The sequence below is a fragment of the Pyrgilauda ruficollis genome, unplaced genomic scaffold, assembly GCF_017590135.1.
Source record: "Pyrgilauda ruficollis isolate IOZ18807 unplaced genomic scaffold, ASM1759013v1 scaffold89, whole genome shotgun sequence".
Taxonomy (NCBI): Eukaryota; Metazoa; Chordata; class Aves; order Passeriformes; family Passeridae; genus Pyrgilauda; species Pyrgilauda ruficollis.
The window spans coordinates 208,954-280,848 of NW_024530932.1; the positions used below are offsets into that span (position 1 = coordinate 208,954).

Genomic DNA, 71,895 nt, shown 5'->3' on the forward strand with positions numbered 1-71,895 from the left:
GTAGCACTTTATATTCAGCTGAGAAGAAGGGCAAATAACAATAGTAAGGGATTAAATGAAAGACAGAGATAGGTTTGTGTATTCAGTGTATTTTCTACAATATCATATCTTTCTGGAGTCTGGGGAGTTTTCACAGCTATTATACCTTTAGAATGCTTCCTGAGACCAATATAATAAAATTTACACATGCTGGGGATGTTTTTTGTCAGGTATATAACAAGAATTAAGATTTTTTGCCTTACTGCTACATCATGGACCAAACCCATTAAGTCAATTGGTCAGCTATAGTGTCTAACTTTATTTCACAAAGCCAATAATAAAATACTTTTTGTTCTTGTGCCAGTACCTGAAATATGCTTGAAACACTCAACAGAACAGCTACAAAAATGGCCTTTCCCCTGCTATCAGGTAGAGAGATCTTGTGGTTCTTACTCCATCCAGCAAGCTGCACTGTAAAGTGCATTTGTATTCATGGCCAGGTGAGAAGATTAATATCAGTTGAGAAAAACCTTGATACTGTCTTCAGAAGAACAGGTTAGAACATCTTCACTAGTGCAAGGTACCTCATTCTATCAATTCTAGAGGGAGAGTACAGAGGGAGTGACTCAGTGTTGGGTTAATGCTTGGCCTTGATGATTTTAAATGTCTTTTTTAACCTAAATGAGTCTATGGTTCTAAAAAGAAAAGTCTTAGTGGTTTGTAAGTTAATCACCTTGTAGAGACAAGCTATACTCACAGACCACTAGTTTCTGAGTTTAGAATGCTGCTAATTAATCAAAGTTTATGTCATAAAGCAATGTGACATTAGATGCAGATGGAAAATTTACCTTATTTTTCCATGCTGAGCTCTATTCAAATATCTTATCAGTAGGCAAGATAATATAAAATTATTAGAATTAGTTTCAGCTATTTGTCCCTGGCCTTTTCCCTGGTTAACAGGAGTCTGAAGATTTTTTAGCTCAAAGAAAAGGTCAAGTTCTTCTGAAGTTATATTAAGGAATGTTGACTTTAAAGGGATAGTAAAACACTTGTTCATCTGCCATCTGTGACTTATTCCATGATTTTTGCCTTGTCCACTGAGATGAGAAGTCACCTAGAGACCTTCAGTGTCTGTTGTGTTGAGCTCAGAGACAATTTTTTGGCATTTTCATAGCACTGACAGAAAAATGTCTTCTTGCTCTGCAGCTGTGAGACAGGAATCTTCCCAATCTCCCTGTGGATCACTGAACCTTGACTAGCTCATGATCTGGAGGGAGATTTCAAACTCCAGAGGAAAGCTCATCTTTAAATAATGATAATAATCAGACAAAACACACTACTATAATCGTGCTTCTACCCCTAATGCAATTCACCAAAAGACAAAAAGGACATGTGTTTTGGTAGAACTGGAGTGGAAAACAGTGATGTCTGTGCTGCAGAAAGCATCTCTCAAAATGCCTAAGGAAACTTAGGTTCAGAGGTCATAAAAATGTTGAAATCGTATAGAATGGGTGCTGCTCATATCCCAGTGGATCAGTTCAGTCCTGACTTGAATGATTCATGTTCTTGGTGCTAGGAACAGAGTTTGGATGATCCCTGCAGCAAGGAAGGACTGTAAAGGCAGCATAACCAAGGCAGAGTGGAAAATCAGCCTAGCAGAAAGAGCTACAAGGACAAAGAGGGAGGGAGAAGCTCTCAGGCAGACCTTGCCCATTCAAGTGACACTAAACCAGTGTCACCCTGTGGTGAAGCCTGGTCCAGAGCAGCCCATGTGGAAGGTGCAGCGTGTCCATTTGGGCACATTTGTGTCCATCTCCATGGGGCTGGCTGAGTCTGCAGATGAGGCTGTCCTGTGTGACCAGGTGAGCTGTTTACAACATGCATGAAAGCTCAAACAGAAAGCAATCCAGACAAACAGAAGACAGGGCCTGACCTACTTTAAACTGAGAAATTGTAAAATCAGATCGAAATTATCAAATGGAGGTAATTGCTTCAAGCTCTGCTTCTAGCTTCTTAGCTACAGCTAAGCTTTTTCAGCCAAAGATATAATTGCTTTGTATTCAGATAAATAGAGCAGTTATTACCTTTTTTTGACACCAATAATGTTATTAGATCCATGGCTGCGCAACAGGTGCAACAGATGCATGAAAAGGCAATAATTTGTAAGTGTTTGACTTCTTACTTTAGATTTAAAAAAATAATAGATAGATGTCAATTAGATACATTATGATGATAGGGACAACATGAAGAATGGCCAAAAGACAATAAATCATACCTTTTTACATAGAACACAGAAATAATGTGTGCACAGGCAAATTTAAAGAGGATAAGCAGGTCCTGTGTTTCACAAAGCACAGTTGCATCACAGACAGTTAAGACCAGTGGGATTCTAGTGAAAATTAGTGAATATAGCCAGGAAACAGAAACACCTGGTGTTTTATTTTGTCAGCTGCCTGGAATTAATGTAAGGCTTTCCGTTCCAATGGAGCACTGACATGTTTAGAGATCACATGAACAAGTGATTTCAATCCAGATTTTTTTTCTTTTTAGATATATGATTCTACACTGACCTACAGTTTATATATTTATTCTTGGGGTTTTGACATTCTTTATATTTAAACAAGAGCCTTTGCTCTCTTTAGTTCTTTTTATCTTTACTCTTTACTGTTTATGGTACTTATCCTCCACGCTTGCACATATCCATCATTTATCTACTCACCTTGCAGCACTTATCACATTTGCTTTTCATCTCACCTGTTGCATGAATCAGCATAAAAATCCATGTTGTAGGTGGCAACTGTGAGCCATAAGCATCTTTTGTAGTGGTCCAGGGAATGGTTCTTCTGGTAGCATGAGGAGCAGTTTATGTCTTGTTCAAGGAAATGCAAAGGCATGACAGTAGCTGTGATAGCCCTGTTAAAGGATGCTCTCCTCTGGAATAACACTTTACACAGCCAAGGAAGTAGGAAGAACTAACCTGCTAATGGAACAAACAGTTTCTTAAACTCACTGAAAATGTACAACTGTAAGAGTGATTCCATATCACAGAACCCTATTAGGAGAGTATTTCATTTACATTTACCTTCAGCACTCACAACCACTCCTTAAAAGGATGCCTGACTGATTTTCTTTTCTCCTGAAATTCTAAAACTGTCAAAGGCTTTTGATATATACATAATTTAAGTAGAGATGGAGCACTGAGTCCAGAGAACCCATGTGTCTGGTACTGCATTAGCTTAATTTATTGTTCTCAGAAGGCAGCAGTTGTCTGAGCAGATAGATTTTCCAGTCGTATTATTTGACATCATTACAGCTGAATATGCACCAGAATACCATGTGGTGTCTACGTAATAAATCAGCTCATTATGTCTATAATCATTATGATTATGTGTTGTTCCAGGTCTCAGGATTGTTGACATAAAAGGAGGTAAACAGTATAAATTACTGACTCATCAAATCATTTGTTTTAATTTGTTGAGAAGGGAGAAGGTTATTTTGTGTGTGTGTGTGTGTGTGTGGTCTGCTTCACATGTAGGAACACAGTAATGAATACACAGAATGTGTTAAATGGGAATAGCAGAATGTGAAATTAATCATACCCAATTGTCCTCCTCAGAGTCTGAGGGTGAAAACAGAAGTGTCACAGCACATTGGCCAAAAGTTCCCATCAAAACAAAGGAATCACAGAATCACAGACTGCTGCAGGTTGGGAGGGATCTCTGGAGGTCATCTGGTCCAACACCCCTGTTCAAGCAGGGCCACCTAGATCAGGCTGCCTGGGACCACATCCAAATGGCTTTGGAATACCTCCAAGGATGGAGACTCCACAGCTTCTCTAGGCAAGTGGTCACCCTTGGTCACCCTCACAGCCTTTCAGACGGGCAGCCCCAGCAGGTACCAATGCCTGGGGTTACTCCTCCCTGAACTTCCTTCTCTGAAACGCCTCAGGTTTCTGTCAGCCCATATCTCCAGCCTCTTGAGGTGTCTCTGGATGGCAGCACAACCCCCTGGTGTGTCAGCCACCCACCAGATCTGTGCCATCAGCAAAGCTACTGAGGGTGCACTTTGCACCATCATTCAGATCACAAACAAGGATGTTTAATATATTATTATTTAGTATTATTTAATACTGTTAATATATTAACCCAGTCTTCACCCCTGAGATATATCACTAGTGCCTGGCCTACAATTACACTTCTTGCCACTCATCACCACCCTCTGGACACACCTGTTCAGCCACTACTCAATCCAGCTCGCTGTTCGTCCAGTTCATACTTCATGTTCACCATGAGAATCCTACAGGAGTCAGGGCCGAAATCCTTCCTGAAGTGTGGGTAGACAGCAGTCACTGTTCTCTTATCACGTACAAAGCCATTATTCATAGGAGTTTATCAAGCTGGCCAAGCACGTGTTCCCTTTGGTGAAACCATGTTGACAACTCTAGACAACTGTCTGATCCTTCATGTGCCTGGAAACAGTTTCCAAGTTTAACTGCTCCATCACTTTCCAAGGATTGAAGTGTGACTTACTGGCCTGGGTCCTTCTTCTGTACTTTCTTGTGCATGTCCAGTTTGCTTAAATATTGTCTAACCTGATCCTTGTCCACCAATGCTATGTCTTCTCTGATACAGAGATTGCCCTGGTTTCAGGGACCTGGAATTTCTGAAGGTCAGTCTTGCTAGTAAAGACTGAGGTGAAGAGGGGATGGGATTCTTGCAGCCTTTTCCAGGTCCTGTGTAAAGAGGTCTGCCATCTCATTCAGCAATGAATGCATCCACATCTTCCCTCATCTTCTTTTTGTTACCTGTGTACCCATAGAAGCCCTTCTTGTTGTCTTTGATGTTCCTAGACAGACTAAATTCCAGTTGGGCTTTATCTTTCTTAACTTCACCCCTGGATGCTCTGATGATGTACCTCTATTCCTCTCAGGTTACCTATCCTTACTTCATTTCCTTGTATACTTCCTTTTAGTCTCTGAGATTGTCTGGGAGCTCAGTGTTCATTCATGCAGAAATTTTGCCTGGCTTCCTCCCCATTGGGATAGATTGCTCCTGAGCTTGGAGGAGGTGATGCTTGAATATGAACCAGCTTTCTTGGGCCACTCTTTCCTCTAGGGCTTTATTCCATAGGACTCTACCCTTTGGAAAGGCCAAAATCTGCTGCCTGATGTACAGGGTTGTGAACTTGCTTTTTACTCTCCTACCTCCTTCCAGGACCCCAAACTCCACCATCTCACTGCCTCTGCTGCCTTTGACTCTCACATCCCCAGCGTGCCCCTCCTTGCAGGTGAGTAGAAGGTCCAGTGAGCACCTCTCCTCTGCTCCTCTGTCACTTGGATGAAGAAGCTGACGTACTCCAAGGACCTCCAGGATTGCCTATGTCCTATTGTGCTGTCCCTCCTGTATGTACTGGGGTGGCTCAAGTTCCCCATGAGGACCTTCACAGCTCAGACAGAGGCAAAAGCTGTGAAGAGGTGCATGGCGAGATACAAAACATTTTCACAATGCTGTAGAAATTCACATGCTAACATATTTTTCACTGAAATTTGATATAAGTGCCAGAGGTACAGCAGTTAGCTCATGGATGCATAGGATTTTAGGACCACTATGAAAAACATCCCAAATATTGTGTTCCCTCACGGTGGCATACTATTTGTTCAATGCAGTTTTCTTTATATCCCTTCTATTATTATTTTTTTTATAAAGACCAAAATGTTTAAAGGAACCATTCTTAAATATGACCAACTGAACCCATTATTTCTAGCCATAAACTGTACTATCAGTACCAGTCTAATGATCCAGAAGAGTTATTATGTGGCCAAACAGTGCATCCATTTGTGAGGTGCCTGGTACAGCCCATTAGGTGTGTGAGAGCTAGAGAGAGAGGGAGATGCTGTGTAATACCTGGAATGAGTATTTATTCTGCTCTGCTGGTCAGACAGAAAGTGCATGATCACAAAACACATGCACCACATCACCCTCTGTGTGGTAGGGTTTTCTTTCTTGATATATTTGTCTCTAATGATACAGCTGTCAACTGCAGCTACCACACCAGAGGACCTGCACCTTTTTTGGCTCAGCTCCTGGTCCCAAACAAACATATTCATCCAGCCATTCAACTTGTTTTTCACACTAATGGAAAGTAAAGTTATAAGTGCCTTCATGAAAGCGTAAATGTTAAATGACTGTATTCACAAATTTGCTCTACATTGCCCTTTTCAGCTCAGTCTTGAACTGAAGTTTTGCTGGGGAAAAGTTATGCTTCTATTTACTTTTTGAAGTATTCTTAACTCCTTTTCCTAAAGAAGACATGAAAGATGTTGCATTAAAAAAAAAAAAAAAGGCTTCCACACAATTTAAATTTGCTATTAATGTCATTAAAACTCATCAAAATATGTTAAGAAATACAAAAGAAGCAATGCAATAACAACAGGCCTAATCCCCACCAATGTAAATTTGCCTAGCACTACTGAAGTAAATGAAGCCACACTAGTTTAGACCACCCGCACATCTTCTCAACATGTTATACCACTACTCATTTTGATAAATCATCACATCTAATTTTTTTTTTTTCAGCTAAAGTAAGGAAATTTTTTCAGCTACAGTAAGGAATTTATTTTAGCCAGACAGTGATAAAGTTTGAAGATGAGATTTTAAAATACTCTACAAGAGTCAAGGGCACTGTGATTGTCATTCTGATGGCTAATTGGACTGTGACAGCTCCTAAAAACCCAAGCTCCTGTTGCCCTGAGCTCTGGTCTAACACATATCAAAAGATAAACCCTCGGCAGTTACATTTATGCTTTCACCTCAGACAATATTGGCAAGTTAAAGAGGTTGAATTCTTTATTATTCTCAATAATATTGAGACCTATGCACACAATTTTAAGCATGTTGACTTTATTTAAAGTTCTAAGTACAGTGCCTAAAGCTAAGCAACCATCTATGTGCTGCCCTCAGTATGAATACTTTATGCATTGAGACCTACAAAAAGTCAAAAATAAACCAAATGCATATAGCTGGAGATTGAAGCAGAAAAAGGATGGATAAGTAGTAGCAAATTGGCCATGACTCACAGGTGATTAAGGGAGTTAGACATTCAGATAAATAAATCAGAATTATCTAAATCTTTAGTTTGCACTGATATGGTGACACGTTGATGTGTTGAGATGTGATTACTTGTCTTGACAATTGGAATAGCAGCTAGCAGACCTGAGAGCTCATAACAGGGTTTAGAAAATCCTTTAGAGGTCCTTAAAACCAATATTGCCTAATGTACCAAATGAAGTCTACATGGTGGACTGTGGTTCAGGGAAGAGTAAAGGGGAAAAAACAAGTATGTGAGAAGAATTCACAAACAAAGAGGCCATGCCCAAAGTGCATCATCTCAACCAGCTTCTGCAATGACCTGAGTCTCTTTAATACCTCTTCTCAGCTTCCCAGATCATCACTGCATCTGGAGGCTAAAACATCCATGCTCTACTGGGCATGGAAAACAGATTATCAGCTGAGCAGTATTTCAGTCCTATTACTGTCTTCTATTCTCTTGGAATTCCTTGTCCATCAGACATAGTAATAATAGACCCCGTGCTCAGATATGGCTGCTTGAGAGCAGAGTGGGGATTCTCAGCAATGCCGTACAGACAGAAGAAAGTCTTATCTGAACTCAGCAGGAAAACATGTGGACACTAGTTATGATGTGCATGAGCATGCAGGGACTTGGAGCAAAAAAAGCTCCCAGTTCCTCTTTTTTTTTTTTTTGCCTCACAATGCCACTTTCCCACAGGTTCTGGGACTGAGTCCTCTACATGCTCTGAAGGTGCTTCAGACACAACATCCCGTAGAAAAGCTTCCTAGTCTTTCCAGCTGAATGCATGTAACTCTTCTTGCTGTGACTTTCAAGGCTGAATTGTCAACAGGAAGGTCTCTCAAGAATCCACATAAGGAGTCTCATGTTTAGGAAGGTTTATGAAAACAAGACTAATTGTAATTTTCCCTTGCTGAGTAGCCTGTGAGGTCCCACAAAGTCCTTGCAGCTGCAAGGCCTGTAAGTGCTGACAGCTATCTCCTCATAAAAGTGTAATTGCTGACAAAAGGAAATTGCATCATCCAGCTTTTTTCCTTCTTTATCAAAAAAAAAAAAAAAAAAAAAAAAAAGGGAAGTTCCCCTACAGTAATGTTAATGGCAGGAGGATTAATTCTAGGAAGTTTGGCAATGTTTCTTTAAAAATAGGTCATTTAGCAGAATAATGAAGAGGAGTTGAATACTGACTCAGTTTGCCAAGCCGACCTTGTACTCCTGATTCAGACATGGGCACGGGGAGGATCAGACTTTGTTCAAACCTCCAGAGCACCAAAAAAAGTAGCAAGATTGTGAAGAGAACAAAGTAAAGAAGAGCTACTGGGAAGCCCTGGATGTGCTAATGCTGTAAATCTTTTACTGATAAAGTGTGATGCTCTCTCCAGTCTCCTTCCAGTGATGGATGCTTGGGCTGTTCAGGCTTTTAAGAGTACTGCTGGATTGGCTTTGGCATATGAGAAAAAGTAGTTATTGTAGGTGAACACTGAAAACATATCTTGAATTTTTCATGCTTAAATAACTGTCAGATAGCCACATTCAGGTATGGCTATTACACAAATATGAGCTGATCTTAGTGGCTGCTGTGGGGGAAGAAATTACATTTGCTATGGTAGGAAATATAAGGTGTTTTTCATGATCACTTAACTCTTGATACAAGGAGATTTAGGATCAATAACTGAGGCAGAGAGTGTTTGTTAAAGCAGTAAATAAAATATGAGTCCATTCATAAGGATCAAGGGAATATGATTCACTGATGCCTCCAATGTTTAGGGATAAAAATTATTTTTTTAGATACCCTGTTCTTTTTTTTTTTTTTTTTTTCATATTGCAACAGAGTTGTCTTCACAGCTTGTCCTACAGTTTTGGTTTGGTTTTGTTATTCTTTTTAATCCTGCTCCTATTCATCCCTAAAGGATTGCAGAAGAGTTAAAACCTTCCCCGTTGAAAACCTGTACTTGACTTGAGTCCCTGGGCACTGCAGAACCATTTCCTGTGATTGCAGCAGAGAGAGATAAAATTCCACTGTGGTGGGAATAACCCGAAATTAGATCAAAGATTTCCGGATAATTAAGACTTCCAAACCAAAACCTCTTTTTCGCTTGACTCTACTATTTTTTTTTTTCCCCCAGGCAAGCAGGGCAGTGCTTCACACAGGAAGCCACATCTGCCTATCAAAACCAACAACCCAAACTGAAAGCGTGACAAGAGCTGAACCGCATTTGCATCCACTGCGATTCCCCGCGCAAACCTGCACCGCCCCGCAAGCAGAGGGCTCAGGAGGTGCCTGGCTGGCTGAACGCCTCCTCCGCGGACACATGCATGAGCTAGCACAGGTGGATGGAACTGGCGGATTTGAGGTGTGAGGTTCTAGCTCTTCTGCCGCGAAGCAGCTCAGCGCCCAGTTGTGGGTTAGGAGCTGGACAGAAGAAGGCTGGCAGAGGTGGCAATCAATACACAGCGAGCCCGGGGCTCTGCATGGCTGCTGAGAGCCCCCTGCTCAGCCCTATGAGCCTGATGGAGGACAGGAGCCGCCAGCTCCCGCGCTATAAAAGCCAGGAGAGGCGCGGGGTGGGGCTGGCGTCAGCGGGAAATGTCTCCCTGGAAGCAGGTACGTGTCCGCGCCCTGCGCGTTCGGGCGGGCTCGGGGCGGGCTGCGGGGCCGAGCGCACCGGAGCTGCCCCGCTCTGCTGCGGCCGCGGGGGGAGCCCGGCCCGGCGCCGCAGCCCCGGCGCTGCCCGCCTCCCGAGCGGGCCGGGAGCCGCAGCTGGCAGCTGCCCGCGCCTCCCGCCGCCGCCCCGGTGGCGGCACGGATCGCCGCCGTCCTGCCCCCGCGGCGGGAAGGGCCGCCCAAGCGGAGCCCTGCTCCCTCCGTCCCGCCCTCCTCCCGCCGCCGCACACCCCGAGGAACGGCTTGTTTTCCTGCCCGGATGATGGATTTCTCCGCAAGGTCATCCCTGCCCGCGGCGGCGGTGTGCCCGCGGCTCCCCAGGCGCCGCCGCGGAGGTAAGGGGCGGGGGAGCGGAGCGGGCTGGCTGAGCACCCACAGCAGCCAGGGCGTTCGGCCGGGGAGCAGCGGCGGGGTGCGCGGGCAGGTGCCGGGGCGAGGCGGGCGTGCCTCGCTCTGCCGGCCGCGCCCGGCGCGGGGCTCCGAGCCGTGCCCGGGGAGCTGAGCCGAGCCGAGCCGAGCCCCGCTCCGCAGCGAGAGGGGCTGCGGCCGCCCCGCCGAGCGGGCACCGGCGGGTGGGAGCGGCCCCCGAGGGCGCCTCTCTGATCCTCTGCTTGTTTTACCGCCGCTTGTAAGGGACTTTGGCTCAGGAGTGCGGAAAACTTAAGAAAATAAATAAAAAAGGTGGAGGGAATATTGATGAGATGCCCCCCACCGCCGGGACGGGCCGGGGGGATGCGCGGCGCGGTCGCCACGGCAACGTGCCCGCGGGCGCGATGTCGCAGCGCGGAAGATGCCCCGGAGGCGGCCGCCGCCGCGGCGGTAACCCCAGCCGCCACCTTCCACCGCCCGGAGTGGGGATCGTGGCCAAGGGGCGTCCCCCGGGCCGAAGCCGGGCGGAGGCAGTGGGGAGGGTGAGCTGGGGTTACCCCCGGGTGGTTGTCGGCGGAGCCCGGCGCTCCCCAGACCGTGGTGCGGCGGCTCTCGGCCGAGAGAGGAAGGGTCCGCCAGGGTTGCGAGCTGGGATGTCACGGTCAGGGAACATCGGGCTGTGAGGATTGGCCAGGTGATGTCCCTTGCCTGGCTCAGGGCGTTGGGCTGGGCACGAATTCCTCACGGCCTTTTCTTTCTCTTGCTATAGTTGGTGACAAAACTACTGATGATGTCAGCTCCTGGACTGTGGCTTGTGTTGTCCACATTCAGCTTGTGTTCTGTGCCCCACACAGGCCTTGGCTTCATTAATGCTTTATTCTTTCATCCTTTTTTTGTCAAGGAAGATAATAGTGCTAGTGGTGGGTTTTTTAGCCATAAAACATTATTATGGTCCCATAGCCTAACCTTTTCCATAATATAAAGCAGAGACTATTCCCCAGTGATTCCAAGGTCTGGCCCACCAGCCTCTTCAAACAGTCTTGATTAAATGACTTCCAACAATGGGAATTGACTACATTCCTGGATAATTGGTTCCAATTTTTAATCGCTTTGTTAAACGTTTGCATCTCTTTTCCCCTTTGAACTTTTCTGACTTCATCTTCCAGCTACTAGATCTTGTAATGTTTTGCCTGTCAGATTAAATAGCTATCTAGTTTCAGATCATCTCTCTCTGCTCAAGTATTTAAGGGCAGTAATTAAATAGCCACTTAACATTGTCTCTGATGAGATAAATAGACCTGACTCTCTTGATCTCTCCCTGGAATGCAGATGCTCCCCAGGAGAAATGTCTGGGCTGCTTTCTCAGAGCCTCCACCACCATCCTTGCCGGCCTCCGTTGCTGCACAGCAGCAGGATTTCAGGAAGGCCCTTGTTAATGTCACGTGTGGAGATAATAACCTCGTGCTCAGTATTCCCCTGTCTATTCACTCAGTGGTACAAACTTTTCTTTCCCACGACTACGTGGTGGGAACTTCTGTTCCATTAGTTATAGGCAGTGATCCCTGCACTTCTTTGGAAGCCAAGGTTTTATCAGAAGCTGGTTGCCTGTTCTGTCAGGAGCATTTGAATTAAATATTTCTGCATTTGTACCTTTGGATCTGCCTATATTAGAGTTTTTTCCTTCCTCAGTTCACCCCGCTTCTGTGGAGTCTGCAGCTCAGGAATCGTAATAGACCTCTGGTGTCCTCTAGAAGTCAGAAGGGCTTCTTTTCCCAGGATCTCCCTCCTAAAGGTCTGTTTTTTCCCCTTTACTCTTCCCTGAACCACAGTCTGCCACTGTCTGCCTTGTTTTCCAAAACAATACACCTGCCAGCTTCAAATAAGTTTAAGGTCTCTTGGAGTAAAAGATACTAAGAAGTTGCACTGCGTAATATATAAACTGCAAACTGAATGTGCCCATTACAGTGAATTGCTTTTGTAACTGCTTTTGTTCAGCTGTGCCTCCAAGTGTTGGTGAGAGAAAAAGAGAATTGCTTTCCTGTTTTAAAGAGCTGTAAATCCCACCACTGGCTCTGAAGTCTAGGCTGACATACACAGTGTCATTATTTTGCCAGTCTTTAACCTGAACATTGTGAGTTTTACTTGCTCTGAAGTGTGCTTAAGCCTAGACTTAGAGCTCTCTAGAAAGCACAGTGTCTGAGAGTATGGGCCAGAGGTTAGGTGGCTTTGACAGAATATTGTCAATGTTTCCAGCAGCATGTAGGTAGCACCTTGAATCTCAACAAAATTATGAGATTGAGTAGTCTGAAGGCACCTTCTGTGGGAGATATTACAAAAAAAGTTCTTTGAAATTAACTATTTTTTGTTGTTGTTGTTTGGGTTGGGGTTGTTTTTATTTTTTGTTGGGGGTTGTGTGTTTGTAACCACCTTGACTTGAGGGAGGGTGGTGTAAGAGGTCTGGAAATTAAAGGTCTTTACATGCAGACCATCCCATGGAGTAAGTGATATGATGCCTGTGAGGAAGGTTTGTCTGCAGGAATAATGATAGCAGGTTTCAGCCTTTAGAATGACCTAGTTGTCTTCAAAGTGTTAAAATTAAGAAAAGTACATTCAGACTGTGTAACGACTTAAATGTCAGGACAAAGAGTGTTATTGAAATTTCGTGAAGAATTTTTTATTACAAGTCCCAGAAAATGTCTATTCATAAGATTTCATGAAGTGTAGGCTGTGATGCACTAAATATAAACAGTCTGAAAAATCATCACAGTGCTCAGATATCACATCTGATTGAACAGAGCTCCAGAATTCTGCTGAATTTTCTACAGGCTGGTGTCAGCATCTTTGGAATTTCTCAAGTGTTTGTCCAATTGTATATCTCCCCAATACGAAATTCTGAAATGTTACTACCTGAGAGATATCTTTCCCTCACCCATTCAAGCTCACCTTCTGTCCCCCAGATTGGGCTAATATCTCTGAGTTTTTTTCAACATATGCTATCTCTTCTCATGGCTGCACCTTTTCTTCAACTCCTTTTGCGATAAGAAGAATATGTGTGTGTTTCCTTGGGGTGGCTGGTCCCAAAAATTACACATTTCTGAATTATGAAGCCCATCCAGAGTCAGCCCAGCATTAAGAATAGTGGCTGGTAATTAATTCTGCAGGCTCTTAATTAAATGTAAACAGACAGGAGATAGTATTTTTGAGTCTCAAGCTTGCTGAAGGCTGTCTAGTGAACATTAGGTTAGACAGATTTCACTAGCAAGATACTATGGCAGTGGTAAAATCTGTCAGATTTGGGTCCTGAAACTGTTACTGACACTGTTATTTTTAAGAATGTAAACTCCCTCTGTCAGACTCAGCCAAAGCTAAGGGGAACAACATCCTGCCTCCAGTTTGAGAAATCCTCACTGCTGTAGGAGTACAAGCAATCTGCTCGTAGTCTCACAGCTACAGTCAGAACAAAATTTCGTAACTGAGAATTATGCTCCTAGCAGCACATCGCTTCTTAATTTATAACTCCCACACTAAAAGCAGAGTTAGGATACAGGCTGAATCTGCTGCCTTTGTGGATTTAGGAGCAATCCTGGATTAAGACTTGATGTTACCTAATTTAGGTAAACATCACCTTCTTGAGAGTCAGACCAAAAAAAAAAAAAAAAAAAAAAAACCCCAAAAAAAAAAAAAGCAGATAATTTTACTAGGGGAAAAAACAAGTTCTGGACATATTCTGAATGAAATTAAGTTACTGCCCAATAGGAAAAGTTTTTGAAAGTATATGTAAATACAGTTTACTTTTGCAGATACTAAAAATAGAAAAGGTATACATATGCCTTTATGCTTTTTATTATATATATGGACTTTGAACTCAGTAACAGTTCTATAGAAACAAAGACTGGTACCGATTAAAAATTTAATCACACATGATCAGTTACTTATTAACATCGAGTTATTTGTCTCTTGGGAGTCTGTGGCTAGGAGCTCACATTTGTAAATTGGCAGCAGATCCTAGAGGGTTGAGGTGTCAGCATGCTGCTGAGTAAATAGGGAAGAAAATGCAGTGCCAACACCTGCAGCTCCATGCAGGCTGTGGGGGAGAAAGGCAAAGAAAAAGGTGGGCACTTGAGTAGGAATGACTGGGAACCAGCATAATAGCATTTTCCACCTATTTGTCCTCTGTCGGCCGTGGACAAGTGCACAAGTGGTGCCCTTGATGAGAATAATTAAGTGGAGGGAAGAATGCCAACAATGACAAATATTACCATGCATTGTGGTAAAAGAGTGCTGTAGGTGTGTTCACAGAGAGCAGATTCAGTTCTTTCCCCTCATTTCCCCCACGCCTCTAAATCTGTGATCCTGTGTAAGAAAGCTTGGTGGCAGGTATGGAAGTTATTTCCACAGCCAGTATCAGCCAGACATCCAGGAAGATACAGTATCTATTAAATTATCCAGGAAAAAGTGTCTGTATCTATTGTATCTCTGAGTGTAGTTGTTAGCAACACGTGTTACTTCTGCTGATTGTTTTACTGCATTTATTGTACATTAGTAGAACCTGGTAGTAACAGTTGAGCTTGCTTATTTCCTCTCTTTGACAATAGCTCTTTTAGAAGAGCAAGGAGTTAATTAAGGGGGACACAGACATCCCAGTGCTCTGTTAAACTGTTGGTGCCTGTGCTGTCAGCATCGCTACATGCTGCTGGTGTCTGTGTCTAACAGAGTGGAGACCAGCTCTGAGCTGAGGCTGAAGGCTTGTATCGTTTGGCAAGTGGTTACAATTCATTTTCCAATCTAATTTATATCACTGTTGTCGAGCTTTGGAGAAGAAATATTATGCTGAGGGAGTGGGGGAGGAGTGTTTTAGAAGAGGATCATAAGAAGTATGTGTTCTGAGATATTTATCATCTCCCTCTCAAGCAACCCTCATAGTCAAATACAGCTATGATAAAGCAGATATGAAGCACATTGCTAGGCAGGAATCTTCACTGTGGTCTGGTGACCTGATCCAGGAAGCAACAGCATTGCTAAGTTTAAAAGCATTTATATCATCTGTGGATTGATCGTGGTTACATAGTAATAACACACCTCCTCCCATTTGTGTGCCTGTACATTAGTGCGCACACAAGTTGAGGGGAAAGCAGTGTTCCCTGAAGCTTTGGTAGTCTGGGTGATTCTGGCAAGAGTTATGTTAGTGCTCCAGTTAGCCACAGCTATGAACTAAAGCACAGGTCAGGGCTGAAGTGACTACTGCAGGAAAGGTTGTCTAGAGAGCCTGCAAAAGGAGTATCCTTATTATCTGCAGAAAACATATATCAAATATAAGCAGAACATAGTGACCAAACAGTCAGCTTTGGAAAGACAGCTCTAACTTATTTTCCCTTTTTATGTTATGGTTTTGGTTTGTTGTTTTTTTTGTTTGTTTGTTTGTTTTTTTTTCCTGCTAAATGGACAAGATGTTTCTAAAAATATCGAGAAGTAATCAATGTTTGTTTGAATTCTCACAGTGACACCTCTATCCTGTAGTTCAGTGATGATAATTAATATTGCCAGCTCTTCAAAATCATCATGCAATTATCACCAGTTGGCATTTTTATCTGGATGAACAGGATGGCTTTCTATATGCACATGTGCCTTCCTACTTCTTTTGGAGAACATTGAACAAATATTGGCTACTGCAGTTGGAATCCCAGACTGCATTCTAATGGTGAAAATCTTTTTCCCAGTGATGCTAATGTGCAAACAAAGTTCAGTTTTTAAAAGGGAAGTCAAACAAGAAAAAAGGCAAAACGAAACAAGATGTGCAATTATTTTTAATTTTCTTCATGCAAGAACCCAACAGACTGAAACAGAGGTCATGAATACTATGCTACATTATGACTAATCTCAAAAGGATACTATAAAAAGCAATGACTTATCTCAAAAGATGACAGTGAAGTCAGTGCAGAATTAATTCAGAAATTTTCTGGTGACTCCAGGACCCCTCTTTACCTGCATGAAGTAATCACTAGAAAGCTGAAAAAATCAGTCGAGATGTTATCATGGAAACAGTGGGAATTTCCAGTATGGGATAACAAAGGATCTGATGTTTACCTTAAATTTGCATAAACAGGAGTCAATTCATTAACATTTATATGGGGAAAAAAATTATGTGGTTAGGCATAATTTTCAAATGGCTGGATTTTTCCTTTCCTGAGTGAAACAGAGAAGGAAAAGAACAGTCGACTGCTTACAAATCTGATTTTACATGGTTTTGGGAAGAGATGAATGTTCCTCTTGGTAGCAAGTAGAGCTGGCACATGGTTTCTCTGGTCAGGGAAATGTGTTTGCCAGTTTTGGGGTGAGCAGAGTCCCTTAACCTAGAGCCACCCTGACTGAAAGCTATTTTCTATTACTGGGCAATCATTTTGTCTTAATAAAGAAACTGTGAAATGTTTTGAAGTGCAAGGACTAGTGCTTTACCTTCAATGTATTGCCAGTGAGATCTTAATCCAGAAAGTAGTGTGTCTGCTGAGTGCTCAGAGAACAGTCCCTTCCCTTCCATAGGCCCCAGGACTCTGTGGAGTTTTGCCAAAAACAGGGACAAATAACAGATTAAGTCTGTAAAGTTGGTACAACAAAGCAGGTACAAAATTTTCCAGCAAAGAAGGTGATGTGGACAGGGCACTGTTGCATTTTAGCAAGTCCCTGTTTTCTTAGACTACTGGAGCTGCAATTCAGAGCAGCTTCTAAATGGCCTTTGGGCACTGAGGAATGAGTCAGATATCACCAGATCCCAACTTCAGAAAGTGGAGAGGTGTAAAAGTTGCCTAAATTTTCCCAGCTTAGCTCTCCTAGAAGCAGTCTGGCTGTTGAGGTCTTAGCCAGCCCTTTGGCTAGAAAATGCTGGAGGATAATTGCACTTCAGTATTTAACAAACTGAAGGGTCACTTTCCTTACAGTCACTCTCCTTCCTCTGAAGTATCAGTTTCATGAAAAACTTCACACAGTTGAAAGATTAAGGTTGAGATGACCCATTAAGAAAATTATGGAATAAAATAAGCATGCTGGGGAGTGTACTAAGGGGTAGAAGTAACAGTGATAAAATACTTGTCAGAAAGATGATAGTCTTGAGAAGAACTGTGTGGAAACAAGATGACAGAATTGTTCCACTCTGAAAGGCTGGCACTTCAGAACTTTTTATAATACTGCTGTACACCACAGCCTCTCCATGTTAATTAAAATAAAAATGTTAATCTTGCCCTTGAGGTTAATAGTTAGGGAGCATCTGTTAAAAGCTGTTAAAAGAGGCTATGAAGGTTTGCATGAGTTTGAGGACCCAGATTTCTGCTCAAGCTAAGCAGTAGCCATACAAGATCTACTGTTTCAGTACTCCATAAAATAGCATCAGTTTCCAGCTGTCCATAGGGACAGGTATCCCATCTACAAAGTCAGCTGTGGTAACATTTGACAATTCTTCGTTGCAGCACCAAAGGCATTTTCACAGAAAGGGTAAAAGGTGTTTCAAGGAGTCACCTCAAGTGCATGGCATGGCAGAATAAAGTGAGCAGGATTTCAGGTCCCTGTCAGCTGCCCCATTCTTCAAATAAACCCATTCATGCCATAACTGAGAGCATTAGTAACTGCAAATGTGCTTTCACCTACCTCAGCCAAGATCTGCTTAGACTTGGCAGTCGTCACTGCACGTGATGGCTTCAGGTTGGGACTGTGCAGAATCTGTGCTGTTACCCCATGCCTGAGAACACAGAGGGTTCATCAGCTGAATTCAGCCCATGGTTTTGGCCATGTGCTCGTGGTGCTAAAAATGCATGAGGATGCACTGTGAACTACTACTGAGGAATAAAAATGGTTCATTCATTTCCTGAGAAGTCAAGCAAGCTGCATCAGTTGCTGCAGAGAAGTTTTAACAAATGGGTACTACAAAAGGATTAGCTTCGTTAATTTAGCTGTGTGTGCTTTCGGCACTCAGGAATTAATCCAGCCTTTATTGATTGTTTCGAGTCTCAATTAGCTTGATGCATAGGAAGTGGAGGGGACAAACAGTTTCCTCCTGCATATAGCAGACATAGAAACTCAGAGATGTTCTTTTCTTTGGTGAGAAAAGGGGTTTTGACTTCCTCTCTGGTTTTGGGGTACGCATCAACTTAAAAGGAACAATTCAAACCTCCAGTCATGGGGCCACAGTGCAATTACAGCAGATAATAACCTATCATAAAGCCTGGGAGCTTTCCCTCAGAAACACTCTTCTATTAAATAGTCTATTTGAGAATTGCTTCCAGCTGGGCCATGCTTGGCCATTATCACATAAACATGTGAGTTGATATTGGGAAATAGGAGAACAGTATTTATCCAGTTCAAAAGATGGTCTTAATATGTAGGGCCTCAAGGGAATATTGCTTGGAAAACAAATTTTCATAATAAAATGACCTATTTTAGAATTACAGTTTTCCATGCTGGAGGGGACATGAAGGTAGAAGGATGCTTGCCAAAGAGATGGACAATAAGCACACTCACACTTGCTCCCTAATGAGAAGGTGAATGGACTGAATATGTTCATGAGCTAGTACCCTGGGGTTTTGGGGTGGGTTTTTTTGTTGTTTGTTTGGGGTTAGGTTTTTGGTTGTTTTTTTCTTATTTTTTTTCCCACTAGATTCCTGCATGCAGGCTATTTGTGTATTTGTTGTATCCAGATTGGCATGCCTGCAGGAATAATGGGCAGACCTTCCTACCAGCAGCCAGCTCAAACATGTAGATGACAGGGAGAGAACCCACACAATGTCTCAGCCGTTCCTTAAAAAGCCTTAGGAGAGGAAAATTAAGTAAAAGGACAGCAAAGCTAATAATAGTTTCCTTGAGTATGTACCAGGAAAGCAAGCTTCAATTACATTATGCCTCTAATATTTTGATCCCAAGAATGGAGCTCTGTAAGAGGTGTTATTTACTGGTACTCATCAGTTCCGTCTGTGTGGATGCTCCAGGACAATTCATGTGGTGGTGATTCCTCCAGGAGCAGAGCTTGCCTTCTAGTGACTAATCAATGCCACCTACTCAGCCTCAGTTTATCTCATTTTGTCTCATTTGTCTGTTGAACCCCTTCTTCTTTTTCAATGTGATCTGTAATCTTGACTTCAGCAATCAAAATTAGTCTTTAATGGCCACATGAGTTCAACTTGTTGGCAATCAGAGCCACACCTGTTATTGTAAAAATCATATCAAAGTCAGTAGCTAACATGCTGCTCAGAGCAGGAAACTTAATTAGATGGGTGAAATTTGACCTTGCAGTTAAAGGCTGCAATTCCTTTGTCGTTTACAGGAGGTAAATCTGGCCTTTTGCCAGAGGTACCTAACCAGAGATACTAAATTAATATGAAATTGTTCCAAATACCATAGTTGCCATTCTGACAGGAAGCCAAACGACATCATCCTTTCAGTCATCCTGTCTTAGATGGCTGATTCATAATGAATGTAGGGCAGATGAGGTAGAGGTGAATGAAAAGTGTCTGTTTTCTAGCAGACCATATGGTGACTCTTTTGCACTGTAGAGTTAAAGACACAGTTAAATGTGTTTTGGGGTAAACCTGCTAGCTTACATTTGGAGAGCATTTTGAAAAAGAAATGCACATGAAAATGCACATTACCCTTTGAATTAATGTAGGATCAACATTTGTGTGTTGCATGGGGAATTTCATTCATGGGCTTCAGAGATGACCTCCAGGACCACAATTTAGCTGGGATAAATATCTTGAGGTCACCTAGTCTTGATCTTAAATTCTTCACTGTTGAAACTTGTGTTAATTGATTCTATATGCTTAATGACTAGTTCTGTTTTGAGAGAGGATTTTCTGTTTGTGACTGAAGAGAGGACAGTCTTTGGGAAAATGGGCTTTCCCCCCTTATGAATATACACATTTTTTTTTAGTTCAGTCTATTTGTGTTTTTTTTTGTCTGAAGGTTTTTGGTGTGGAGTTTTTTGTTTTGGTTTCTTTTTTCTATGTCCATATACACAGAAAAATACTTTCTGTATTAACCTTTTGAATTGTGTTTGACATTGGTCAATGATTAAGACAGACCTAGTACTTTACCAAGAAAACTCCAGAAAATGGGAAAAAGTGCTCATGAGAGGCTTAGAAAGACAAAGCAGCATTTACACTATTCAGCTTGAACATGCAACATGGGGCAGCAAGAGATAGGTACATGGTCAACATGACAAATACTTAAAACTGTCTTTCAAAAATGATGCCATACCGTGGTACAAAAGATAATTTTAAAATAACCATTTCTGAACAGTTTCCTGGCCTTGAGTGATATGAAGCTGTGAAATGGTCTGGCAAGGAGCACACAGTAGGAGACAGATGGGGAATCAGTGCTGGAAGAGCATTCAAGCCTTGGGCCAGGAGGCAGAGGGCCAAAGCATTTCTCTTATCACAGGGACCAACCAACTTACTTTCCTCTGCACATCCTCATGTTTTTCCTGAAAGAGCAGGTCTCCCCTTCACCCCTTATCTCCTCCTGCCTTCTTACCCAGAGAGAACGCACTCAGCAGTTGTAGAGGTCTGTCAGCCTCGTAAATGGAACTAAGTCACTGAATTAATATGGGAGAAGGCTGGTCATCCCCAAAGGTCAGCATTTACACTCTAGTTTGTTGGGAGAAGCTTAGGACTGAGGCATGCTAACCTTGAAATTCAGCAGCTGAGCCATTTCATCTAGTTGCTGCCCAGAGAGAAGGCCAGTGGCCTAATGAATTTCTAGGTGTTGCAGTTTCAGCCTTAAAATAAAGGCAAAGCTCCCACACAAGGGGAAAAGAACACATTTTTGGTCCTTCTGGAAAAGGAAAAGGGTGAGAGTTTTGAAGTGGTGATGGAGGATTTTTCAGCCCATCTGCAGTGCTAATCAGGCATCTGTCTCTCTCAAGCCACCTCACATGGCAGTCTGCATTTGCAAAAATATTTTTCTCCTCTTGACTTGGAGTAAAACAAATCTAACAGTTTTCCTGTGGCTGCCCACACCCATGGCTCAGGATTGTTAATAAATAGATGAGGGACCAGAGTGAAGAGAGCTGAGATAATGAAAATAAAGCTACAGTAATTACTTGGACTGTGCTGACCAGCAGCTGAGCAGGGATGGAGGAGAAGGCTTCCCACCTTAGTGACAGCCAAGTTGATAAATTGCACTTAGTTTCCCAGCTCTGTAGCCTGGCATTACTTGATCCTCTGACACAATCTGCGTCTGCCTCTGTCCACATACTAATTCCATTTGTTCTTGGTCTGCTCTGAGTTCTCTTGCTCTGGCACACAGGCTATGGGTTTATAGGAGAGGTGTTCAGAACAAATTGCCAGTCTTGCTCTCTGCAAGAGAAGCAGCTCATCTGTAAGAAGATGAAAAGATTATTGAGTTGCTGGCTCTGTGTCTCATTGACTGCTGCCTAGTTTACACTGGATGTCCTATTCTCTCTTGTCATATGTTCATACCCCATCTGATCCCATGCCCTGCCTGAGCTTTCTGAAGAGCAAGAGCAATAAGAGAGCCCTTTCCAGAAGTGCTTACCTCCTTGTATGAACACTTATGAATCTGCAGTGGTTGCAAGTACTTATTCTTGGGTGGAGTATGTGCAAGTGCTTTTCCTGGGTCTGTAACATCCTTTGCTTATTCAGCTTTAAGGTGGTGGTTTTCTGGGGTTTGGTTTTTTCCTTTGCAAATGCTAGCAGCAGCATATTCTGTACACTTGTTTTGTTTTCTGCCTTTTGTTTAGCAGAGGCCTCTTTCCCTCTTTGTAGATTCAGGACTTGACTCTAGGAAGGGAAGGAACTAATTTGAATATTTTTTCTGTAATGTTGCAGAGGTGGATCACTAAAGCCTGCATTGCTGGGCTTATGATTGCACAGCTTTTAGTAGTAGATGATGAGCTGTAGTAGAAGGGTGTTCTGTACTTAAGTCATTGGCATTAGACACTGGCATATAGTGTCTAATAGCCTTGTCTGTGATCTTCATCTGTGTTAGATTGTATTGAAGAGGCAGAAAAAGTAGAGGGTCCTACCTTTGCTCTGTATCTTTTCTGCTTAAGTGATGAATGCTTAGTATCTCTGTGCTCACATGTAACATCCAGCAAAATGGCAGAGTATGTTAGAGCCTTCTGGCATTTCCTGAATAAGAACAGGAATAAAAAAATTGTATTTTCAAAGATATTGAGCGACTTTTGAATCCTAGTGGCTTTACTGGTATTTCTGATTATTCAACACTTTTGAGCATCAGACATCTTTGATTTCAATGCCCAGCTTGAATCACCCAGATTAGGCTAGATGGCTATCTTTGTTAGCATATATCAGATTTTATGTGTATGTCTGTCTTCAATCATGTAAGTCTGCATAGTTTGTGGTAATTCAAATTGTATCCATAAACAGGATGTCAATGAAAATAAATTGTGGTCAGAAGGCTGCTGTGCATTCACAGCTGTCAGATGATTGGTTGAAGTATCTAGTATTTATCTTCAAGAAGGTCCTATGTGGAAATAAACCATCCTGTCTGGATTTTCATACTGACTCTAAGGTTGCCATGTGTTTTCTCATTCTTTCAAGTGTGCCTCTGTGCATGGGGCATTGGTGTTCAATGCAAGTCCAGTAATTAAACCCTAAGCCGTGAATGATCCTTTTTCACACCCTGCCAGCTTCCACTCCAGCTGACTTAGAAACAAGGACAAAGCTATCCCACAGCCCTGCTCTCTCACAGCTGTGCTCTAGCAAGGTACAGCTTGACCGTAGATCACCTCTAAGATCTGCAGGTTAAGTATGCTGGCAGCTTGAGCAAGGGCAGGTAAAACTGCTCCTAAGAGGAGTAAAAAGCAGTGCAGCCTGATGGGAGATGCTGGGCATTAGGTGATAAACTCAGTCATTGCTTGGGGGTGCCACATTTTTTTTTTTTTCTCTTTTTTTTGAATGCTTGGGGCATGATTTGCTTGCAGTGTGTAGTGTGAGAAGCTGGAAGGGGAGCTGGAGTGATAGCTGCCAGGTGAGTGCCAGTCACACTGCCTATGGGGATGTCTGCTTTGGGTTTGGCCAGGTGGTTGAGGCAGCCAGCTCCAGTAAACCTGAGACTCAGTTGAACTCACATGTGATATGACTCCTTTGAGCTGTCATTTTAATTAATGCTAATTATTCTCATTAACCAATTTGGCAATCATCCTGAGGGACAGTGATTCAAGTCAAAGTCAATGTTTTTTTACCAGTGCCTTCATCACTGTATGCATTGCTTCAGTCACCCAATAAATGTAAATGTGAGTTCCCCTGTCCTAAATGCAGAAGAAATAAGGAGAGGAGGTGTGCCCAGCATTAGGCTCAGTGTAAATCTTGAGCTCTAACTTGGAAGATGCCAGCCTTTGGCAGGAGTGGGGATGTCACTTTAGCCTGGTGTAAGCTTTGCAGAGTTCCAGGGTGTGGACTGGACCATAAGCATGGTGTGGATAAGGCTGAGGTCTAGGGTATGGATATGGCTGTGCAATACTGCAGTGGGCAAAGCTTTGGCTTACAACACCTTCTGTGTCTCTGTTTCCAGTCTGTTTTATTGAACTAGTCTCTAGATTTTCCACTGGTACCTCTTAAATATTGTCTGTCTTGAGGAAGTGGTCCTGGGCTTAGTTTGATTCCAACACAGATTGGACTTCCCAGGTCAGACACTAAATAAGGATTTGTTTTAAGAGCACTGGGATTTTTAAGAATTCAGAAGCAGAGAGTGTAATTATTCTTAAGCCTGTGAAAATAATATTTGAATCACAGTAAAAAATGTGGCAGACAGTTGGATGCCTTAGCCCCCCTTCTTGGGGCTGGAAGGATAGAAGCATGTTGAATGTAGGGATAAAAATACATGTTTTCTGTAAGCCATTGTTAGGAAACAATTCTAACAGAAGTAAGGATGGTTCCTGCAATTGTTAGCATAAGGGATTTTTACACCCCTGGGTTCCCTGCAAGGGCTACTTTAAAAAGTTATTGCCATCAAACACCTCTGGGATAGACTGCAAATAATGAGTTGTTCCTAAAATAAGCCATCATACAGCACAGCTGTTGGTGTTTTTCTTTGCTGTAGGAAGATGGAGGTGTTGAGAGAATGACTTGGTGACTGAGTTGGCTGCTTCACCTGGAGGAAACATTGCAGTCTCTTTGTTCAAGCACATCTAAGAGCAGGATGGAGAAGACTTAAGAGCCTCTCTTTGTCCCAAAGAACTCTGGGTATGTAGTGAATTTCAGGACCCAAAGTTAGTGGTGCAAGGTTTGGGAGTTGATTTTTAGCAATGCTGAGTTGGTATCAGTGCCAGTACTGCCTTTTGCTCAAGCCAAGAGCCAGAACAGTTTCTCTCAATTTTACCTGATCAGCTCTGCCATAGTGGCAGTCGCTGTCATCTGCCACTCAGGTGCATCTTTCAACTCCTTCTGTCAGCTCTGGATGGAGACCAAAGAAAACCTGCAGTGGTTTATGGTTGTAATATTTTACCACCATTTTCCCATCTGACATTGACCTTCATTAGAGTCAGGAGACTGGAAGCCATCACCCAACCTACAGTGCTTTGTACACTGTTAGGATATTTCTGGATATAAAGAACAGTGGTCTCACTGATTATCTGCAGAACATGACAAGTTTTGGTTCCCCCACATCTCACATGCAGCTCTTCATCAGTTATATAAATAATGAATGAGCTGCTGGTGCGGTCCAGTTCCATTAGGGTCAGGGTTCAACACAATAAGCGTATAGCCTCAAGTAGAGAAAAAGAAGAGGCTGAGGCTGAGATGGCAATTTTTCATGTAATGGTCTCAGTAAAGTCACATCATAAGCTTGAATGACTGAGGTGAGCAGCTTAGAGTCCTTAGCTGGACACACAGGTTTGAGTCATTGCCCTCAAAAGAGCATTTACCAGCATTGCAAAGATACCTCAGAATTGCTCAGATTTTTATCCCTGAGCACCGAAGGCCTCCAGCCTGCAGCCATTTGGTTTCCTGCAGAGCCTCAATGCATCAGACAAAAAGTGGCCCAGCACATGGCACTTCCTCTCGTGGGTTTTTTGAGAAGGTGTTTAGCAGGAGGCAGTTTGCTAAGGAGATTATTTTGTTCTTTTTGCTGCTCTTACTGTCAATGACAGCCAGCAGCAGAGCAAAGTGACAACGTGAAAAAACAGGAAGCAACTGCTGAGGTGGCAGCAGGAAGAAGGCAAGATATTTTTAACTGTTGGGTTTTTTTTTTTTTAAAAAAACCCACGGTGATAGCTGTTTCAGCTGCCAGCCTCTCTGTTCACATGAGCTGTGTTTTGTGATAGCCAGGAGGTAAGAGCAGACACGGTGAGATCATCATCATGCCTTTCTTAGGTTAATCACACAGAAATATCTGTTACAGTAATGACTGGGTAGGCAATGCATCCTTCTTCTCTAATTATATGCCATTTGGAGTAGTTCCTTTCCGTTAGGATAACGCCTGTACATGACAATGGATACGTCCCTTGCCAGGTGCCTGTTATGTAAAGATCTATTCCCCTCTCTAATACTGAGCCCAACATCTTCATTAAAATAATATGATACATGAGGGAAACTTAATTTTTTCAGACTGTGCATGAGAGTTAAACATTATCATTTTTGGGTTTTACCTTATGCAAAAGACATTAATCCTGCTGTCAGCTCTTCCAAGGCAGAATTTCTTTACTTGCAAAGTTGGTTTTAAAATAAGAAGTGCTGCTACAATACATTTCTCTGGGCTCTGATAATATAGTTATTCAGCAGCAAATCAGACCTGATTGTCTAGGGTGGTAACTGCTCCTGTGTGTGCTTCAGCCACAAGTTGAATGTTTGTATTCAGTGCACTGGGGGGAATGCTCTTAAGGAAATCATAATGAAATTCAGGAAACTTCCTTTTGAGGACCTGAAAGCATGTTAGAAGTACATAACAGCCTTTATCTCTAGAAGCCACCCTCTCCAAGACACACCTACTCAGCAGTGGTTATGTTTTCCTGACCACAGAAATGTGATTTTTGTCTTAGTCTAGCTTCCAGTGGATCGATGTCCATGTAAACCACATCATCCTGGTTGTTGCAAGTTGTCTGGGCAACAAAGAAGAATTACAAGAATTGCACGGGCAACAAGCCAGCATTATGCTTTCATCCCTAAAGATGATCACTCTGCTTTATGAAGTCATGTTGGCATTGCTGGGTAGGAAAAATACATTTGTTGTTGGTCACTGCTAAATTGCTCTCACAAAAAGCTCACGAAGGGCTTTTGTTTGTCAGCTGTCAACATTGAAATGCAGTCAGCTGCATAATATGCATTAATGAGGGGTTAGATTTTGCCATGCTTTTATCAGAAAGATAGCAGGATAGGTAAGGAGCGAAATTCCCATTGGTTGTTAGAAATTCTATTGCTTTCAACTCTAAATACAGGAGTGGTTTTTGAGAGGTCCATATGACACTCCTGTTCACATTCCTCAAAAACCACACCTTGTTTTTAGGCAATAGTAAGCTGAAGAAAAATAAGCAGTGGCAGTAAAGTGGAGTCACCTGCCTGATGTGGACAGCAGGGTGCTGGTTTCCCCACATGTGCCTGTGTCAGGAGTGTGCATGCAGACTTCCTCCTGAAACATGGCTTACCCTTCAAGTCAGGCTGCGTTTCCTTAAAAATTACTTCCAGGGTCAGCCACTGGAATAAGAAAAAACTGCCGATAAATAATGAGGCTAAACATAATAACATGCAATTAAACAAGAAAGTGTATATCCTTGTGGGTTTTACCTATGTGTTGTTTCCCCTCCAGGGAGGCCCAGGATACGAGGAAGGAATATCACTGTAGCTTATGCAACTGTTACAGCTGGCTGCCAGTCGGTGTAGTTGTTGTTTGATTTAGCTGTTTTCATAAAGCCATTCATCCTTCCCTTTCACCTTGGAGGAGAAAGACTGATGGGCTCTTTGCGGTGCTCTGCAGCGAGCCCGGAGTTCAGCAGGGGCTTTTGCGTGCTTACTTATGTGCCTCGCCGATGAAAGCGTTTCTATCGGGTGCTGTAGCCCTGGGAGGAGGTGTGCAGGGAGAGAGCCTGGCTTTGCTGCCCAAGGGCCCTGTCTGCAGCAGGGAGCATGCTTGGGAGGGTGAGCTGGGCGGGCAAGTAGAGGGGCAGGATGATACGGGAGGAGAGTGTGGAGGGGATGGACATTCAGGCTCTCATCCAGCCCTCCTCTGGTTCCTTCCCATGCCACTCTCCTCTGATGATGTGTGAGGCTCTCTGGAGAGATTCTAGAGGCTGCAGTTACATGAGGATCTGAGCTTCTCCTGGAAAAGGCTTTTAATCTGTGTGAAAGGAGTGAACTTTGAAGGCTCCAAACTTCAATGGCAGCAGATGATACCACAATTCTTAATTTAAGAATTTTAGGATTTTCAATCCCCTTGCCAAATGTTGTCTTCTAGCAATCTTCTGGATACTGTGTTTCCTATCACTTCTAAATACTGGTTTTTCTTGCTTTAAAGTGTTGGAGTGCAAGGCAAACCCATTTTCTTTCTGGAAACGTGGAAGAATTTTGCTAAACCATGTTGCACCTGTAAATCCATAACCACCTGATTCTTACTCCCACACAAACAAGATGCTCTTGCAGCATATCCACAGCACATAGCAGCCTGTTGCCTTTGGCCATGACAGTGGAGGACAGTGACATTTTCAGCAGGGGCAGCCCAGCTTTTGGGGTTGAGTTGCATCGTAGCACTACTAACATTGCAGGGGCTCCCGCCAGGGCCTCATCAGCAGGTGCCAGAGCTGGATGTGGGGGTTGCTGCTTGTCTCCTGGCCAGGGCAAGATGGGTGCTGCCCACAGGGAACAGATGGGACACAGGCTGGAACATCCTGTCTCGGAGCAGAGCTGTATTTCCTTTTAGATGGACATCTTTCTAATTGTAGGGTAACTGCCAGCAGGACGGTAGAGCTGAATCATGGCTGATCACCACACAGTTTTTATTGTCTGTGCCTGCCTATTAAAAGCTGATTGCAGATATTCTCACGCATCTGTCCCTGAGCGACTACTGAGGTATCCATGTGTGCCTGGAGTGCTTTGAAATGCTGGGACAAGATCCTGCTCAGGGCTCTTGGTAGGATGTACTTCAGGTTTGCCAGAAGCTGAGAGACATGCAGGAAGGTGCAAAGCAGTTTGCTTTGCTTTGTATTAGTTCCAGAGGCCACTGTACCATTTGTAGGACTGGCTTTACACATTTTCTCATCTGTAGGTTGTGGGCAGCAGGTTAAGATGAGCTTTGTCCTTCCAAAGTGGAGTTCCCATGCTCTGCACTCTGCAGAGTTAACCTCTATACCTGGCAGAGAGATGCAAGATGGGAGGAGTCAACAGCCAGAAAAATGCGTTTCTTCAGCGTGTACAAATATTGCTAGATAAATCTTCAGTGGGTATCAGGCTGATTGGCAGCCATCTCTTTTTGGCTGAAAATGGTAGTGCATCCTGACCTTGATTTTCACATGACTTTCCTCAGTTTACTACCATTACAAAGCAAGGACAAGCAATGAGCCTCTGGTTTGTGTTTGGACTTATTTCCCATTTTTGCCTCTGCCATTTCCATTTTTCATTGTGTCATGACACCTTTCTTAGCAAACCTGATAGACATCGCTGGTTGTGTGTCAGTGTGCAGGAGGAAGAGCTCTGAGGTCTGGTGAGGAGTCCTGGCTGGATCTGGTTTCTCCTCAGGGCTGTCCATGTGGCTCGGCTGGTAGTTCCAGCTGATTTGGTGTTGTGGTGTGAGTACAATCACCCACTTTGCTTAATCTCTGCACAGAGGGTGCTGCAGCTCAGTCCTGCTCTCTGCCTGTCTTCTGGCACAGGATCCTGCTTTGTCTGCAGCTCTGACCTGCAATAACATGTGCATTCCTGAGGTGTAGAAGGGGAGCTTGGAGTACCCTCTGCTTGAAATGCCAGCCCTGTCTCTGGTGGGAATCACAGGTGTGCAAGGTATCTGTGGGCATCCCCACCACCTCTTCCCTCCCTGTCATCACAGCGGATAATTTGTTTCCTGTCAGCATCCCAAAACACACCAAAAGATGCAAGCTCTGCGTCTTGTATCTTACCTCTCCAGGCAACCTCTTATGTGTTTTAATGAATGTGTCCTTGTTTTGTGCTGTCTTTCATTTGTAGTGCCAGTCTTTTTGATCCCACAGATAATTAGGAGAAAATGGCCCATAAAGGAAATTTTTCACAAACTCCAGGATAACAAACACCCTTTGACATTAAAAAAAGGGTAAAAAACCCACTGGCTGCAGAATTTTTAAATTCTTAAAATTTAGAGAAATGTGTTTTATTTTCTTTGTATTTAGTGGTCTGACATGAGTTCAAGTGAGCCATTGTCTTTTTCCTCCGATCAGAAAATGAGAACAGAGACTGAATTCCCACTTCAGCAGATGTTTATCTCTGTTCTTAACCGATGTGGCTATATAATGATTTTTTGTGATGATCTGAGAGATCTTATAAGATTAGAACTATTAAGAGCAAGTATTCAGCTCTTCAGCTCTTTGCAGAGACAAGGTTGAAGAGAGGGCTCAAAGAGTACGGGACTCAAGGAATGGAAAGGTGATGAGAATCCGGAATTGGGAAAGGGCTGCTTGATTCACTTGGGAGCTGCTTTTTAGTTGTTTTTATGGTTGAGGGTAGGTGGAGATGCTGGAAATCTTATTTGTGCTTTTGCAGATTTTCAGATTTCTTCCAGAGGGAATGAAAGGCAGAATCTTATGTAGGAATTTCCTGAAAATGTATTGGTTTGTATTATGAAACATGCAGAATTTCTGGTCTTGTTGAGTTTCTCATAAGAAGCAAGAGTTTAAAAAAATATATACCTACAGTTTTTTTCAGTACTTTGCTGCTTATCTTGCTGCTTTTCATAACCCAAATACCATTTATTTAGCCTGTGTGTTTTTGTTTTACCTAACACTCCATATTATGAACCATTATACTGTTAACACTTGCAGAGTTGTTTTATATAATGGGGGTTGGTTATTAGTGAAATAGATAGGAGTTTCTTTACATTGTCAGCATTGAGTTGCCTGGAAACTTCTTGGGATTTGAGGGTTTTTGGGCTTTTTAACAGCACATGAAAAAAACCTACTCAGTTACTAGTGTCTGTGAAGGTCTGCTGGCCATGCAGGGACACTCCCAGACCATTTAAGCCAAACACAGACTTTACCAAAGTTAGAAACCTCTTGTTGATAAAGGTCCAGAACAATTCCTTGTTGAGATGAGAATGACACAGTCAGGCAGGCTAATTTGATCTGCAAGAATAAGGATAAGAACTCTGTTGGTGTAGCAAATCTGTTCTTATTACTAAAAATTGATTTTGACCTTTGTAGAGATAGTAATTTCACCTCCTGTTAAAAGAAAATTTTGGATGATTGCTCCACATCTGGCATACAAGACTTGAAAAATTCATCAGCGATCTTGATTTGTTTTGACGTGTTTTTTGGCCTTCTACTGAGTTTTGTATTTCTGTTTTTCCTAAGTATTTGCTTGCAGGCAATGTTGTTTGTTTTTTTGCATCCTCACTGTCTTGGCACTTGAGTAGCGTTGCCCACAGGTCCCAACATTGTTCTTCATTCCTATATAGCAGGACTCAAATAATAAAAATAAGACAATAATCATAAATGAGATTCCAATAATACAAATGCCTTTCCAATTCTGTAATCTGTAGGGCATCCTTGCTGCTTTCTTTCATAGGACTTTGTTTTTTTTCTGATTTTTATTAATTCTTAAGTTAGAATATTTTCTTAAGCTACCATGCTTATTTAGGCTACTTCAGTACCTTTGGCTCCTGTCATTAGGATGGTTTAGTGACAGTCTAGAAAATCATTCCCGTGACTTTGACAAAAAAGTCTTTACAGAAACCTTAATGCTCATAAACAAACTTTTATGCAGAGTCATTTCAGGCAGAAGAATGATCCACCCTCCAACCCATATGCAAGGGTTAAGCAAAATGTCTGTACTATGCTCAGTTGTCCCACATCACAGAATAGGTCCAGGTAGGTTTTCTGGGGGAAATTTCTTCTGTTGTTGCTGTATATCAAGGACTAGTAGCAAAATCTCTTTGAATTACCGTATGAGGCAGACATTCAACTGTGTGTTTAAGGCGATTCTTGTCAAGAGCCACTAAACAGATAGGGAGAATTCATGCAGAATTCAGACCAGAACTAATTAATTTAATTGAAAAATTAGGAATCACTGTCCTGTTGAGTGGGTATGAGTTAAAAGATAATGCTCCTGTATGCAGATTGCCTTGCCCAGGTTTTGTATAGTGAAGAATCAAACAGATTTGCTCTGAAATCTTTATTTCTTCTGAGTGTGTTTGCTGAATAGTACCTCTCACCAAAAAATGTGGATTGATTTTGTTCCATTATTTGCTTAATTTTTCTTAAATAAACTCTGGATCCAGAATTAAGGAAAAAATATATCTGATCTGCCTAGTTGTATGAACTGGTTTGGTTTGCAGAGATATTTGGAAAAGGAAAGAAGAGAGTAACAGAATTTAGTCCAGTGGATACCCAAAGCCATCTGTTCCTCTCCTCGCAGCCCTTAGATGTTTATAGCACAACAGAGTGGACATGGAATGTCTGTTCTTCCTTCAGGACTATATTGGCTGTCCTTAAAGTGAGAACAAAATGAAGGCAAGACATGTGGGCAGCCACAAACTTCCATTGGTTTGCAGCCTGGTTTACATAATCAGTCCATCCCAAAAAGCTTGGCCATCCCTACCCCTCCTGGAAAGCCGTCATGGGGTGATGCTGGGCTGCTGCCACAGACTGCAGCTAAGAAACTTGGGATCCTTCAGGGGCAGGATTACAGTTTCTCAGGGCTGGCTTAACCCAGGAGCCTGTATCTCTGTGGTTGGACAGAGCCCAAAGAGGCAGTACAAAAGTAATAAATTTTTAATACCTGGAAGACTGAAAGCTTAATGAATAAATAATAAGTTGCAGCACTTTCTTTTTCTTAGAAAAAGTTGACTGGCTGTATTTTCTAAAATTTTCCTTCATTTAGCATTTTTTCTCCTGTTGCTCTTTTAAACTATCCTAAGGTGCTGAAATTTGGGACTGATTTTACAGGAACTAAGGAAGTTATACCACTGCCATCCAGGCTGAAAAAAGGAGAATAGAGATTTTTCTGAAGAGAAATTTTGTTGATTTTTCTAGTGGGTAGGGAGGATCTGGAACAGATCACTACAGCAGCTGAGTGACTGCTCCACTCCTTCCAGCATCATCTCCCTAGTAATGTAGCAAGGGAGATCCTGCTATGTGCCCACAGAGACAGGGGCACACAAACAGGTACAGCAGTGTTCTTGTCATCAGGTTAACAAAACTTGAGTGTCTCCTTGAGTGTCTCACACCTGTGTTTTGCTGGCAGCATAAGCCAGTGAAAGCTTTTTAAACAAGCACAGATAGCTTGCAGATTAAAAGAAGAGTGGGGTGGGATTTTATCACTGGCCACCACCACTCTGCTGACATGGATCCCATCTTTGATCTGTGGCAGTGTCCAGGCTAAGCCCTTTGGAAAGCCAGCAAACACATTTGGAGATCACCTCCACTTTGAAGGGAAGGTTTCTCTGCAGTCCTGGCATGATTCCAACCTGGATTACTCTGTTCTACCTGCTTAAAATCCCTCCCCCACATTTCCCTGGGTATGTGATGAACCCCTCCTGTTCTGCGGTTCTGCAATGTTCCCCTTTCAATTTCATATCGCCTACCTGTAAGTTGATTTCGAGGTCATCTCTGCCCCCATTTGTTAGTCCAGCTGGCTTCCTTGTAATTATTTCAAAGGATCTCAATGTGGCAGCAGTAAGTATGTGCACAGCCCTGGTGTGCAGTACCTCGTCTTGGTTTCTGTCGGCATCACCCAGCAGGTTGTGATTCCTCCATATTCCTTTTACCAGTGAGGTTTCGGTTCATCCGCATTAGTCTGAATTGACCTGTTGCCCCCTGTGACCATGTCCTTATTGGTAGTGGAACTAGAAAGGCTATCCTTGAGAAGAAGGAGGAACTGGTGCTCACTGAAGATGTGGAATCCACGCAAACCTAGGGATCTGCTCATTTCCTTCCACAGGAGCTTGCTGGGAATATTATCACAGGGATTTTATTTTGTGACTCAAACTTCCATGCAAAGTCTATACATCTTTCGTTTCATATTTCTTTCTTTTTTTTTCCTTCCTCTTGGCATGTCAGTGTTTTCATTGATGTATCAACAGCACAGAAGCTGTTGCTTTGTCCCTAGCATTGTTTTCTCCATCCTGACCTGAGAATTGGAAGGTCCTTGAAATCTGTGTCTTTTTTGTGACTTTCAGGCAGAATTGGGGGCTTCACTTTACCCCCTGCCTGAAAGTATTTCTCTTCACACTGTAAAATCAATTAGTTATGGGCTCTTTTTCTTAAATCTGACTGCTGCTAACACTGTGTTTGTTTCATTAACAGATTAGCTTCACAGGAAACCTGTCGTCGACAGCCTGCCCAGCGAGAAAACTCCAAGGAGAAGCTGAGAACAAACAACATCTTGAAGACAGTCCATGGGGACTGTACCAGATCCTCTGAGATCTGCCAAGCTGTCCCTGGTCTCACTTTCTGCAGAGGAGGAGCAGCTGGGAGACCTGCAGCCTGCTAAGCACCAGCCCCAAGTCCCCAGTGGCGAGAGGGCCAGCAATGGCTTCCCGTGCGCACCCTCCAGCTCAGCTGGGCTTTGCTTCTTCGACCTGACCTGCACAGGTGCTGCCAGCACGCAGAGGTGTGAGCAGTGCCACACAGATGATGACAGCCAGCAGGAAGCCTTTTCTCCCAGGCTGGCCAGCACAACTGCAGAGGGCCATCCTTCAGATGTAAAGCCTGTGGGTTGTTCCCAGCCAGCGGGCATCCCAGCACCGGCAGTGCCAGCCCTTGCTGCCGCAGGAGCCCTCTCGGTGGGGCAGGGGCCAGAGATGATGCCAGCCCCCCAGAGCTCCCGGCAGTTTGTGCAAGGCAGCCAGGCCAAAACAAGCTCCCTGACACAGATAGATGACTCTGCCTTGAAACCTCAAGGAACTGATGATCAGCCAGCACTTGAAGTGTTAAATTATTCTTCCCCGGGTGATCCTGTCGGGGTTAATCAATTCTGTCATACTTCTCAGGCAAACCTTCTGCAAAGAGGGGAAAAAGACAGAGCGGCAGAGAAAAATGGTTCTGCTGTGTGTCAGTCAGCCCTGGCAGCAGGGCAAACCGAAGCTGACCCGGGGACAGACTCGCAGACCAGTCTGGAGGCAAAAGGGGAGACTGCACACACGCCGCAGTTGCATCCCCCAGATAAAACTGAAGCAGTGCAGAGCAGCGAGGCACCAGCCCAGTCTGGCCACGGGAGTCCCCGTCCTGTACGTAACCTGGGCCCCACTCCTGGGAGTCCAAACCCCACCCAGCTCTCCAAATTCAGAGAAACAGGTACAATGACAGCTCAGCCAGAGAGCAGCCCTTTTACTCAGGAAGCTGTAAGCAGGACATGGCGGGATGCTGAGGTTCAGGCTGTGGCTACTGTGGAGAGCAAATCAGCTTCCACCAGTCCCAGCATCTTTGCTTCCTTCTTAAAAGGGAATTCTCCTCCAGAGGAGAAGGAAGAACTGCACATAATTTACCAAGGAGGTATGGGGCTGAGCCAGGCTGCACTTGCTGACAGTTTATCCTCACAACAAAAGTTTCCATGTTCTCCTGGTATCACATCAAAATTGACTGTTGTGGCTGTGACTGCTTCAGCCCAAACCCAGCCTGTCAAACTGCCTGGGGTCCCACCTGACGTGGCATCTCCAGTATCAGCAGAAAATGCAAAATCTGTTCTCCCCTGCTCCCCTGCAGCTGTTACCTCTCAAGGAACATCTGTGGGTAATGCTGAAATGAGCAGTGCAGCCCATGATGTCAAGGACGCTGCTCAGCTGCCAAAGGATGCTCCAGTCCAACCAAAGCCCATCCCAGCTGAGCAGCTTGGAGTTGACTCCAGTAATCAAACTCCATCACAGTCTGGGACTGGTGCTGGTAAGCCAAGCACCACTTCCAGTGATGCTGTCCCAGGAACCCAGGACAATGTGCGAGATCTCATCCCTCATGCAGGAAGCAGCCCATCACCTTTACTCTCTGGCAAGGACAGTGAAGCCAGGCAGAAGGAGGTCCTGGGCAGCTCGGAGCAAAAGCCTGTGCAAAGCAAGGATGGGAGTCAAGGGCAGGCCAGTCCTAATCAATCTGTGGTCAAACCAAGGGAAGAAAACTTGGTGGTGCTTGATCCTAAAGGAGGGCTGAATGTTAGCAGCCAGCCTGCCGCCGTCCGTGCAAAGGCGTGCCCACGGGAGGCAGGTGAGAAGGAGAGCAGAGGCCACGGAGACAGCGGCCAGTCTCAGGAGGCTGGTGGCCAGAACCTGCAGGCAGGACCGACGCCCGAGCTGAGTGTGAGTCCTGCAAGTCTTGCCCCTCCCGTGGCAGCATTGGCAGCTCCCCAGCAGCAGGGCCTCCAGGCCAGGCAGTCCGGACACGATCTCCACACTGCAGTCATTCCTGCTTCCTCTCAGGCTGTGCCAAACCTGGGGGAGAACAAAAAGCATTCCACCCCAGCCATGGAGGCGAAAGTACAGGTGAAGCAGTCCAAACATGTCAGGGATGTTGTTTGGGATGAGCAAGGAATGACGTGGGAGGTTTATGGTGCTTCCCTCGATCCAGAATCCTTGGGAATTGCCATCCAGAACCACTTACAGAGACAAATACGGGAACACGAGAAACTGATCCGGGCCCAGAACAGTCAGACCCGGAAATCCATTTCCTCAGATACATCCTCAAATAAAAAACTAAAAGGGAGGCAGCACAACGTGTTCCAGTCCATGCTGCAGAATTTCAGGCGTCCTAATTGCTGCGTCCGACCTGCTCCTTCTTCTGTGCTAGACTGACATGGTTTGCAGGGGTGCCTAAATACCTGTGGTGGTGGAGAGAATCCCTCCCCTCAATTCCTGCTGTTTGGTTGTGTAACTGGGGTTGTGATGCAACAGTGGAAAATTATTTCCCTTTGTTTTCTGACTAGCCACATGCTCCATCCTGCCATTATTATTGTCACAGCTGGTGTATTTCCACGTTATGCCCCAACCTTGACTGCTGTCAGATGAAAAGTTAGGCACTTAGCAAAAGCACAAATTTCAATTGCCACCTTACTGCAGGGAGAGCAGCACCTTCTGATAAAGCAGGAAGTGGAGGGATTGTCAGAATTATGGGAATTAATTTATGTGCATTATGAGGCCTTACTCAAAGGGGTGGACTGAGGCAAGCTGAGGGAGGTGGAATTAAGGTTCAACAGCTGTAAAGACCTAACACAAGACCGCTTTCCTGGTTTGTAAGTTACCCGTGCTGAGACAAGTCCATGAACAGGCTATGGACATTGATCACTGAGCAGCCTCAATTCTTTTGGTACTGTCTTCCCCTCCTGTTGAAATGCAGAACCAGGCAAAGAATGAGGATCAAGACTGAAGGATTCTCTCTTTGGGAGAAGCTAAGTCAGTGGGATTTTGATGGCCAGAAGGGGAGGTGGGAGAGATGCTTTTTGCCCCCTGCAGTGGCCACTCTTAAGGTGTAAGCCGTCGAGGCACGGGAGAGCACGTCAGTAGATGGACCTGCAGCCAGCAGCATGGTGCCCAGCCCTTCTCTGGTACTCCTGCCAAGGCTTTAAAAAGCAGGGAGCTGCTCTGCCTCCTCAGACGGGGTGGGCAGCCCCTGCTCCCAGCCTCCCATGGCACTGAGCACCTCTAAGTCACTCTTTAAAGTGATGTGGATCTTTCTTCTCTCTCCAGAGATGCACAGTAATGTTTTCCCATAGCAGCAGGCTTTCCTGTGCATTGGGGTCCATGAGCCTCTATGTCTAGTGTGTTACACTGATTTTTTTTTTTCCCTTTTAAGTCCTTAGCCAACTCTATTGTTTTTTTCAGTATTTTGGTGCTTTTCATGCTGCCTTTCATAACCCGAATACCATATATTTAGCTTATGTGTTATTTTGTTTTACCTAACACTCTATATTATGAACCATTATACTGTTAACTTGAAAAATTTGCAGCAGTACTGAAATCTTGAGACAATCTTTGCTGTATTTCTGAACTTAGTTATAGAAACTGCTAATAAAAGGTAGCTTAGTGACTGTTTCTCCAGAAGTATGATATATAATAATGTCTCAAATATATGTTGGTCTCATTTCTCAATAATATTTTTCAACTTGGGAAATGTGTTTCCCAGTAGCTTTGTATTTTGTCCACTAGAGTTCATTACGGGAGGCTGGGGAACTCCTGCAGTTTGTAGAGAATTTAGTTATCAATCCTGCAAAGCACTGATGATTTGGATATTGTAATCCTGCAGAGTACTAGAGTTAAATAGGAGATACTTTTAGTCCATTAAAGATTTTTCTTGAATCATAATGATAATTTATTTCTGTCTCTAGTACCACACACCTGACTTACTCTGTAGATCTTACTCTTAAAATTTACTCTAAATCTTACAGGTTTACACCATGTAAATGAGTATTAGTATATTTTTTCTTTTTTTTTTTTCTTTTTTTTTTTTTTTTTTTGTGAAGTGAACCTGAAGTGGTCCCCAGTTATTTAGGAGGCCAGACTTCTTGAGTATATCTACTGCCAAACCTTCGTAGTAGCTCTGTGGGGCAATTTTTCCCCAGCAGAAAAGTAAAATACTGTAAGATACATTTTAACCCAGTGCAATGAAAAGTGTTGTCCCTAAACATAGTACTGAATTGACTCCTAGTTTTCCTGAGATATATACCAGAGGGCTTTATGTCACGTCCTTGTTCAATTTCTGTATGTTATTTCAAGTCCTCTCCTACTTGTGGTGCTGAGTTTTTAATTCTGAAACACCACATTAGAGAGTGTCTTCCCACCTCTGCCTACCAGGAAGAAAGTCTCCAACCTTTTTTCTGTTAGTACTGCTGTTTCCACCCCCTTCCTAGCAGTGTCTGAGATGTGAGTTTCATGTGAAATTCTGTGTGGGATTAATATTGACAGTATCATTAGGTCAGGTTAGTCGACAAGTTCAGCGTCTCTTCCCACACTGTGTCTGTGTCAGCCCTGACAAGGTTCCCTGAGTTTCCTGCAGTTCTTGCTGTGTCCTGTCCGGGTCCAAGGCTTTGTTCTGCTCCTTTTGCCTCCCTTCTGCCTGTTCCCTTGCTAGCTGCTGCCCAGCCTGTCTTCCTGTGAAGCCGTGTCCCTTGGGTCAGCTCATCCCCCTCTGCGTTCCCCTTGCTGCAGCTGTGAGCCAGCTTATTCTGAACTGTCCCTTTACAAATATGCTCAGTCTGAATATACAAATGGATTGTCCTTATTTTTTTTTCTTCCAGAGGAGAATAGATAGCTATCACTCATTCACTGATGTCCATGAATTTTATCCTTTAGCGTCAGCTCTGCAAAATATTTCTAGGATATGGGTATGAGTTGCTCTATTGAGACCAAACTAGGCTTGGCAATGAATGAGCAGGATGCTGGGGCAGCGCTGGACTTACTGCTTCTTTGCAAGGAATGAGAGATCTCCCCTGGTTCCTTGCATCTTCTTTCAGCAGTGAGTCTTCAGTAGCTGGTCCACCCTCCCTTCCCCACACCAAATGACCTTTCTTCTAGGAAAATTTCACCAGTGCATTTGTACTACAAAGCACCGATGGACAAGTTCCTGAGTGGATGCACCTGAACAACTGCATGGGCATAACTGAAACAAAATGTAGTGCTCAGCCTGCTTTCTGTGCAAATATGAGTGCAAAGATGCAAATTGTCCATGGCACTGTCTGATGGCTGCAGAAGTCCTGCAGATGTGTGTTGGGAGCCAAGCAATAAAGTGCCAGAAGCCAACACATAAAAATGAGTCAATAATCACCAGCACATCTCATGGAAAATATTTTAGGTTTTGACTGTGCCTTGCTAGGGCAGACTGTAGGTAACCTGCTAGTTTGACACTGGTGATTAGTGCTTTCTCCTGCATACAATGTCTAGGTGCCAATGTGAATCCTCACTGACGACACATCTTTCACCAACAGCAGAATAACCACGTTGAGGGTAGCAATTAGCAAATATTATGCATTTGAGTGTGCTTACAGTAGCCAAGAAAGGCTGTTCTTGGTGTCATGTCAGTCTCAAAAATGAAAATGCACTTGGTGTAGTGATATGGCAGAGAGTAGGCGGAGATGATCTGTGTGCCACCACCCCATTCTTTTTCTCTGCCCAATGACTCAGAATCATGTTGCATTAGTTGGATGGGCAACAACCAAGGAAATCCATTTGGGCTAATAAAGAGATAAAGAGAGGGCTCAGAACAGAAAATACTTTGTCATTCCCAAGAGCAAATCTATATTTTAAAACACTCCCAGACCTGTGTTGCAACCTAGCCAGTTGAAAGAACTCTTAGTTTTTTGGGGTTTTTTTTTTTTGTTTTTTTTTTTTTTTTTTTTTTTTTTTTTTTTTTTTTTTGCAAGATGAGAGATTTTGGGAAACAAGCTCTTTGTCAGGAAACCCTTCCCTGTCAGTTGCATCTTCTAGGAAGGGCGATGCAGCAAGAACCATTAATAAAAGCAGTGAATAAAAATGGAAGATTTACTTCTAGTTTCACTTAGAGGGCTTTCCACTAGATGCCCCCTAGATCCAAAGATGAGAATAAGCACATTTCAGTGTTGCCAATACAATACCTGGATTGAAGGAACATCTCATTGCAGGCAATTTGCAATACAGTCCTGGATTTCATGTGAGCTGTGATAGCCGTCTATGTGCACTTGGTTGGGATCTGCCAATCAGCTTTGTGTTGTTTGGGCTCAAGTGCTGAAGTTCTGCTTCATTTCTGCTGACTTGGTTTGGAAAAGAGTGGGGAAAGAGCTGAAGGCACAAGAAGGGGCAATATCTGTCTTCTCCATTTCGGGAGAAGAAAACATTCTTTTGAATACACAAGAAGAAACTGATGAGAAACATGGGGAGGGAAGGACTAAAACAGAAGTGAAATAAAGTTGATGTAGGTGTTTTACAATGAATTCCCATTCTTATGTCTGTTTTGCCCACTTGTTTTCTGACTTCACATATTTTTTTATTTGTTGGCATCTCATGTATTTTAGGAAAATGAAAATTTCCAAAGGCTGTATATTTATATTTGCTACTATTGCTATTATTTATATTTGCTAGTATTTACAGATATATCCAAATAGGATTCAACAAAACCTCTAAGCAGTCAACCTGTTTGTTACTGCCACTAAAACATAAGAGCTTGTAAAATGCACCATTTAAAGAAGTATATTGAAGAGATTCAAAAAATGGAATATATGCTCTAAAGATAGCACTAGCTTTTCTCTTAAGTTTTATTACTGTGTTGAAGTGTTAGAGGTGGAAATCCAAATGAAAATCAGTGTTGATGAGGAATTCGAATTGGCTGCTGCTGGTTTTCAGTTTGGAAACTTCATGGAATGTACCATACCAGTATTTCATTAGTTAGCTCAGTATATGCAAGGTTTGTATGAAAGTACAAATTTTTAATATTAGCTCCATTATCTTGTTGTGTCTCTATCCTTCCACATCTTTTAAAAATTAACACAAAATGCTACCACAACAGAGTAACTTTTGCACACAGCTTGTGGGATTGGCTGCTCTGAATGACAGACAACTGATTGTCAGACTCTGTGGGCTTAGAAAATTAAGGGCTGTGGTCTGAAGGAAACTCTTCCCTCCTTTTTCCTAACTCCCTGTTTCAGTCATCAATGTCTGCTGGTTTATTTTTGGTGTCTCTGTGATGCCTGTATGAGTGGTCAGTATTTTCAGTTGTCCCAAAGTACTGCACACTATGAAATATCTCTGGTGCCATTGAATGCTGTGGTGTGACCTGGAGGTCAGATCCTGTAACTTGAACTGGCTTCAATATTCTTTTAGGGGCCTGAATTATCCCCCTTGAGTCATTGTAGATGTTTAAAAGAAAGACTGAAGTGTTACAGCTGAATTGAGCCAAACTGATTTTTTTTTTTTAATGCTGAGATATATTGTTTTTTCTGCTGTGTGTTTTTCTGAGTAGCTCTTCCTTCCTAGAGTTCATAGTGTGGATTTTACATCAAAACCCAGCAAAGAAGATTTTGCAAAGTGAAACCTACTTTTCATTATTCAGGCTTCTTTAAAGAAAAGTGATGTTATTACTGAGCCAAATCACAGAGAGGAAGTATTTTTTCCTCTAGGAAAACTTCTGATGTAGGTAAGCTTATGTGTGTGTCCCTGTTTAAAAGGCAAGTGCATGTGTGCAGGTCTCATGCATCACTCATGCTCTAATACGATTTTTTCCCTTTGCCCTTCTGATTGAGTGCTGGAGGCTTAGCATTTTCCACAACCTTGAGGCAAGTTTAAATCCTTCTCCTTCTCTGGTCTCTAAAAAGCAGACTGTGGGTGATAGGAAGCATCTGATCTCCTTCGGAGCAGAATCACATCAACTAATCCACATCTGAAATATGAGACCTTAAGTTTTTGTTAGCTTTCTGCTAAGACTGACACTCCTTGGAGTAGAAATAAATTACAAATCTGCCTGCAAAATCTCCAGCAGTTATCTGCTGCAGAATATGAGTCTCTCAGATACTTCTCAGCAGCTCTGCTGTAAGAAGTGACCCTTCTGCTGGAGGGTCCTCGTGACACTTCCCTTAGCTCAGTTCACAATCAATAGTTTCAAGTACATCAGAAGCAAGTTGAGACACTGCCCTGAGGAATTTCCATAAAACAGAAGAGAACCATTTGTGTGTTTGTGGCACATAAAGTCAGTGAGTCTGAGTTGTGAAGTAAAGGTCTCAGTGACACTGAACAGTATTGGGAATTTCTGCCCAGAATTAAAGGTAGGGAGTGTATCTGAACTTTTAATTTCAAAATACTATGGCCATGAGTCAGCCAGCATCAGAAGAAAACCAACTTGGAGGCTTCTAACAGCAACTAATATTATTGTGGCTTTATTAATTTTATAGTTACACTGATTGAATGTGATGTACTGTACAAAATAAAGCTAGTCTTAGGCTACCAGGTGTACCATGGCATTCATTTGAGACATAACAACAAAAGTTTGCATGTGAAAAGTCTTAAAGTGATACTAAGGCAATGTTACCCACCTGACTGAGTCTCTTAGGAATTTAATGTTTTGCTGTTTCACATCTGGTTTCCATGCTGAGTACAATAAAATGAGCGCTGTCTTAATTATTCTGGGTCTCTGTTTGTAGGCTGACATGGGAAAAGAAAGGACTTTTAAGGGTGAACATTGTGCCAGAATTGATGGATGTGTGTAGGCCAGAGAGCTGCGAAGGGCTTTCTGGATTCAGACCTGAGATCTGGCACCTTGCAAAGCTCAGCGTGATGGTGGAAGCTTCCATGTGCTGTCCCTGCCGGAGAAAAGACCTGTCTGCTTCCTTCTGTGTAAGTGCACTTGCCTTTGCACAGCTGCTCACGAGCACAGGCTCTTCTGCGTCAGCTGCTGCTCTGCCCTTTGGCACCAATTCACTCAGCCTTTCGACAGCCCCCTGCCACAGAACCTCACATTACTCACCCAGCACAGCCACCCCTGAGCCCCGGTGGAAAAGGCGGCGTTTTAACCCTGCGGTGTCACTGCTGTGGCAGATGGTCACCACCCCCACCAGCATGCCTGCACATCACACACAAATCTGAGAGCATCAGCATCAGAGTAACTATTTTCCAGCCCCACAAAAGGGAAGTTTTGTCTCATAGTACAAAAGATCATAAGACAACAGATCATAGCAGTGTTTTGACTCAGTGCTGTTACAGATATGGTATATCCATGTACCTATCTTCTAGAAGGCATGAGGACCCCACCTTGGCACACATTTTCCTATGATCAGAGGACAGGAGCAGAACAGACTGAGATAATGCAGTTGCATGGTGCCTCTGCTACCAGTGATGTTCTGTCTGCTCACCCTAAGCTGAAGTCTATTCCCAAAAATAGTTGTGTTTCTTTATTTGTGCCTTGTAGTTCTCAGAGTGCTTCAAATAATTGCCCAGTACTTTGGGCAATTGCAGAAGGTATTTTATTAATGAGCTTTGCTGGATTCCTTCTCATATGGTTCAGGTTCCTGCAGGCCAGTGCCTGCCAAGCACTGTCCCCAAGCTGCCCGAGCAGGGTCCTTCCCTGTGGCAGCTTGCTTCATTCAGCTGTGCTGCACTTGTAAAGGTCTCTTAGTAGGCAGGAAAGCTGAGGTCTCCTTTTTGTACTTCATCCTTGTAGCCTTGCTGCAGTAAGGAAAAAGCCTAAAGATCTCTCACCCTGAGGGGACTGACCCAGCAGAAAAAGGACTAGTGCAGAAAATAAGCTACCATCCTATCAAACCAGTGATGACCAGTGCATATTTTCTGGCTGATGCAGACTTTGTCATGTAACGTGGCAGTCTCAGGGAGATGGTGCCTTCAAAAACAGGGAATAAGTCTGGCTTCTTGTTCAAACACCAGCTGATTTACTGAGGATGTGAGCTTTCCAAACAGCCGCACATGACATCCTGGGGTATCTGCTTCACCTAATCTGCTAGAGAAACCACCGTGCCATTAGGGATACAAATGCCATCAAAATCACTCTGTGACAGGTGTTTCCACTCACAATAGGCAGTATTGTGATGGAAAAGAAGATTTCCTCAGCAAATTTCAAATTACTCCATCCTATGAGAGCCATAAAATGACTAGTTTGGCTAGCCAGTGTTTTAAAACATAGGCACTTAAATCTGCAACTGAGGCACTTACATCTGCTACTCAGTATTTAAAGAAATACGGCCTCATTGGTGAGAAGTGTAGGGTGCTCTTACCTCCTGTTAAGGTCAGGTCATGGACACCTGTGGATGCTTGAAATGTTCACAAAGCAAGGCACTGTTGATGAGACACCTCTATCCAGTGTGATAGTAGGTAACTCATTGTAGGAAGCTCTCAGTAGCAATGACAATCTGCAGACAACTAACAGAAAGTTGCCAGAACAAATTAAGAAATGGTGATTGTATGGTGATTGTATGGATGGTTAGCAGGACTGGGGAAGTGATCACTCCCCTGAACTCAGGGCTGGTGAGTGACTCCACCTTAAGTGCTGTGTTCAGTTCTGGGCTCCTCACTTCAAAATGTCCATTGAGGTGCTGGAGCGTGTCCAGAGAAAGGCAAGAAGGCTTGTGAAAGGTCTAGAGAACTTGTCTTACGAGCAGCAGCTGAGGGAGCTCGCATTATTTTTTGGAGAAAAGGAGGTTCAGGAGGCACTGCATCCTTCTCTGCAACTCCTTTCATGAAAGGAGGCTGCAGTGGGGTGGCCACTGGTCTCTTCTGATGCCTGGAGTGTAAGGACCAGAGGAAATGGCTTTAAGCTGAGGCACAGGAGATTCAGATTAGATATCAGAAAAGAATCCTTTCCACTGTTAGGTGGTCAGGCACTAGAATGGGTTGACCAGGGAGGTGGTGGAGCCACCATCCCTGGAGGTGCTCAACAGGCATCTGGATGTGGTGCTGGGACATGGTTTAGGAGTTACCATGGTAGTGTTGGGTGGATGGTTGGACTTGATGATCTTAAAGGTGTCTTCCAACCTTGATGATTCTAAGACTCTGTGGGATGCCCCATTGTTACTCATATTTCAGCAATGTTTGTAGGAGTGCTTGTGTCACAAAGCACATCTCTTTCTAAAGCATCCTTCGCACTTACAATAGACAAATTAAATGGGATCAGCTGCTTGGGAAAGCGGGTGCCAGCCTACAAAAGAATTTGACTTTGCTGTGCCATCGTAGTGATAGATTTTCTTTTTCAAAAAAGTTTTCTAATAGCCTGCTGTGGATTGCAGCACAAGGAAGGGATTTGGGTCATTCATGCTGAGGTTTTGCCTTAATTCCATAATTCTTTTTATTTCTTTTCCTAATTAGAAACCTGCTCATGGCAGTGTTTTTTCTCTCAAATTACTTACATAACATCAGAAAGACATAGGTGAGCTGAGCAGTTAAGGACGTTTTTCTCACGGGCTGGTGAAAAACACCCTGGCAGCTGGAGCACAACCACTCCGCACCCACCTTTTCCCTCGGTGCCTGGTGGAGAATGGCTGGTGTGCAGGAAAGTCTGCTGGGTTCTGCAATGCCCCGACACCTGGGCTGAGCCAGGAACTGCTGGACTGTTTCACCCTGGCTGTGAGAAGGAGGAGAGACCAGGTCTGCCTGGGAACTAGCAGAGGTGAGGCCATCCATGAAGCTGCTCCTTCTGGGGTTTGGGAGCTCCTCATGTTTCTTCCCTTCTTGTGTCACCTATTTTTTCAAGGACAGCTACTGAGTTGCCAGTTAATGAGAGAAATTGCTTAGGTTTAGTAAGTCTTAAGCTAGGGAAAAGCCTCTAGGGAGATACTGTCTCCATGCATTGGGTTACTCACCCTACTCAAACTCCTGGGCTCCCCTTAGGTTTTGGACACTTTGAGTGCCTGCTCAGTAGGCAGAGGCTGGTGGAAAGGCTTTCCTTTTTTTTTTTTTTTTTTCTGGCTGCAGTAGAGAAAAATGGGGAATAAATAGGGCTGGCACTTGCTCAGGTCATATCCAAATAGCTCCCTGCACCTGGTGTGACTTCTTCAGCTATTTAAAGGAGAAATGCTGGCTAAGGAAGCGAAGATCTGTAGAGCAGTTTAAGTAACTCCCCTGTAATGAGTCTTACAAACTGCATAAAGCAAATGCAAAATATGCTCTAATTTTGGTTCATTACATGAAATATCCTTTATTACAGGTTTATCTCTTTGCCTTCACTGACATGGTTCTGCATGCTTATATCTTTTCCTGATGGGAAAGCCTTTCTGGTATTCACCCTGACTTTCCTGCTGTACAGCTTATGCATTGACAGTCCTTTCTGCACTCATCTTATTTTAGAGAAGAATAATGCACTCACTGTAGCTGAAGCCCTCTGAAAGCACTATCCTCTGCATTTTCATCTTGGGCTTTATTATCTTGGGAGCTGACAGTGCTCTCTCCCTCCCTCCTCCCAAACTCAGCCACCTCTCCAGCTTGGCTCAGCTGATGATGAAGGACAGCTGAAGACTGAAATGATTGGTTTTCCACTCTAGTTTGCTCCTCACTTTTTGGATTTTGCTGTGAGTGATACTGGCAGCTGCCCTGCATTTCCTGACATACATTCCTGTGCTCTGGGGACATATCCTGACATCACTAAACTAAGAGCAGCTACATGGCTTTTCCTTCCTGGGCTGGATGTGAATAAGTAGCCTCTTCCCCATCTGTCACTCATCTCTCTGCCCTTGCAAAGCCAAAGCCAGTTTTTCTGGCCTGTTCCCTTTTGGTAGCACAGGTGGAGCAGAAAGCAGTCCTATTTTTTTTTTTTTTTTCCTACTGGATATTTCTCTGAGATGGCACACTTTCCAAATGCACAAAGCTGCAGTGACCATCTCATATCGTCCATTCCTTTGCTTTCAGGGAGAAAATCTGTGCCATTTAATTTTCTGTATTTTCTTTCCAGCCTGGCTCAATACAGGCTGGAATAACTACTGCAAGCTAATTGATGGCACTGTAGAGAGAGCCTCCAAAATTGAAGGCAGTCCCTAAATGATCTTAATTTCTGCTGAACTAGGAGCTGGAGCTTTTGTAGAACCTACCCCTGACAAAAGGAGAGCTATGTGGTATAGATACAGCTTTTTTTAATAGCTACACATATGGAGGTTGTGCCCAGCTGGTCCTTTCTGTCTCCAGTGTAGGCTCAAACAGAAAATTGAAGAATACCTTCATTGAATCCTCTCTCTACTGGTACACACATCTCTTCTACTTGTCCAAGCACATATAGAGTGGCATAATGTGCACACTGCTCTTTCCTGGCAGTCTGCTCTGATCACACACTTTTCTATTATTGTGAGACATTCAATACCAGCCCCAGAAGAGCTTTCATACTTCTTTAACTTGTTTGGCAAGTTTTGCTTGAATAAATTATTTGAGTCTTTCAGTGCCTATTTCCTTGAAAGGTCATCTACCCAACCAACCCCTCAAAACTCCTACATTTCCTGATGCTAGGGGGAAAAAAAGGCTTGGTTTCAGTGTCCTTGCCTGAAAATGCAGCACGTACAACAAATGTAACTAGAAAGAAAACCATAGTGCAGAGCTTTGCTTGGATAGTAAACAGAAAGGTCTCTGGAGAAAGGAATGGGCTGGTTTAAGTGCTCCTTTTCCTAGGATGCTCCACATTTTTCCAGGCAAATGAGCTATCTTTTGCAAAGGCATTTCAGCACTGTTAGAACAGTTCTGTTTGGCTTTCAAAAATCAAGTGATTAACATGCTGCAATGTGCATGAAAATGAACTATAGCTCATTAAAAGAAAAACATCCATTTAGATGAAAAGCCTCTGAGCAGTTTTCCTGTAAGATTGGTTTCTAACCAGTGGCCTTGGCAGGATGGACCTTGCAAGGACAGTGAGAAAGGAGGCTCCCAGCTTTCCTCATGTTTGCAAACACCAGGTGTATTGGTGATGTGCATTAAGCTCAGGAGGCAGTAGAGGCTCTGACAGGTGGGGGGAGAGCAGGGTCACAAGTGCTCTTCATTACTTGAGCTTGGTGAGCAGCAGGTGATAGGAGCCACGAGCGTAAAGGCATTTGATGAAGATGCAGTGAGTTGTAGCAGACACTTAGGTATAACACTGGGCTAAAGATCTCCTTCAGGAGAGATGGGGAAGCTTCCAGCCAAGACTCTCTGTTGCAGGTAAGGTACAACATGGAATTCTCGTTTATGTGATGCCTTTATTTGAGGTTGGTTCAAAGGGCTGTGAAACTTTGTCAAGAGGAGAAGATGGAGGGTCTGAGTTGAGAGGAGGGATCCAGCTGTGGGGATACATGGAGTGTAGGGTGTTATTAATGCATAGCAATTAAAAGGTGTAACTTCAGGGAGAGGTTTGGATTCCCAGCGCAGGAGTGAGGTGGTTTGAGATGCTTGGCTGAAGGTATGGTTCTTGCTTTGTAAGCCAAGAGTAAGAACAAGTAGAGTTAGATCCAAAGAAAAGAAGGACAAAGACCTAAGGCTGCAGCAGTGGTGCCTGTGCCCCCACCAGCCAGGGCAGCCCAGGGACTGCAAGGTGGCTCGAGTGTCTGGACTTACAGAGTTTTGTGTGCCTCTCTGGTAAGGCCAGGCTTTCCCCCAGAAGTTTTACTATTTCCCTCTCTTTTTCTTGCCATGAGACACAGCTGTAAAAAGAAGTAAGGAATCCCTGGTAGATTGTTTACATTGGTTTTAATGGGAGAAGAATGTTTTGACTGAGGTTTGAGAAATAGAAAAGGCAAATGTAGATTGATTGGGTCACTTCCTAGAGTATTAGAGAAATGTGACACAAAAGCTTTTCCCTGTATAAAAAAGGTACTGTCAGCACTTTTTTTAGCATTAAAGCTCTAACAGAAGAACAAAAAGGTGCTCTGGTATTTTGGATGTTCTTGGCAAGTTACATGGAATTGCCATGTATTTTAAATGAGATCTCTTTTAAGCAGAGCAGAGTTACTGAGTCCTCTGTCTTGTAGCTCTCATCCTAGCCCTGCCTGCCTTGTTTACCAGGGACTGAGCACTGCCTGCAGGTATACAGAGCACACATTGATTTTAATGTTACACTAACACACTGCACACAAACACCATGACAGTTCCTGGCAGAGGCAGCCATGGTGTCACATGGATATTTAACTCTATCTCACACTGTGCCTTTGGCATGCAGTGGATCTGCCCTTGTAGGAGTCTGTGGGGGGATTCTAACAGGGTGGGGGGAAATGTGAGATTTAGCTCTCCAAGCTGCAAAGGTTGCCTGAAATGGTGCTTTCAGCATAATCGATGTGGCTGTATGCCTTAAATCTGCAGGTAGCTCTAAATCTTTTCTTGCAGTGCAAATTAGTATCTGACTGGAGAATCAATTTTAAAGCTCTAAAAGACTTTTGGCAATAATTGTGCACAGAACTGGGTCCTCCCCTGCTGTTAGCTATGGTGCAGCATAGAAAAGCTGGGAAGAGTGAAGGTCATTTTTTCTTTATTGTTTGTGCAAAAGGGTAAGCCTCTAAGCTTTGCTTCTAAGTGAAGCAAATCAAACCCTTTCCTCTCCTAACTTTTAACGAGCTGTCAAAACTTGACAGAAATCTAGAGAAAACAGCTGATCTTGGCAGGACTCTTGCACTGCACTACAATTTATACTAAAGAGGGCAACTGTGTTGGCCCAATGTTTAATTCTCACATGTCTCACTCCAGTGAGCAGTGCTGTCTCTGCCTGCTGAACCAGCAGTGGAGGGGTTAGTTTTAGGACTGTGTCACCTTGGATGAATTCCCCTCAAAGTAGCCAACCTGTCGATTGTGGAGGCAATTTTAACTCTCACTTGCTTAGATGGCACTTTTATTGGAGGCTATTCCAAAGCCATTGGACATCAGGGAATCTTGGGGACTACTGTGTAAGTAGGTTTCAGATCATGATTTATGCAAGATTTATGACCCCAGCACAGGTCTTCTAAGCCTTGCCCTTAATGTCTGAGAGAGAGAGAGGCTTCTTAATCTTCTAATTACCTGCCATGTTTAGAGCAAGTCTTTGCTTCCATGTCCCTTGTAACAGAGGGTGCAGACATTTGTTCCTCTATTTTAAGAGAACATTATTCTCTTAGATGTGATGATAGTAGGGGAGCCAGAAAATGCTGCAGTCACACTGCAGGACATTTTATAGCTTCTGTACTGAAGCACTAAACCTAAAACCCTTCAATGTGGGAATTGCTCAGGTTTGGGTTTTTTAAAACCACCAGCTGTTCATCGTCTCATGGCCTGGACAAGGTGCAATGTATGAGACAATGCTGGCTGTCAGATATCAAATAGTGTCAGTGGCAGAGTCCAGGAATATTCTTCAACTGAATCTCTTGGAAGTGTTTCACACAAGACCAGTAAGTTCCAGCTCAGTCAGCTGGGTGCAGAAATTAGTTAACATGTTTTTTTCTGGCATACATTAGGCAAACAATCTGTTCAGGTGACTAGGACAGTGTTTTCTGATGATTAAACCTACAGAAGACCTTCTTTTCACTGGGGTTTTCCATGTCTCAAAGGACACAATCTTATAGAAAATAATTCCTTCCAGAAGCTGAGCTTGCTCACCTCCCACTGGGCTCAACAGGGAGCAAAGGCCCCCAGGCTGATCTCCAGTGAGTGGAGGCTGACAGCTTTGGCATCCCTTTCCTAAGTAGACAAAATGAATGAATGGGGAACCTCTGCTGATTAAATGCATTAATTAATGATGCTTCCTTGGAAGAATGTGTAAATCAATGCTTGTCTTTCAATTTGCCCAAGCACCTTCTATACAAACCCGTGGTAGCATCACGCAGTGGCGCCTCTCCGCCTCTGAAGCTGTGTGGGGACACTGCACAGCGTGTCCTCTGCAGAAGGGTGAGTGAGCCACAGCCCAGGCTGCCCTCAAGCAGTTCATGCTTTGGTTACTCTTCAGTGTCAGCTTACATTCCTGCCTGCATCACTAGGAAAGGAGGTGGCCACGGCTTTTCTTGGCAGAGGGCAAGGCTGGGGGAAGCCTGCTGGAGCAAATGTCCTGTTGCCTCCATGTTGGCCTTTGGGCCAAGCTGTCCCTTTACAAGGTGGCACAGCCTGGCAGCTGGCCAGCAGCCAGCTCTGCTGGGATTTTTGCCTTGCCTGAGAAACCACAGCTCACTCCTGTCCAGGTCAGGTGTGATGTTATGTTAATGTGGTACTCTTCCTCAGATCACCCGTGGGGGCTGTAGAGAATGGATTCCCTTTTGGCTTAATCCTACCTCTACTTTCCCTTTTCAGTTAGAATTGCCTCTGCAAGTCTTATCTCTAGTTCTGCTCCTTAATCTTAAGGGTTGATAAGACTAAAGAAATTCCTGGACTGTGGGCACTCCAGGAGAACCTTGGGCACCAGAGCACATCAGCATTACTCTGCCGGGAGATTCTTACCAGGAAACAAAATTAAGAGCTTTAATTCCCCTCTGAAAGGCAGAGGGAATCTGCATTTACCTATTCTTCAGCATCCTATTTAGCTTTTAGTCCAGCCAGCCCCTGGACTGCAGTTGCCAGTGCTCTGGACATTGCAATCGACTCGGATGACTGCCCTGGAATGTAATGAGACTGCAGTGCATTGAGAATAATAATTCACATCATACTCCTCAGCTGCACTGCATTGTCCTTTTATATTAAAGGGCAGGGACTCTGGTTTATGTAGCTTCCTCTGAAGAGTCATATTACATCTGACTGAGTTGGATTTGAAAACAATAAAAAAGCATAGCTGTTCAACATATGTGGAAAAATCACCTCTTTCTTCCTGTTCTAATCAATGGGCTGTCTACAAATGCATCTGCAGCTTCTCATGTTGGCATTTAGTTGATTAAAGATTTGTGTCTGAATCAAACCCTAAGGGCCAGATTATCAGTTGGAATTAATGAACATAGTAGTATTGACTTCAGCAATGCCATTAGTCCTTTATAGATGCTGATGAATTAACTTTGAATCTGAAAAACCCCATATACCTAAGGTCTGAATCTTGACAGCTGTCCTGTAGATAGAGAGAGCTTTGTCCATTTTGGGGGAGGTTAGGCATATGACACTGTTACATCTTGAAGCTGAATTTAACTGAGCCTTTGTCAGAAATTCCGTGTTCAGAGTTAACAGAGCTGAATTTATTGACTGTTTTTTCACACGAAGTTGTTTTGTTTCACTGTTCTGTTTTGCTACAGTCTTCCTGCAACTGCAGATTTGGAGAGGTGTAGGGAAACCACCCCAGGCTGTACAGTGCATGGTGTAAAGGAGCTGTTTCCTCCTGAATGACCTTCTTGCTGTTACCTGAACAGAGTCACTCAAGAAAAGCTGACGGAGCTGTTAATGCCACCCTCTACTGAAGTGCCCTTGATTTAGTTAGTCATTTGCTTGCCATAGTGTTTATATTCAGGAGTGACTGCGGGAGTTTCTCGTTTGTTGTAGCTGTTTCCACATCTGGATATGACTTTCACAACCCCAGTTGCCAGAGCCTTGTTCCCCAAGCTCCCTCTGGTTCCTGGAGTCTCTTGGGGTTTTCCTTCCTCAGCAAAGGCAGGGTCCAAAACCACTGCTGCCATGGGGTCCTGTTGCTTCCCCTTTGCTTTGGGAAAGGCTGCATTCTTCCATGCAGCCCTGATGGCAGTTTTGTGCCTGGTTAACACATGCACTTCTCCGTGCAAACCCAGTCCAGCAATGTGGTCTCTACCAGGAAGGCACAGGAAACTCCTCATAGGTACCATAACCCTGTATGGGGCTGCTCATAAGAACAGAAGGCTTGGGGTGTTGCTAATCACCATCAAATGACCTTTTCATCCCATTCTCATGAATGTCTATTGGGTTAATTTTTCAGCTGGCAGTTCATGGCTCTGGGTGAGCACATTACATCTCCAGCAGTGCTTTGAGGGCAGCTCATTCCCTTCACCACGTGTGTGTGTGTGTCATCAGGGGGTTAACTGTAGTGAAAGTCTGTGGCAATGGGCATCTGACATTCCAGATTTCATGAGTCTGTTCAAGCAGAGATGGTTTGGGAGGCAGAGAGCATCTGCAAATTCAAGCCTCTCTCTGAAGATGTGTCTCAGAGATAATGATGATCAATAGCACAATAGCTAATAACAGCTTGAGGCATCTGGACTGGTAAGAAACAGCCCAGTCGTGGAGGCAGAGCTGGCATTGCCTGTATAGTCACTTGAAACAGGTGGAGGAATGGGGCACTCAGTTTACATCAGTGGGTCTTTTGTCTCTGTGAATGCAACATGATCGGGAGATGCTAAAGCTCCAGGTTTGTCTCCTGGGTATTTTTTACACCCGACCTGAGATACAGGGAGCACTGGGCTCTGTTGGCCCTGAGGGGATGAGTGCTCAGGGTCTGGATGTTTAAGCAATTAGAGGACTGTGCATGTGGAAGCAAGAGAGCTCCTCATCAGGAGAAGTCATCCTTGTTTCAAGGTCAAGCATTTCTTTGGCAGCTCTTTCAGTACCTCCTAGTTTCTCTCTTCTGATTTCTAAAGTTTCCTGTCTTTTACAGCAGATCTTCAGCTTGTTACAGGGGAAGTGGCTGTCATCGGTGATGATATGGGGAAGAATATTTCATGCCTGAACTATACTGCCACTCTGCAGTGGCATTACCTGATCATCAAACATTACTTCATCACCAGTATCCATTTTTTGCAGTTTATTTCAATGACAAGGAAAAAGTGCACTGCTGTCTTAGCTCTAAGCAGTATCTTAAATTCTCCTTAAATCTACTGTTAACTGCGCCTTATGTTACATGTAGAAATAATTAGATGAGTGAATGTAGGGTAGTTTAAGCCTTTAATAGCATAGCTTTACCTCCTCAGATGTACCCAGATTCAGGGATATAGGAGAAGAACAAAAGGAAGTCCAGCGAGTCTTGACAAGTCATTGTGGATTAACTTTTTATTTTTTTTTAAAGGACAAGTTGAGACTGTCTTTTTAGTGTTGGATTTAAAGCATAAGCTATAAGGGTCTCCTCTGCACCATTCCCTGCAGGGAATTAATGTAGTTATTCCAGTGCTTTAATACCTAGTTTTGTTCCTATTTGCCAAATCTTTATAGAGAATAAATGTCTTGCAGTGAAACTGTACTATGAAAATAGCAATTTAAAGGAGGGCATAAGTAACAGCAAGCCCATCATTTTCACCAGGCAGCATTTCACTATGCTGAAACTGAGGTTTCAGACAACTGCATTTAGATTAATTTGTAATGTTATTCTTTCTGGTAGGCCAGAAATTGATACAAGAAGGGCAACCCAAACTTGCTCAGTATTTATATTTGTATATTGATTTCAGAATTTTTTTTTTTTTTTTCCCCTGAGGAGCATAGTGTCTTTCCCTCTAAATTCCCAGCAGAAAAAAAAACCCATCAGAACCAAGTTTATGCTAACTTTGCGGCCCAGCTAAAAAGCAGGATACCTTGTAAGTAGCATCCTGCAGGGACAGTCTTCAGGTGTCTGTCCTGCTGTGTTTGCAGGCTGAGCTGGTGGGCAGCAACACATCATCTGGGTAACACATTCCTCCAGCAACAGGCTAGCCTGAACAACATTTGGGTCCCAGAGCAAAAAGCCATCCCTGTGGTCCCTGAGGACACCTCCACATCCAGCATGAAGCTGAGTGGGGCAACACCCCTGAGTGACAAATAAGGGGTTATTCTGGTGACTGAGCATGTTGTGACACCCTTGTCATTAGATGTGTCAAGCACACGTCACCTCTTTCTGCTGGGACAGTGTTGACTCAAGAAGGCTATCTGCAGTTCACTCCATCCTCCTTCTTCACCGCAAATTCCTGGACAGGAGCAGCAGGCCCCCAGCAGCTTTTCTCTCTTAGTGTTAATTTCTTAGAACATGTTTATAAACCATTATAGATGCTCCTTTGAGTGCATTGTTTCTGGCAAAGTGCATGTGTGTCCCCAGCTAAAAACTGCATGGCTAAGCTAACTGGGAACCACACTCATGGATTGGATTAGCCATTTGCCCCGTGTGCCTTCCCCAGCAGACATGCCTGAATTCATCATTTCAATCATTTCATTTCAAAGCGTCCTTCAGATCACACTGGCCTCCTTCCTGTTTGGATAAAGCTTCTACAGAGCAGTGAAGGAAGCTGTGTTAAGGGGATTATATAAATAGACAGCCTTTCTGAATGAGAACATGCCTGTCATCTTTAAAGAAACAGCAGTGAGAAACAGTCCAGGTATGTGTGTGACAGATGTCCAGCAATGGATAGCACAGGAGCCATCTATCAGCACTGCCTGCCCACTCTTGTACTTGAAGTGCCTTTGAAACCAGACAAAATGTTTTACTGTGATAGAGGAACCCAGAGCAAAATTAAAAGTCTCTTATGATTTTAACTCAATGGAGTTAAATAGTATAAACAGAGCTCAGACCTTCTCTCATTATCACCAAATCAGATTCTTTACTCCTTCCTGATGGCTTAGGTTGTTTTACCATCAACATGATTTTCCTAAATCTTTCCAGGTTTTCAAGTCTGGTCCAAGAAGGATTTTAAGACATATTTAACTCTAATGCCAAGGTTTGCAGAACTTAGAAGTCCTGTTACTTCTATTTGAACTAGACCATGTGTATTAACAATAGAATGTCTTACACAAATCAAGTAGACAGAAGTTGGTGGGTTTCTTAGTGGAAGAAGTTATGATTTGACTGCAGAATGAAAATGCTACCAAACCAGTCAGTCCAGGAAAATGCTGAACAGCTAGCAGGTATTTAAGAACTCTTCTTTCTAGCCATGGGTAAATGACTTACACAAACAAGATACCAAGAACTGCTAAAATTTTCTACAGATGCAATCTGGTGGTGCTTCAATATTCCCTCCAATCCTGGAAACAAGAGCTGGGCTGTTCCAGCAGCATTTTGAGCATTTTAACTTCATGAAATACTATCACTTTTTACATGCACATTCCAAGTGCTTTTATGTTGAGCTTCCTCCTACCTACTGTGCCACAGAGACACTGGCTGCAGTGGGCTGGGAGTGTAAACACCTTCATTGCTGATTTTTAAACACTGGGTATTTAAATTTGTGAAACGATTGATGCAAAAGCTCTCCAAGGTTATAGAGGTTCTGCTCACTCCCCACTCATTCTCTTTTAGTCCACACAACATCAATACCTGAGAGCAGCTGTGGGAGGTCAGTGTTTTCCATACCTGGTATTTTGGCCCTTGGTTTGGCTGCTGAAAGGGCAAATATTACTGTGATTTAATATGCTCTTGCAGGCAAAAGTGGTAATAAATCAGCATTGGTAAGAAGAGATTAACTTCATGGTTCAGTGGAAAGTGTGTCCAATGGGTACATAAAGTAATAATCTGAACTATTCCAATTTTGTGTTCCATTGAGTTAATTTGTGTCAATACTGCCTATCTGAAGTATTTGCAACATCACCAAAAATGCCATCATCTTCATGACAACACACATAAACGATTTACCTCTGTTTTCTGACTTTTATTCCTCTAGAATTTTTTTTGCAACTAGCTAAGTAATTCAGAAACTTGTAATTAGGATGTGATAAAATACTGTATATGTAACAGCAAAGCCACTTGGAACACTTCAAACACTGTCAAATCATTATTTGTATTTTTGTGAAAGGGTGACTTGAGCTCTATAATGCTTCTTTAAATTCTCCTTCATTCACTGTAGGAAACTTCAGTCCTACTCTACTTTCTATAGAAATGACCAGCTGAAAATTAGGTAAAACTTTCCAAGACAAATCAACAAGGAGTAAAAAACCCCAGTGGTGGTATTTTTGTACTGATCAGAAGTTTTGCTGGTTTCCTATTGTGAGCCTCAGCAGTGTTCTCATTCAGTACCTGGCAGGTTGCTCCTCTCAGACTATTAACTCCTGACATGCAGAGTTAGAAAACAGGTTTTGTGTTGCTGGACTGACTCCACAAAAGTCTATTATGTCAAACTCAGGCTCTGTCTAGCCCTGCTCAGCTGTGATTCAGCTTCTGCTCTGTGTTGTCAGCAGAGTCAGGCTACAATGCGTTTGGTTAATGAGCGTGTTTGCCAATTGCAAGAGTGGGGCTCAGCCTGGCCCTTCCTTTTGTTCTGGTTCATTTGTATCGCTGGGAATGCAGAAGGAAAAAAAAAAAAAAAGGCAAACTAAACCTGACAGCCTGACAGAAATATTTCCAGATTTTCACCCCTCTTTTGAACTAAGTGGAAAATTATGACAGTGTTCACAACAATAAATATTTTCTAAAGTGAAAGGTAGCTTAAAACAGCAACTCAGATTTTGGCCTGTAAGCTGAGACCTGAGAAAACCAATTTTACTGGCTTGGTCTCAACACTGCTTGAGGTTACAAACATGAAAGCAATGTTGCTGGTACGAGATGAAGTCTCCTTGGTCATCTCCATAGAGTAGGAGTGAGAGCTGCTGTTTGGAGCATCTGATTTCTGTGGCTGTAGTATAGCAAAATCATGAGCAACTCTGCAAAAAGTAGTGGTGGACAACTCCTGTGTTAGCTCATAATGGGAAAATGAAGCTGTTCATATGGTTCCCTAGTGACTGGCTCTTCTGTACATGTTACCAGCATTCCTTGTTTTCCCTTGGTCTGTAGATGTTTCTGGGTTTGATTCTTGGACAGGTAAATATTGATTGAAGTAATTTGTTGCTAATGCAAGACTTGCCCAGATACTGGTTTGATGCTTTTGCTGCTGCAAACTTTAGCACTGACAATAATAGTGTATGTGTGCACTTATTATATGATAGATAACGGAGTCATTTAAGTTGAAAAAGATCCTTAAGATCATAAAGTCCAACTGTAAACCTAGTACTTCCAAGCCCACCACAAAACCAGGAAGATGTTAGAATTAAAGTCTGAACTGAACTGGCATGACTGGAATATGGTCGGAATGAGTTTGGTGGTAGTCATTAAAGTCTGTCAAATACTGAGACTCAGTTCTTTTCCACAGCAAACTTCCTTTTTTTCTTCCCTGCAATTTTGGGTTACTTGATCATTTAAAGACTTCCCCTGGATGGTGAGAGAGGTCAGCCAATCTCCTCTGTCTGCAGAAGACTGACAATTAGTCAGACCTGAATAACTCAGTATTTGATTCACCAACAGTGTCAAAATTTCTAAGAGTGTTTCAGGCTTCCCTTGATGCTAATATGACTCAGCCTGCACTAGAGGAACCACAAGTGTTCCAAGAGTTTCACTGGCATATGCTGCATGTTTAAAATGCATTTGCTGCTTTTGTGACAAAAGAGGAAACTATGGAGCAGGCCTTACTTTGTGCAACAACTTAGCTGGCAACAGAAAGGACTTTTCCAGGAGAGTAGGTGTTTTTATTGTTCCTGCAACCTTGCAGGCAGAAGTTAAAAAGAGAAAGCAGATGTAACTCCATTATGCTAGGTTGTATCTTTTATTCAGACATTTTAGACTTGAACCAATACTGTCCATTTAGATTCTAATGTAAGCAAAGTAGCATTGGAAAAGACAGAGTTAAGACTATAAGGTTAGCTCTGCACAAACCAGCACTTGTAGGATCATTGGTTGTTAGTGCCTTCACCTTGAGTATATTTTAATGACCATTATTTCATGATTGAGCTGAATAAAGTGGCTACACTGCTATACTTTAAAAAATTTATTTTACTCACCAGGAAAAGTAAGATTAAAAATCTTAATGTAAATCTGAATTTAGCATGGGATCTGTGGCAGCTGCTGCTGGACTATCTGTTGAGACAAACCCCTAAGCTCAGAGCAGAGTCAGTTAGAGCAGGTTTCTCAAGGCCATCTCCAGTTGGGTTTTGAGTACCAGCAATGATGGAGATGTCACAACCTCTCTGGGGCACCTGTGCCAGCGTTTGACCGCTCTCACAGGAAGAGGAAAAAAGATATGTCTCATTTTATAGTTGAATGGGATTTTATGTACTTCCATTGGTGCCCATTGCCTCTTGTCCAATCACTGGATAGTACTGAGTAGAATTGAGCTCCATCTTCTCTATCCCTTCCCCCCATGTCAGATATTCATACACATTGATGACTTCTCCCTCAGCTATCTCTTTTTGAGGTTGTACAGTCCTAGCTCACAGTTTCTCCTTGTATGACAGACGGTCCATTCCCTTCATCTTCTTTCTGGCCCATCCCCTGGTTTCACTCCAGTAAATCCATATGCTCCTTGTATGGGGAGCCCAGGGCTGGACTCAGCACTCCATATGTGTCTCACCAGTGCTAGAGGAAGGATCACATCCTGCTGGCAATACTCTTTGTAATTTCTCTTGAAGAATTTGGTAGGTTTCCTTGTTGCAAGGGCACAATGATAACTTATGGTCAGCTTGGTGTCCATCAGGATCCCCATGTCCTTTGCTGTACAGCTGCTTTACAAACATGTGGCCCCTCCCAGTTTTCCAAGTCTCAGGGCCTTGGATTATTTAAGGGTGGTCTAAGGTGTAAAGAGTGAGACAAAACACACTCTGTTGCTCAGGATTGTGTGTTCTTTGTCACCAGGTCCTCCTTCCCTTCCTAAAATGTATTTCTCATGTAGGTTTATTTTTTAAAGAAAACATGTGATCTCATTAATGTCACTTGAGCAAATTTGTATTGTCATCCAGTGTTGTGCAAAACACATGACTATCCCTTTGCTGAATAGCACTGCTCGTATGCCCAAATTTAAGCAAGTATTTAAAAGCTTTGTGAAATTGACCTTTAATTTCCATCAATGTGGAAGGCTTCAAATACAATCTTCTGCTATATAAATCTTCTCTGAGACATCTACTGTGTAAAAAATTTGTACACATTCAAAAGATCAATATAAAGAATTGCTGCTGACAAAGGAAAATTATATAAAATAGTGGAGATTTTAAAATGGAGCGGGAGCTGGACCAGACTGATGTTCTCATGCTTGGCATGTGTTTTGCAGAGCTGGATGTACGTTTGGAGGCATTTGGAAAATACAGCCCTGAAACATTGATTTTAAAACACAGAAGACTTAAGATATGCAGAAAAACTTAAACTTCTCTTGGCTCTGAGCACCTTTTTCACATATAAGGAGCTGTCTTTCCTATGAGCACTGACACTTTCAGAAAATAGAAATTTGACTCTTGGTTTTATGAGGCATCAGATGTTTTCCACAAAGCCTGGTTACACAAAGCACTCTGCTGAGTGTCTTGCTGAGCTGGCCAGTTCAGCATCCTTGGGGACACTCTGCTGTGTGTTTTGGACTGTTCCTTTGTTAGCATCTTGGTTAGGATTAATGGATTGTGACTGTAATGACAACCTTGTACAGGGTACAAAAGGAGTTTAGTTTGTTCCTGGAAGTACAACTGATCTAGAGTCAGAAATCAGTGTTGTCAGCTTTGTGCTACTGCTGATGCAATTTAATTTCTCAGGGTGGAGCAGTTGCATTTGTAAATTGTTTCCTGCAAGAGCTGTATCTTTGTACCATCTCTTCCCCCCTGGGAACCATGGCTTTTGCCTAAGCTGCTACTTTGAGACTGAAAACAGTCAATTATTGTAATGGGACCAAAATCACAAGTCCCCATTCTGAGAAGCAGCAGAGTAGCTACCATGTGTTAACAGGGTAATCAGTGCTGGCTTTTGAGAACAGCTCTTCCCCAGAGATAATGGAGATGGCAACCTGACCTAGAGTCGTTAAGGGCTCTCTTGTAAAACTGAGAGATTAGTTTGATTTATATGAGCCCTGCCAGATTCCAGCCTCACTTGTTTACTTGATTAACACATGCATTAACAATGCTATCAATAGCACCATCTACTGCCTTCGGGATAGCAGGACACAAGATTTGCATTATAAGAGCAGAAGTAACTAGTAAAATGAGAAAAGAGCACCTGAAGAGGTTTTTCTCCTCATTTCCTGGCAGCAGTGATGCTAGAGAGGCACTGCATCCACCTGTGTTCTCAAGCAATCTGCTGTGAGTCTGCATGGCCAGTCTCTCCTCAGTGCCCTGCAGACCTGTTTCAAAGCTGTTGGGGCCCTCTTTTCAGATGTGTGTCACCAAAACATCCCATCTGATTTGGTAACAAATACCAGAAATATTCTTCCTTCCAGAGCTTTGCCAAGTCCTTTCCAGCTACCTTTGTTAGACCTTAAGCCAATTTGGGGGCCAGTTTCACTTTCTCATCCTCCCTGCCAACACACAGTGCCTGCCTCTCTGCAAAACCTTCACAGCATTCCCTTTCCCTCATCCCTAAGGTACAAGCAGTGGATGCTCCTGGATACTAAGACAGATAAGGAGACATAGATCTGTTCATCAGCTAACCCAGACTATAATCATGAGCTGATACAAGCCCTTGTGCATTTTATTAACAATGCAATTTACATTTTTAAATAGGAGACTACAACAGTGCACAGTCTGAACAGCCGTCTGAACTTGGGGGGATGACAAGATTCCTGTCCTTTGCACAGGTCAGATTAATGGCAATCTGCATATTATGCAATCTTTAATTTCTTTTCCCCTCCCAGAATACCATAAGATTTTGGACCTCTTGGCTCTGCAGAGTCATAATCCCTTTTCTAGTCCACAAAAAGGGAGTTTTATCCCAAACAGAGTATTGTGAAGGACCCTGGATGCTCCAGCCCCACCCCTGATTTTGGAAAGGAACCACCTTATTATGCACTCCAGCTTTACCCTCTTGCTAAGAAGAACTTTACTTGTTCCTCTGTTTGGCTTTTTTTTTTTTTTTCCTGTTGTTCCAGGACAGGATGTCTCACTTAGAAATCTAATTTTTTTTTTTTTTTTTTTTTTTTTTTTTTTTTTTTTTTTTACAAGGAATTCAATTTCTCACGCTGCTACTAGTTGCTCTCCAGCATTCACAAAGCCACTGCTCTGCCCCAGGGAACTGCAAGATTAAAAAAATAAAAAAAATCATAGGCAAGGAAGCAGAATAATTATAAGTGGCCAGCATCAACATGGGAATGAGTACCAGGAAAAAAGCAGTTGTTTCCAGTACTGCAGAGCCAAGGACACCTGGGGTATGGACATGGATTTTAAGGGGGAGATACTGGTGTGAGCCTACAGGCATATTAACCCTGCAGGAGGACATGAAAATTGTCTCTTTCCCTTCCTCAGCCAACAATGATAGGAACCTAATGTCTCTCATGCTCCTAGACTCTGGCAGAAACAAATGACTGGATTCAGCAGTGATTGTGGTTAGGGCAAGGGCTGGGATGGGGTAAACAAAGGGGTTGATCCCTTTTGCTCCTTTGACTGAATCTTCTGCAGGAATTATGCCAGCCTGATTGTCCAGCACAAGGCTCAGGGTGAGACACTCAACAGCAAAGATGAAAACACTCCTCATGTGATAAATTGCCAAGGGGTTCTCTGAAGAAAAATACTGTGTAATTGTGTCGTTAAGGACTATATAATGATGCATCTGCATTCGGGGTCAAGTTAAAGTCGTACAGACAGCCCTCTTTAAAGTTCCTCCTCAGTTCTGAGTGATGCAGATTAAAGAGTGTTCTTTTGCTGAAGAATTTGGGGGTGTTGTATAAATTTATGCCACAAGAAAATCAGTAAGTCACAGCAGTTTGAAGATCTGCTAAACAGAAAAGTAAAAAAGAAAAATCAAATCCAAGCAAAAATATCAAGCAGTTGAAGAACATATCAGTTCTGCCTGGATTTCAAAATTAGACAGCTTTATATCTGCCATGAACAGGAGAACAAAATTCCAGTGCTTACAAGACACTCAGGACTACGTCTGAATATGAATTATGAAGCTGACTGAAATACTGAAGTGTTTCTATTGGCTTAACTATTGCAACAGTCTGATGGGGCAGCAGTGATGGTGTGAACAAGCACCTTAGTCCTTGGGAAGGTCAGGGATCCTACTTGTACTCATTAATTAACTGGTTAACCTATGATTCAACATGTCTGAACCACTGACAAGTGCTTGTGAAGTATTTCAGCACTGCTGAAGCACTTGGATGTTCACTGTAGGCAGCAGGAAGAAATTTTGTCATTGAGTATCTCCTGGGCTTGGCAAGACCTCACTTTCCCTGCTTCCCCATGTTGCACTTCCCTTTCATCCCCACCAGCATATGCAGCCTATTTTTCAGCTCAGTACCTTTCTGCAGTCCCTCTGCTGTTGTCTTGTGAGGTCCCTAAACACAAATGCATTTAATTGGAATTATCCTAGGACCTGTTAGCCTTCACGTCATTAATTTGGCTACCCACGAATCAGGGTGGTTTGATAAAGGGGATTTCCTCCCTGTAGCCCTGAGCTGGCAGGCAGAGCCCTGGGGCTGCTCTCCTCAGGAGAGGGTTTGCTTTCAGTTCCTGATGGGTGCCTGTTTCTGTCCATTGCCAACCTCTGTAAAAAGCATTTGGCAGCAAAGATCAGCTTAGCTGCTCCAAGGCAAACTCCAAACTTCTACTTTGTTCTCCTGACAGGTGAAAATCTCACAGTTTATTGGCAGTGACCTGTAAATTTTCTCTGAGACCCCTGTGCTGATAGTGGGGAGTGACCTTTTTATGCAGACCACTTTGAACAGTGGGACAGGAAAAAGTTGTTTTGGTAGGGAGAGAATAGAGCATGGACTGGGCAAACCCATGAGGCTGGATAGATTAGATGTGCCATCGTGTGCTGTGTTCTGTAATGAAAGCAATTATGAGTGCTCACAGCAGGACAGGGCCATGAAAATCACCTTGTGGCTGCTTTCTCCTCTTCTGAATCCTACCCCTACTCTAAGGGGATTCATGCAGACAGATCCCAAGAGAGTGAGTGCATGGTGAAGTCCTCACACAGGAGTGAGCAGCGCACATCAGCGCTGTGATCCTGTGCTGTTAGGTACCTCTGGATGCTGTGTTGGCTTTTCCCTGTTGATTTAGCATTCCCAGTGCCAGAACTGCTATGTTATATGCATCTACAGGGTATTTGAATTCATACTTCTGAGAGCAAAAATTGCAAAAGAAGCTCATGGAGGCCTTGCCAGAAGGGCACTGCAGGATGCATCTATACCCTCACTGGGAAATGGGGATTGTGCCCCACTCCTGTCATGGTCAATACAACTGCTCCAGCACACTGGGTTTTATAATTGTTTCATTTACTCCAAACTATGCTGTTTTCACTGACCTTGTCTGGTGCCTGTATGACCTTTAATACCCCTATGGGTTGTGAAACGTAAACATAATTATCTGTTAATGGAGACTATCCTGTTTCCACTCAGGACAGGCCCAGCAAGTGGCAGTGATTCCCACTGCTTTATGTTCCCTTTTATAGGCAAGGGTGCTGTGACTCCAAATCATTAGGCACTGTGTGGGAGCAATACAGTAAAAATGACCTTACAGCCTCTGAGCCAGCAAAAACACTAAATCAGTTGGTCAGTTGGCAGCTACAGCAGAAAAAGAAGGCTGTGGGAAAAAAACCAAAACCATAAAACAAAACCCAAACAAACAAAAAAACTAAAACGCAACAAAACCCACAAGGGTAAATCGGAGCAATCCGTCATGTCTGAGTGAGATCTGTGCACGTTCTTTTTTGTTTGGCTGTGACATGCAAGAACACACTGGAGGAGAGCTGCTGCCTCCACTGCTTCTCCACAGAAACTCCCAGGCATGGAGAATCCTTTCTTTCTGCAGCAGGAAGAGCACTGTGTGTGTCTCTGCATGCAGGCATGATACTTTTTTCTTTTTTGGCTAGCTGACATTGCAAAGGAGCTGGGGTACAAACCAGAATTATGCACTGTACTCAGAACTCCTGAGCTCTGGGCAGTGTGAGATCATGAAATGAATGTGGCTGAGCACCCCCTGCACATCTTGCTGATAATCAAGCTCTTAAAAAGCTTTGTGAAAAGAGCTGAGCTGAATTCTCTGTTAACTCAAGGTTGTTGAACAGAATTTCCCAAAAGACTTGTAGGTGGCAAAAATGTGGAAGACCTGACAAAGGATTCATCTTTTCCAGGAAGAAAATTATTATTCCACATATGTAAGATATACAGAGTTCTGTGACTCACAGGATGAGAGAGCAGGCACGTAGGACAGATGGGTTCAGCTGCAGTGGATAACACTTGAATTGTTCTTAAATAGAACAATTTTTGTAATGGAATCATTGAAAAAAGTCCAGACTTTTAAGTCCTACTTTTTCTCCTCTTGGAATGTAATTATTTTTGCAAATAATTGCATGATTTTCAGTATGGCCTGGGTTCCTGAGATGCCTTCTTATTTCACCCAACACTACCCTTGGCTGGTTTACCAAAAGCAATTGTTCATTGTTGTTTCTATGGTCAGGTTCGTGGTATGGTTTATATCTTTGCAGCACTCCCTGCTCCAACCCAGCTGCTGAATGCATCAAGGTGACTCCCTGCCCTCTCCTCTCACAGACAGCCCATGGAAAGGGGAGATGGCAGAAGCTGGATGGACTCTCTACTTCCCTTGCCTGGTCATTCTTTATCTGTCTTGCCAAGGTCATTTGGCACTGAAGAAACAAGGAGAGGAGGTTATTGCCCAAGGAGTTTAAATCCAAGTAGATGTTAGTGCAGGGGTTACTTGAAAATTTCCAGATTAATGATTTTTCAGTGGGAAACATCTTCTTGACTAGATGAGCATGTTTGTGGAGTGTGTCTGCTTCCCATGACTAAGTCATCTTTTGCTGGAAAAGGGGAAGTCCCAAACTAAAAAAAAACCAACCCAAACAAACAAACCAACCCCCCCCCCCCCCCAAAAAAAAACCCAAACAAACAAGAAAACAAACAAACAAAAAAAATCAAAACATCAATTTGGAAATGCAGTTCCTGTAAAACAGTGTGACCCAAATTTGCCATATCATGTGTCTTCCCTATCAGGCCTGTCCTTGAACCACAGATGGGAAAAAAATCTACTGGCTCTCCAGAACTGCTTTCTACTGCAGCAACATTCCCATCATATAATCCATCTTTAGCCTAATTAGGTTTCTGACCTTTATTCTTCCATACAAAAAGCTACTGGAGAACCTGGCTAGGGTTTAAATAATGTTTTATTTCCACCCTAAAGTAATTCACAAGCCACGTAGGCCAGTTTCACTTTTGGCTAATGTTGTTCCATAAATAACAACTTTTTCCCCTTCTGGAGTTTATTATACTGTAGCAGTAAACAGTCATATTTGTTTCCAGTCTTCATTTTTCAATATCACACTGAATTTTCTTCTCTCTGTTTGGTCCTACTGGTTCTTTTCTGTGTTTGACTTCATCCAGATTAACCTTTCATGAAGCAGGACTGAACACAGTGAGCTTATGGCCATACCTCAAACAGCACAACTGATATTTCTTTGATTCAGCTGGAAACACAGCACATTACAGATCCTAGGATTTTCATCAGGGCTCACTATCATGCTGCAGCCAAAACAGATCCTGGAATTTGAGCTAAACAAAAGGATAGGAGCAGGGATCATCTGGCTGGAATATCCATGAGTTGTGGTTGGGCAATTTCAGATTTGAAATAATAGATTTTCAGCCAAAATGGTGTGTGCTAACATGTTACTGAAAAAGAATTCTTCTTATGAAAACTCTTTTTTTTTTTTTTTTTTTCCTGCTGAGACTCTGCTGAGCTCTAGATCTCTCCTTGGCACTAGCTTTTCAGGCAGTGAAGTTGTCCTATAAAATCTGGAAAAAATAAGATTCACAAAATGTGTAGTGACTGAATTTTTATTGGCTCCAGGATGCATAGTTTCCAACCAGAACACATAATTAATGGTTTTGTTACAGGCTGCTCTCTGAAGGCCATATGAGCTGGCTTCAAATGGGATGCAGTAAATCAACTTGTAAAATGCCATTCACTGTCAAAGTGATTCTTTTACACACTTGATAAAGGCCTGATAAATTAAAAATTAAAAAAATAATTAAAACCAACTTTAGGGCAATAACAGCTGACACAAGATCTTCCTTTTTATCCTCTGCAAGCAGCTGGGTGGCCGCAATATGGCCTCAGAGCTTCACTGTGAAGGATGACTTCTGCCCTCCTTGTGGGGAATGACAAACTCTTCGTGGAGCAGAAATTCCTAAAGCAGGGTCAGATTTGCAAGTGTTCTATGTTTCCACCATGGAGCCTAAGTGCAAATTCCCTCCTGAGTGGTTTGTCTCCAATGCCCAATTCCTGCCATGTAGTTTTCTCTGCTCATACAAATTAATGGGCAGGATCCTTTCCCAGCATCAGATGTGGCTCCATCCAGTCTGGTACTCAGAGATTTTTGTTTGTTTGTTTTTGGGGTTTTTGTTTATTTGTTTTTGTTATTTACACAGACTCGTACTGTCGGCAACAAAACGCAAATGTAGAGAAGTTTTATTTAGTCTCAGCCTACGCATTTCTCTCCTATTGATTGTGCTTCATTTAGCCCTGCAATAAGGGACATGATTTCAGTTACCTCTCTGTCTTGGTTCTTCAGAAGCAACTTTTACTCATATTGAACCTTTTGCAATGTTCAAAGCCAATAAAAATAAAGTTTTCTGACAAAAGAATCAATGTTCATAGCCATGGTCCACTGTGGGTAGGACTTCACAATGTTTTGAGTTGGGAGATATGCTCAAGGTACTTCTTCCTCCCAGTTACACTTTAAAGGGAGTGAATGGCTCTGACTGTAATTTGAAAGCTGGTACTTCATCTTTGAGGCCACCAAGTTAGCTTGCAACAATCATGGCAAAGGTCTATGTTTTGTGGATATATTTCACTCGTTGCAAAAAGCGCTATTACATCTGTAGTGCAGAGAGGCACTGAGAAACAGAGTTACTGAAGAGCAAAGTATCTTGACTGCTCTGAGCAGCTGGCCCCAACTGCCTTGTGTTGCTTTTGCTGCCAGCCATGCCTTGGGCAGGCAGCAGTGGGGACACAGCTGCCAGCTCTTCCTGAACCAGGCTGCAAGATTAAGCTCATGAACATAAAAAATGATATTTCAGGGGGAAAAAAAAAAAAAAAAACCAAAAAAAAAAAAAAAAAAAAAAAAAAAAAAAAAACCAAAAAAAAAAAACCCTGGGCTGTCACGTGTAGCTGGTCACTGAAAGATGAAGCTTTCCTGATGTGTAATATTGAAGAGATTACCAAATATGACAGCAAAAAAATACCTCCCTTTATTGTCCTCCTATTTTTATTACTCTTACCTCATTTATTTCCCCAGGGAATGCTGGAAATTCTTCCTTGCTTTCTGAAAGTTGCCTGGAGTGACTGGAACTCTGCAAACAGCAGCATCCCAAACACAGGGGGCTGTGTTGCAACATTTTCACAAAGTCAAGCCCAGATTCTCTTTACAGTGGACTTAAGCCTAAATCTTCAATTCTGGCTAAGGCTGCCTCATTATGTCTGTTAGCTGAGCTCACACAACATTGCCCCAGTACACATCCAGATTCTAGTGGGGTCTCAATCCATCTAAATCAGGATTTCTGGACTGCACTAGGCACAGAGGTGTAGCCAGACACAGAGGCTGGTTGATGTTGGTTTTCTAGGCCAGGAAACAGAGACTGAAAATTCTGAGGGTTTTTGAATAGTGTAGCCGTCCCATTAATACTCTCAGAAGTGTGTCTGAACAACAGCACAGGCTGCCACACTCATCCTTTCCCATGGAGATCCTCCATACCTTTGAGCATGCTGCAGTCCTGCCAGCTGCTGCCTGGATCTGCCTGGTTTTAAAAATGTGTGTAGGTTTCACTGTGCATAGTTTATAGGATCCTGTAGCTCACTGTGGGATAGGGTAAAAATGGTGCTCTCTCTTCTTTTACAACTATTGTTCTTTAACAGTTTAATTGCTAAGGTTGACTCACAACCTGAGGTAGGGGCTAAGATGGGGAGAGAAAGAGGGAAAAACATTTATTGTCTGCTTCTAAAGCCCATCATTATTCTCACAGTCTTATTACTCTGCTGTAGGTTTGCTACAGTTTCTGGCACTCTGATCTTCCCATGTCTTGCTGGGTTTTTGTTGTTGTTGCTGGATTTGTTTGTTTGTTTTCTTCACTTGATTTTTACTTACAGACCTGACCCAAAACTTACCAGCTGTCCATGAAATTAGTGAAATTAAGTTCAGGTTTCCCCTGCTAAAACAAGATTGAGTAGAGGATGCTGTTCCTAAAGTATGGCAAGCACATTTCTGGCTGGCACAGTGCTGGGATGGAAACACTTTCTACACCAAGTGAAAGTCTTCTGAATGCAGTTCAGAAGGGCTGAGATTTTGGTGTGTGTGGTGGTGTTGGTTTGGGGTGGGGTTTGTTGTTTTTTTTTTTTTGTTTTTTGTTTTTTTTTTTTTTTTTTTTTGGGTTTTGCTTGTTTTGTTTGGTTGGGGTTTTGTTGTTTTGTTTTGTGTTGTTTTGGTTTTTTGTATCAAGACAGGATTTTCTTTGAGTCTCTTTTATTAATGAGGCAGGGGTATTGATGAGGTGTGAGATCAGAAACGGCGTGGCAGCAATTACGGTGCCGATAACATTCCCTATGCATTCCCTGCTGCTTGGTGGGCTGTGAAACCGTGGGTCCCTCGGCCACGGTGCGATTTTCCTTTTGCTCCTTGCACCCTTCTGCCACAAGGTGGGGATGCAAGCCCGAGTTTAGACCGTGTATGAACACGCTTCTTCCCCCGCAGGAATGAATCTCCATGATCCTTTCCCGCTCAGGGACCTTCTTTTGCTGCTATTACTTAGAGCCTGCAAACTCGTAAGATACATTAGTTCTTAAATAATTTTATATTATTGAAGGATGCTGGGATCTGGAAAAAAAACCTCTTTCTTATCTTTGCTGAAATTAAAATACCTCTGTGATGTAGTTGGCCGTAAACAATCTGAACTCCTTGCAAATCCATATTAAATTTTAAACCATTGCAGCAACAGTAAGAGGCAAACCTCTCTCTAAAAATACCTGTGTGTCACTAAGTAGAGATTAGTGAGCTAATGATTAGTCAGGTAATGGCTGGCAATTGATTTAGACATTTAAATCAATTCTGTAAGCTGCTTTATTTTCTGTTCTCAACTTCAAGAGTCATCAAATATCTACAAATGTTCTGTCCCAGGTGGCCAAGGGAAGAAATCCAGGATAATGTGGCCAGGGAAGGCCCTGCAGATCTGCAGGTCTGATGTTTAGCTGGAAGTGGTGGCAGCTTGGCTGAAATGATTAACAAGCTTCATTTCATAACATAACAATGGGCAGCCCTTGAAAGGTTTTGGTATAAAATATTATGTCACATACCTATCTCTTTTCTGTATGTTGGTGTATGAAGCCTCCCATTCCTTCCAAGCTAAAGACGTGTTCAGCATACTCAGCCCTTCACTTAGCCAGCATTTACTCAGTCTTGCACACATAAAGGGAGGATAAAAGGGATCTGAGCCCACAAAATCCCATTTTTCATCATCCATGTTATGAGGTGATACATCCTTTCATCACTAACTTGGGACCACTGATAGCTTTTGAATAGCTCTAATCACTGCCCCCCCTCCCCCCCCCCCACAATACTATTTCAAAATGTAGGTATGGTACATTTTTATTATTGATCTGCAATAAAAAGTAATTTATTTATAAATCCTCTTTTCCTATTTATCACCACTGATTCCTTGTGCAGTACTGTTTGTGATGACTCATCATTCAGAGTATTTGACATTCAGAGAAGTCACTTGTAATGACTGCCTCCAACAAATACTGCCTTTTCTAAAGAAAATTTTGTATAAAGTGGGATGTCATAAATAACAAGATAATACTGAGCAGCAGAACAATGTCATTCAGGCTTGATAAAATTGCAAATTGTGTTTCAAGAACAACAATTTGTTTTCTTACTTTAGAATTATAACTGTTGAATCAGATTTCTCCTTCTTCTACATCCTCCCCTGCTTTGAAGGGCAAAAGTGATGCAAAGACATAAAAAATTCAACCTGCCATTTCTGTAGGGTTTATACTGGAAGAGAGTCACACAATAAATCCCAGCCCCATCTTTCAGTAACAGAGCTCTCAAAAAGCTTGGGTTTAATTTTCTGTCCTCCATGTGCTGCCTAGTGGAATTTGGTGTTTTTTTTCATTTGGGCAACACAATGAAGGGGAAACACCATCACTTCTAGCCCCTTTCACTTTCTGGTTTTCATGCAGAAGTGCCAGGTAGCCATGCATTTGTCCACAAAAGCAAAACCACCAGCACCTCTTATTAATACTAGTTTTAGATATTTAAAATGTTTAATTCATTTACAAGAACAACATCCTGGGGAAAGTCATCCTCATTTTGATTCCAAAACCTTTGCACAGATGTCTTGATTGAAGTGAATCACATGCTTTATATTGCATGCCGTTTCTTCATTTTTTTTTTTTTCTCTAAGAAAAGGTGTCTTCTTATTGCTTTTTGGATGAGAAGTATTTAGTTACTCAGTGACAGACCAACCTCTCAGCCAGACCATAGAATGTCCTGGGTTGGAAGGACACATAGTTTCAACACCCCTGCCATGGGCAGTGACACCTTTCACTGACCAGATTGCTCAGAGCTCCATCCAACCTGGCCTCAAACACTTGCAGGAACAGAGCATCCACAACTTCTCTGAGCAACCTGTTTCAGCACCTCAACACCCTCATGGTAAAGAGTTTTTCCTAATATCTCATCTGTGTTTCCTAATATCTCATCTGGCAATTTCCAGCTGCTTCTGGATTATTGTTTTGCTTCTTGCTCTCACCTGCAGCTGCCAGGTCTTACTCACTAGACTATGCCCTATGTTTAGTTGGGCTGACCTTCCCATGACTGCCCTGGAAGGTCATAGCAAGTATCCTGCAGTGGGCTACTTGGGCTAGCCAGGAGGGAACAGTGTAATGGTCAAGGATGCTAGAAGTGGCAGCAATCATTTATTTCACAGCAGCCTGTTTTTATGTGGGCTCTTATGAAATGGGTGTTGAATTCTGCTGTCACCGTGGAAATGATGAATAATAACCAGGTTAAAGCAACATATTGCATCATTCACAGAAGAGGTGAGAGGCAATTCCTTTGAACTTCCAACACTACCTCAGCTTCAGTTCTTCCCCTCTGGGAATGTAGTTTCAACATCTGAGGTTAAATGCCTTATTTGTAAACATGTGGAAGGAAAGAAAAAATTGTTTTCCTTTCTTGATTCATTGCATGATTAGCCTGTTCTTTGCAATGCTTTCACACTAGCATTTAGCAGTTGCGTGGAAGTAGAGAGAAAATGATGGAGGGGTGCATCTCAGCTAGTGAATTTATTCTGTTGGCTGTCCTGAAAAGACAGGCATGTTAAAAAGCCATCGAGATACTCTTACACAACTATAATAAATAGTTGAGAACTACAGGGAAACAACTGTGTGACCCAAGGTAGGTGGGTAGGATTATGATAAAAGCCAGCCATACACAACTTGTGGGTCCCACTGACTTTTCACCAGTCTTTCAGTATATA

General features: G+C 43.0%; 1 protein-coding gene across 4 annotated transcripts; it reads left to right on the forward strand.

Moving 5' to 3' along the window:
- Positions 1-9,276: 9,276 nt before the first annotated feature.
- On the forward strand, positions 9,277-37,542 carry GPRIN3 (GPRIN family member 3). Of its 4 annotated transcripts, none has more exons than XM_041488252.1 (2): positions 9,277-9,667; positions 33,534-37,542. In XM_041488252.1, exon 2 carries the CDS (start codon positions 33,626-33,628, stop codon positions 36,005-36,007), a length of 2,382 nt encoding a protein of 793 aa, XP_041344186.1. In that variant the 5' UTR covers positions 9,277-9,667; positions 33,534-33,625; the 3' UTR covers positions 36,008-37,542. The 4 variants fall into 4 exon arrangements, with proteins under 4 accessions (XP_041344186.1, XP_041344187.1, XP_041344188.1 ...); XM_041488253.1 differs by lacking the exon at positions 9,277-9,667 and adding an exon at positions 9,998-10,062; XM_041488254.1 differs by lacking the exon at positions 9,277-9,667 and adding an exon at positions 11,784-11,888.
- Positions 37,543-71,895: the final 34,353 nt, after the last annotated feature.

Excerpts from the sequence above, each read along its gene's own strand:
- GPRIN3 (XM_041488252.1), top strand. The coding sequence starts at position 33,626 with ATGGGGACTGTACCAGATCCTCTGAGATCTGCCAAGCTGTCCCTGGTC.